The sequence below is a fragment of the Mesoplodon mirus genome (genome assembly GCF_964341445.2).
Source record: "Mesoplodon mirus genome assembly, chromosome: 11".
Taxonomy (NCBI): Eukaryota; Metazoa; Chordata; class Mammalia; order Artiodactyla; family Ziphiidae; genus Mesoplodon; species Mesoplodon mirus.
In genome coordinates, this window is record NC_138987.1 from 35313618 (window position 1) to 35383380 (window position 69763).

Genomic DNA, 69763 nt, shown 5'->3' on the forward strand with positions numbered 1-69763 from the left:
AGGATCTAAACAAGGTCCATGCACTGCATTGTGTTGCTATGACTCTTAAATCTGTTTTAACCTCTAACATTCCTTCCTCCTTCCCTTTTTTATGTCATTTTACTTGTTGAAGAAACCAGGCTCTTTGTCCTGTAGAATTGTCCTCATTGTTGATTTGGTGAATTGAGCCCTGCTGGTGTCATTTTACATGTTCCACTGCCCACCCACCCCCCACCCATTTCCTGGAAACTGATTTAGACCCAGAGGGTTGATCTGTGTAGAGTCAGTTATTTTGGCAAGCGGACTTCCTGGGTGAAGCTGTGTCCTTCCTAGGGCACCATATCAGGAGCAGGTAAGGTCAGATATTCCTTTTGTGTGTGATACTAAAAATGATCAATGTTACCAGCCTGATCCTTGCATTATAAAGCCTCCCCATCGGGCTTCCCTGGTGGCTCAGTGGTTGAGAGTCCGCCTGCCGATGCAGGGGACACGGGTTCGTGCCCCGGTCCGGGAAGATCCCACGTGCTGCAGAGTGGCTGGGCCTATGAGCCATGGCCGCTGAGCCTGTGCTCCGCAACAGGAGAGGCCACAACAGTGAGAGGCCTGCGTACCGCAAAAAAAAAAAAAAAAAAAAAAAGCCTCCCCATCACCTGGTCCCCAAGGGGTTTTAGCACCTTTCGTAAAATCTTAAAACTGACAAAGCTGGAATAGCTCTGAGAAACTCATTCACTCATTTCTCAACTCATCCCACAAATATTTGTTCAGCATCTACTATGCACCAGGCAGTGAGCAGGAGTGAGAAAAACCACCACAATCCCTGGGATCACAGAGCCAACAGTCAGATGGGGGCGAACAACAAATACATGAGCGAGCAGGTACACCAACAAGAGAAGTCTAGAGCCATGTAAAGAGCCACCCCAGAGCAAGGTGACGGTGGTCAGGCAGCCACTTTGTGGTGGGTGATCAAGGAGAGCCTCCCTAGGAGAGGACATTGGCGCTTGACAAGAGCGATCCAGTCATGCATTCCAGGGAGAGAGAGAGCCGGGGCAGGCAGAGAAGCTGCACACCCATCAGCAGTAACGAGGAGGCGAGTGTGCTCAGCACCAGTGGGCAAGGGTGAGGGGGCCTGAGGGGAGGCCAGCGAGGAGGCTGCTATGGTGACACAGGAGAGACTGACCATGACCCAGACCAGATGGCGGAGTGGAGGTGATGGCCAGGCCAGCGCCCCTTCCACCCCCTTTTACAGCCGAGAACACTGAGCTTGGGGAGGGCAGGGAGATAGTGGTTATTGAGTAACTACCCGCCACAGGAGTTTTCTGTGCAGCATCTCAAAACCGCCCCTGCACACTATGTAGAGGTCATTGTGCCTATTTCACAGGTGAGGCCAGTGAATAGTAGTGAAGTCACCTGCCCAAGGGCATAGAGGAAGAGGGGGAAAGGAGGAGAGAGCCCCGGCCTGAGGAGGCCCTCTGACCCTGCAGGGTCATCCCACGCTGTGATGACCACTGTAGAGTCTCAAACCTTGGTCCTGGCACCTGGAAGCCCTTGACCTGGACCAAGGGCCTTCTCCCTGTGCCTCAGTTTCCTAACCTGTAAAATGGGAATAATACTTGCCCAGGGTGCACAGCAAAGCCGAGACAAGGTGGTCCAACCTTGCTCCCAGTCCCTGCCTGTGGGGCCCACACAGGTCACCTTAGCAGAGCCTACAGGCAGCTTCACACCCTCCCATACGGACCCACAGAGGGTTAAGCTCCGCCTCCCTCCTTCCTCCATCCCAATTCTGATCCTTGCTGACTCTGCTCCCCGCCCTACAGCAGCTATTCCGGGACAATGGAGGCAGCAGATGGCCCGAGTCCTATTCCCTCCACCCGACCCTCAGAATCTGGGAGCAACCTGCAAATCTGCTGCTGCTTCTAAAAGCGGTCCAGCCAGCAGCCTTCCACGTACAGGGTGGAGAGGACAGCGGCAGTACAACACACTATCCCATCCCCACTGGGCTGTGGGCCCAGGGGCCGCCCCACTCGGCTCGCATCCCACAAACCCAGCATTAGGTCAACCCAGAAAGAAAGGAAGCCCTGCACCTAACACGCACAGAGCGTCCTCCCTCTGGGTCAGGCTCCTCCTTGGAAAAGAGGTGCTAAGGCTCCAGTGCTCGGCGGTTCCATCAGCCCAGACAGAGTTGCGGCAGGGACAAGGTCCTTCGAGGGCTGGAGGACATGCTCCAAAGGAGCCCCCAGTCCCGGCTGCCTGGGTCAGAGCCCCTTTGTCCTCCCTCCCTCCTCCCCTCAGCCCTGAGCCCCACTGTGACGCCAATTCCCCAACATCTCTGAGCATGGTGCTGGCGGGGAACAGACAACTTCCCTTCCTAGCCCTCCCACAGGTACCATCAGGCCTGAAATTTCACCATGATCACTTTCATTCAATCATGCAACCTCTTTGGGACATGAAATTCTAAGGGCATTTACCTTTACTCAGCTCCTACCCGGGCTGTCAAAGTGCCCTTTTATCTGATACCAGAGGCTGAATCCCTTAGCTCCATTCAGCCTTCCTTGATTCTCTGGCCACGGCAACCCAGGCCCTGAAGACAGATAAAAGGAAGAATCGTCCCCAACAAACCAGCACCTCATAGAACACAGATATTCACACGCGTGCACATCACACACACACAGGTGTGACACAGGCACAAACACATCCATACACCCCACGTATGTCCTTAGGCACAGATGAGCGTAGAAGGGTGTACGGCACATGCGCACTCTTATGTGCCCTGGCATGCAATGACACAGCACACACTACTTACCATCACTGTTCACTGAGCCATTCCTTTCTCCATGCTGTGCCCTGTACAAACTCTGCATCATTTCGCCTACAACCCGCGAGGTAGGTATTCCTTTTCTCATATATAAAATGAGCAAACAGGCCAGAGAGACCAAGTGGATTCCTCAAGGTCACACAGCCAGCAAGGGTAGGGCAGGGCTGTCTAGCCGAGGGACCCAAATCAACACCACTGCGACAGACAGATCAAAGACCCTGCCCCGGTCAGGAACGACTTTGGCTGCACGTAACAGAAAACTGAACCAAGAGAGGCTTAAACAAATAAGGGTTTAATATTCTTACACAACCAGATGTTGGAAGGGACAGCTGTGGATGATTGTCTTGGCTTTTCCTTCATGGTAGCAAGGTGGCTGCCCTAGACCCAGACATCACACCCACATTCACAGCAGGCAGATGGGGTCTGGGGCTGCAAAACCTTCCCCAGAAGCCTCTCTATTGGCTTTGCTTAATTTGCACTAACAGACAGAGCTCTGGCTCTGGCCAGAGCTGGGTCATATAGTAGCTCCTAACAGAAAGGAAAGCTGGGAAAGTGAGCAAAAGGTTCATCATGATTGGCTAGGACCCATTCTGATTCATCATCTGGGTCTGGACATGCTGATGCTCCAAACAAAATCGGGTGGGGAGCAGGGACTGGAGACTGGCCAGCCGCAGACCCTGGATTCTGCCCTTCCTCTACCTGCGTCTCCTCGGTGGTTGGGGATCCAGCCGAGGAAGCCAGGAATGGGTGGCCCAGCACTTGACCCCGGGAGAGTGACTGAGGGACCAGAGGTGGGGGCTCTGACCACACCAAGGGACCCATATAATTCTCTGGAGAGTTAGGACTCCTGAGCCCGAGCAGCTCAAGGGCCCCTACCCTTGTTCAGTTCAGCCACCTAAGGCCCATGGAAGTCCAGCCCCTGAGACCTCTCTGGCCCTCACATGGTGCACCTGGTCCTGGGCTGTCCAGCCCACCTCCCAGGGGTTTGGGATGCCTTTACCGCCAGCCACCATCCAATCCTGGGCCTTCCCGCCACAGAGGCCCTGCCAGGGACTGCTGCCCACAGAGGAACTGCCACGGGCCCTCAAGGCCACCTGGGAGGCTAAGGACAACCAACGGCTTCAGCTCAACCTTTGCCCGGAGGTTCAGGGCTCATCGAGCCACCAGCTGTGGGCACCAGGGAGTATCCGGGTAGAGGAGACAATGGAGGGAGCGGAACCTGTGGAGAGACCAGAAATGGACAAGACGGGTCACTCCCACGGGTTCCTGGGGAGAGCGTCACAGAGATACTCTGGAGCGAGGTTTTTCCACCTCAGCATGATGAACGTTGGGGGCCAGATAATTCTGTTGTGGGGCTGTCCCATGCATTGTAGGATATTTACCAGCATCCCTGGACTCCACCCACTAGATGCCAGCAAGCATCCTCTGAGTCTTAACAATCAAAAATGCCCCCAGGGCTTCCCTGGTGGCGCAGTGGTTGAGAGTCCGCCTGACAATGCAGGGGACACGGGTTTGTGCCCTGGTCCGGGAAGATCCCACATGCCACGGAGCGGCTGGGCCCGTGAGCCATGGCCACTGAGCCTGCGCGTCCAGAGCCGGTGCTCTGCAACGGGAGAGGCCACAACAGTGAGAGGTCCGTGTACCGCAAAAAAAAAAAAAAAAAAAAAAAAATGCCCCCACATGCTGCCAATTGTCCCTTAGTGGGGGGCGTGGTGGGGGGAGTTGCAAAATGGTCCCTGGTTGAGAACCACTGGTTTATAAAGACTTCAAAAGCCAGAGAAACCATGAAGAGGCCTCAGCTGAGGCCACACCCTCTGACCGCACATATCTGAGTCCCCAGTTGGCTCCAGCGCCATTAGGTAGCAACCTTTAGATTCTTAATCCTCAGGCTTTGAGAGAATTTAACACCAATTCTTAAACGTCTTGGCAGTATAGCCATAGCTTGCACACCTCCACTGATGGGGAGCTCACTCTATTAGAAGACAGCTCCTTTCCTCTTAGAAATTGAGCCAAACTCTGTCTCCTTGTAATGTCCAACTTGTCCAACACAGCCCCGGTCCTGGCAGCCTTGGGATAGCTGTGAGTCCTCTGCCCCCAGCCAGACAGCTCTGCAGAATTTCAGGGGCGGGAGTGCTGGCTCCCCTAAGGATTACCCTACAGGTAAATCCAAAGTCCAGACAGAGACTACAAGGCCTTCCCTGCCACCTCCCCAGCTGAATCTGACACCACTCTCCTCTCTCCTCCCACATTCCAGTCACACTGGCTTCTTTTACTTCATTAAGTAGGTCTTGCTCCCCTGCCACAGTATGTCACAGGCTGTGCTCTTAGCTGCCCTACAGAAATCGGGGCTGGGGGTGGGATGGAGGGGGCTGGGCTGAGCAGCCCTAATCCCCCCAGGGAGTCTTTGGGGACAGAACTGGAAGGTGCCTAAGTGGCATTCTAGCCCCCATTCCAACCCTCTGTCCATCGAAAAATATCATCAAAGAAACAAAGAGCCTAAGAAAGATTTTCTTTTCATTTCCCCATGAGTGCCTGGAGCTCCTCCACTAGAGCTTCACCTTTGCTCAGTGAAGAGAGCTCAGTCTTTCACAGTCTCCCAGAGGATCAGGCCTGGGAGAGCCCTTCAGATCCACATCGCTCAGCCTCCTGTGTTACAAATGGGGCGACTAAGGTCCAGAGAGGGCAAGGCACCTGCCCAAGTTCACACAGCAAGCCAGTGACAGAGCGGAGACTGAAATCCACTCCCTCCACTCCCAGCTCTGCGCTGTCAGCCACTGGCCTCTCTCACTTGCCTCCCTCCCAGCTCCCCCATCTTTGGATGCCTGGACGCAGGCCCCACTCCTCCCATCCTACAGTTTCAGCCTCCAGACCCACCTGGAGGAGTCCTCCTCAGGGGAGAAGGGGCCGTGGAGCTTAATGACATTGAGTTTCCCCTCAAAGACGCCGTAGCTGAGGGTGACCTGCGCAGAGAGACACAGAGAAGAGAGTGAAGGGTGCAGGGCGTCCCACTGGCGACCCCACAAGGGGGCAGCATTTGTGCAGAAACAGAGAAGGCACAGAAGGCATTTTGAGGGGCACAAAAAGCCTGCCTCTGCACCTGAAATTCCACCGTCAGTAACGGGTGTTCTGCTGAGGGCCCCACCCCGCTCCCCTTTGACCATAATCCCATTTGTGCCCCCAACAGTCCAGTTTACTAGGGAGGCTGGAACGATTCCCTCATCTACAGATTGGGAAACTGAGGCTCAAGGGGGGAAAGCACCTTTCCAGGAAGTTGCATGCCTGAACGGAGGTTTCCTGAGACCCACTCTAGGGCCTGGGCAATCCATCTCGACCCAGAGCCTAAGGTCAGTCCACGAGAAAGGAGGATGCAGGATGATGACACCCATCAAGAGGTAGTCAAGCCCAGTGGTTAAAGACTGTGGGCTTAGGGGCCACCCAAGCAGGGTTCAAATCCCTCTCTGTCCTCTACTAGCTGTGTGCCACAGTTAGTTCCATTCTCTGGGCCTCAGTTTCTCCATCTGTAGAATGGGAATAATGTTAGGACTCACCCCCACGTCAATGCTGTGAGGAAGCAGAGAGTTAAAGAAGTTAAGGCCCCCAGTGTGGTGCCTGGCACAGCGGGGGATCTGAAAACCCCACCTTTAAGGTGCCCTGGTTTTGGCTGTCCAAAATCTGCCCCTCTTTCCTGGCTGTGATCCTAATGGGACCAATCTGCATCCCCGTTCTAGGCCTGGCCAATCAACTCTAACTCTAGGCACTGGTAGGAGACAGGTCATGTGACGCAAGTGGGCCATGTGACCAATGAGCACCAGTCCTGAGCTCTGGTGGAAGGAGGAGCTCTCTTCCCGTGGGTGGGGTGGAAACCAGGGGCTGCCCCCTTGCCAGCATGAGGGTTGAGCCTGCCTGAGAATGAGGCCAACGTGCGGGAGGGCACATGAGAGAGGACACAGAGTCTGAGCACCCAGACCCTGCCAGATCTAGCAAGTCCGGCCAAGCCCTCAGCTTCTCAGGTACGCGGGCCCATAAATGACCTTTCTGTTCAATTAGTCCGTTGCCTCTCTGTCACTTGCAGCCAAAAGGGCTCTGACTCACACCATGAGGCAGAAGATCCCAGGGGCCTCCCAGCCAGGACCCTCTACGGGGCTGGAAACCCATGAGTTGGAGGGCGTGTCTGCAAGGCAGAGCCAGTTGGACCTCAGCAGAGTCATTACTTGCCAGGTGGTGGGAGGGGTCCCTACCCCCACCCCAAGCCTGACATTACACTTGGATGTCCCTACTGAAGACCTGGTCCTTCCCAGTGACACCTGGGTGAGAAGGAAAAGCAGCAATCAGTAGACGGGTAAGCTTTGGTGAAGGAGAGGGCTGCCCATAGGCAGTTGAAAAGGACTGGCCCCTTCAGAGGGTGTGGGGAGAATGGGAGGTTGAAGAGAGGAGAGAGGGAAGGAGGTAGCATGTGGCGAGCTGGGTGGTCTGAACCTCAAGACGAGCTTCATCTCATGTGTGCAGGTCCCTCCAACTGGCATTTGGGAACCAGATCAAATAATTTTAGCATCATAAATGCAGACCCTTGAGGGTTAGAGGTGGAGAGAGCTGAGTCACTGCATGCCCTCAAGGGGATCCTTTACCACCCTGAGCCTCAGTTTCTCCATCAGTAGGGGAAAGCCCCCACAAACACCTTCCCCAGTGCCACCTGCCCCAAGGCTGGCTCACCTGCTTTGGGAGCTGGGCAGCCCCCAGCAGCTGCAGGGTCTCCAGGTGGGAGTGGAAGAGGGGGCTGGGCTGCAGGTGGCCGCCCAGCTTGCACTCGACGATGTAGCCCACAGTGCAGTCGTCAGGCAGCCGGATGAGGGCAGATGTGTCCACGAAGCGGGGGCCACTGAGGGACACAGTCATGCTGCAGCCACTGGCCTAAGGCCCTCGACACCTAGAGCCCTCCCTGCCTCCCTGAAGACTCTGCCTCCGCCCGGGCCAGCTGGGAAAACAGAGCTTGGCTCTAGCATCTGCCTCTTGCATACTGTGTAGCCTTGTGCAAGTCACAAGCCTCAGGGAGCCTCAGTTTCCTCTTCTGTAAAATGGGCATGATCATGGCCCTGCCCTCACAAGGCTGTTGTGAGGATTAAGTGGAGGAAAGGTGAAATGCAGCCCTTTATAAATGTATCCTTTCTTTCTTTCTCTTTCTTTTCATTCATTCACTCACTCATTCATTCATTCTTGAGTTTGAGCATCTACCTGCTGCCAGCCACCATGACACAGAGGCTGAGGACAAAGAGTTGAGAAAGAAATGCTTCCTGCACTCAACAGCAGCCCAGATTCTGGAGAGAGACAGATAGATGAGCAGGTCATTTCAGAGGACTGGTACTAAGTCAGAGGGAAGCACGAGGTGTGGGGACACAGGGAGGACAAGGTGGATTCCCAGAGGATGTGGCAGTCTTTGTTTTCCTCTTTACTTAATCATGGCAGTAGTAGTTTTTAAACAGAGTCTTACAGGATGAGCTGGAGTCAGCCAGGTGCCGAGCAGGGAAGGAGCAGTGTTCCAGGCAAGGGCGTCACCTGACTGCATACCCCACGAACGCCGCGGGGGTGCCAGGCGGGGCAGCTTGTCCCGCTGTGCGGGATGACTGACCGAGGGGTCGAGTGGGTGCAGAAACCCAGCCGTTGCTCCCCTCCCCAGGCTGCACCTGCCCAGAGTGGGTACATTTTTCTAATTCACACAAATGTACCATAGAGGTGGGGTGCCTCGATGGGGGCACCCCAGGCACAGGGGTGACCCCTGGTTGTGTGTACATGCCTGCTGTCCACAGATACTAGGACAGCACTCCTGCTCCCAGCCAGGGCACAAACTGCCCCCCGAGGACCTCTCCCGTCCAGGGCAGGGCACGGCAGGCTGGTGTAGTGACAAAGCACGCAGACCTTAGAGCCAAACCCAGCACCTGAGTGACCTTGAACCATTTACTTTGCTTAACCTCTCAGCACCTCAGTTTCCTCAGCCAAGTAGAAAAAAGGCCAACACCCCTTCCTCCCTGGGGGCTGTGATACTCTTAGCAAAGCACAGGCCTGGCTCACAGTCAACCCTCAATTCAAGGTAGCGACACTGATGTGGCTGTTAATAACAACAGCCTGCTCAGCAGACCTCAAGAGGCTAGACCTTTCCCACGTCCTCTCTAGAATATCAGTACCCCCACCAGGTACTGAGGGCTTCCACTACTCCCACGATCCCCCTCAGTCTGAGCCCTCTAGGACCATCCCAGCTCAAATTCCACCTCTTCCAGGAAGCCTTCCCTCCTTTCCCCAAGCAGAAGGCCCTACTCCCTCCTCTGAGTGCCCCTCCAGTTGGCCTTCACCTCCCCTGTGACAGTGACAAGTCAGAAGAGGGCTGAAAACGGGACCTAATGTTTGCCGGGCTCCTGCCAGGTGCCAGCCCAGACACTTTTTCATTTAACCCTTACAACAACCACTGGCCATTGTATTATCAGGTCCATTTTACAGATGGGGGCACTGAGGCTCCTGGAAATTACACAGCTTGCTTGTGTGTGGCAGAGTGCACTAGGCGGTGTACCCCCAAGGGCATGGTGACAGGTGGCTTGCTCACCACTAACTGTGTAACTCTGTGATGCATCGGGAATGAGAGGTAGTTTCTCCTGAGCTCGCTCTCAAGCCCTTCCTGCTGCAAAGGCCCCACCCACACACCAGCCAACACCCCCTCTCTGTACCCCCCCACTTCTTCCACCAGTCTCTAGGTCTCTGCTTACCTGGCCCATGGGGCCATCTTCAAAGCCAGTTTGCGGTTGATGCAGAAGCCGGCGCCCCCGGTGGCAAACCAGAACTGTACCAGCCTCTGTGGGGAGAGATGGGGAGGGCCAAAATGTAGGGTGAGCCTGGGGTGGGGGCAACAGCCAGGCTCCCCCTTACCCCCAACCAGCATGGCTTAAAACTTTTTATTTCACATCTCACTAAAGTCTTCGTACAGCCTGACATTATTATGCCCATTTTATAGATAAGGAAACCAAGACCCAAAGTCACATAGCTATTTAAGAATGATGGGGACACCAGTTAGACCCCAATCTGGCTGGATTTCAGTTAAAGAGGACACATATCATATTTGTCCACCCAGTTCACCTTATCCCTGTCCTCACAGAAACATCCCCATGTGGTTCAGGAGGGACTGCCCAACACAGCACCTGCTCCCATAGGTCACAGATACAGGCAGGTGCCCCAGGAATGATGGATCACAGGACCACACCTTTGACCCAATGACTGGCTCAGCAACAGGCACATGACTCAGCCAGCCAATCAGAGTCCTCGCCTGAGTTCCATATGCTGTGAGGGAGAGATGCTTTTATAGGGTCACCAGTAAAGATAATCCTGATGCCATTTACACCGGGCCACGTACACTGGCCTCGCCACTCCCAACTCCTGGGACCAAGAAAGCTTTTCTGGGCTTCCCTGGTGGCGCAGGGGTTGAGAACCTGCCTGCCAATGCAGAGGATACGGGTTCGAGCCATGGTCTGGGAAGATCCCACATGCCGCGGAGCAACTGGGCCGGTGAGCCACAACTACTAAGCCTGTGCGTCTGGAGCCTGTGCTCCGCAACAAGAGAGGCCACGACAGTGAGAGGCCCACGCACCGTGATGAAGAGTGGCCCCCGCTCGCTGCAACTAGAGAAAGCCCTCGCACAGAAACGTAGACCCAACACAGCCAATAAATAAATAAATAAGTAATTTTTAAAAAAAAAGAAAGAAAGCTTTTCTGCAAAAGGAGAGAATGAGGTCTCATGGAGGAAAGAGAGAAGGGCAGGCAGGCCTGTGGGCCCCAAGGCCAGCAAACCCCTTGGCATTTCAATCTCAGCAACCAATACCACCCCTTTGGGGTGTAAACCACTTTCTGCCCTCAGCCAACATCACCATGGCCCAAGGCCTCTTCTACCTCCTCTGTGAGGACCTGTGAATTCACCCATGAATTTCTTTAAGCCTTTTGAGAAACACTGAACCTTTTCAGCTGTACTATCTCTTGGTCAAACAAGTGCCCTAAAGTTACCTTCTCCCAAGTACAGGGTTGGTGCTTCACTGATGCGTGTTGCATTGGGTTGGGTCACCTCCCATGATGCAGCAGTGAGAAGAGCCGTGGGCAGGGAGCTGAAAAGTGGAGAGGCCCCCGCCTCCTCCACTGCACAGCTGTGTAACCTTGAGAAAGTTCCTGCCCCTCTCTGTACCTGAGATTTGTCACCTGTGAGTACAACATTGGCTCCGGTTCTGAAATCCGATGGTTCTCCTGGCCCAGAGGTGTCCTCTTCCTAAAGACCTCTACGAGCTTACTGCTGGAAACTCTGCCCTCTTAGAGAGAGGCCAGGCCTCAACCAGGCAGAATGAATGGTTTCTTGAGGACCTGACACACAGGAGGCGCCCAATAAATGCTTGTTTAATGAATTAATGAGGGCAGGGCTTCCACTCCCAGAGAACTGTAGCAACATTAGCGGCGACCGTGCAAGCGCCTAACCCTGAGCACTGACTATGCAGAGCCCTGGGCTGCAGGTGAGGTGACCAAGGTGCACAGAACTGAGGTCACTTGACTGAGGTCCCAGAGCTGGGACTGACTCCAAGCCCGAGCCCTTGCCCCCTTTGCTGTCCCACCCTGGGGGATGCCAGGGTCTTAACAGGCCAGGACACTTTGGAGCAGAGCCCTGGGATCCCGTTGGTGGGGTGTCTGACAAGGAGGGCATTCATGCACGTTGTGAGGCTGGGGACTGGGTGTGCCCAGGACTGGGTGTGTCCTGAACCAGCACAGGAAGAACATAGTTCAGAGATGAGGCTGTGCTGAGTCGGGTGCTGATTGATAACACTTACTAGTGTCCACCACGTGGCAGATCCCGTTCCAAGCCCTTGGATAGATGACCGCATTTAATTCTTCTTTTGCTCACAACGGCTCTATGAGGTAGTGACTATTTTCACTGATTTTACAGATAAGGAAACCGAGGCACAGAGAGGTGAGGTGACTTCATTCAAGGTCACAAAGCCAGGAAGTAGCAGGGCTGGTGTGTGAACCCTGGGAGTCAGGTTCCAGGGCGGAGCTCTCAAACCCTTAGGTCAGGGGTGAGGGGATGTGGGAGTCTGGAGGACTCCGCGGCTCACCTGGCATCAGCTCGCTCACACACGCTCCCCCAAGGCCCAGGAAGATTTAATTAGGGCTCAGAGGCTGATTAGCTGCAGATAATTAAGGTTCTGTGTTCCCTGCTCTTGGTTTCCCTAGTGAAGCAGATGGTGAACCCTGGGAGGGAGAAAACCCCACAACTGGCCCAGCTCCCGCTCCAGGCACCACGTCTAGAGAGGGGGACCCATGGCCTGACTCTTCACAGGGCCCAAGGGAGCCCTAGGGGCAAAATCTGGCGACCTAAACCTGTCCATTCAGGTCTGGAGTTGAAGCTGGTGCTGGGAAGGAACCCTGTTGTGCCAGGTGTCAACTCAGTTGCTGGTTAGTGAAATCTGGAGAGAGGAGGGGTGTCTAGAGGAGAGGAGGGGAGGGGAGGGTTCAGGGGCTCCCGGCAGCCACAATTTACTACCCGGCCCAGCAGATTCAGCATTTTAACAATCTGTACAACTACATGGTGATGCCAGGTGGCTAGGAGCCCCACCGTGGAGTCAGGAAGCCTCATCTCACCCACCCCCATGCTCACTGTGTGACCAGGACGACCCACTGCTCCTCCGTGGCCAAGGCCCTACTAAGTGCCAGTCTCTGTGCCTTACCTGCATTATCTCAATCTCCCCATTTCATAAAGGAGGAGACTGAGGATCACAGCCGAAGCCACCAGCCCAGACACACCCGGATGCAGCCAAATCTGAAACCCAGAAAACCCACCGGACCCCTCCACAGCCCCGCCCCCGAATGGCCCCGCCCCGCATGGCCCCGCCCCCGGGGCCAGCGGCCAATGCACAAAGGAAGCAGCGAGGGAACCGACCGTGCGGTTGTTCGGCTGCGGCTCAGAAGCGTGGATAGGCCGGTTCAGGCTGGGCCGGCCGATGTAGACGTCGCGGGTCCACGGGAAGGTTTTTAGCAGCTTCAGCAGCGCCCTCGGGTTCAGGTAGTTGTCGTCATCCACATGACAGAACCACCTGTGGGGATGGAATGCGGGACAGTGAACTTGGAGGGGGTTCCCAAGGGCTGCCAGCCAGCCAGACTCCGCCCTGTGCCCTCATAATCAGTCAACAGACTTATGGGGTGGGGGAGGCTAACACTGAAGGCACTGGCGTGTTCTGTGCTAGGCAGCGTCTGGTGTAAGCTCATGAGGAAGTTGTGCCCACTTCACAGGTGGGAACCAAGACTCAGGAAGGTTAAGACACTTGCCCAAGGTCACACAGCCAGTGAATAGCAGAATTTGAATCCCATCTGTCTGTCCAGAGACAGACCCCAGCAGGCCTTACATGTGATTAAATTCACAGGGCCCGGACAACCTTACTTTTTTGACAAGACACCTCATTTAGGAACTGGCCTGAGGCAAAGGTCATGCCTGCCCCCAAAGACCAAGGTGAACTCACCTCAGTCCACTGGCCAAGAAGGCATCAAACTCAGCAGCCATCTTGCAGGACAGGGCAGGGTGGCTGTGCTCCGCAGAGCAGTTGGTGACCACGAGGTGGGACCCTGAAGAAGGGAGGACAGGTCAGGGGCCCCTGCCCAGCTCCTCCCAACAGCCCTACACAGTGTGAGAGTGCAGAGGAAGGCGGGGCCTCAGAAAGCCTGGAGCAGTGCATCCAGTCCCATTTTACATATGGGGAAGCTGAGGTCAGGGAGGGCTGACCTGCCCAGGACCCTGGAGCTAATGGACAGTAGGCTGGGCTGGGACCCAGGTGTCCAGGGTCTTGTCTAGCACAGTCCCTCCCCACACCCATACCCGTTTCCAGGGAAGAAGGCTGCTCCCCTCCTGGGCAAAAGGGGAATCCCCATGTGACAAGGGTGGGCAGCCCTGTTTCCTGGGGAACCCCAGGCCAGGGGACAGCCACCCCAGCTTTCCCTGGCAACAGCCGAGGGGCCCCCAACCCACCCAGAGTTACCCAGTCTCTCCTGGAGGCCTTCATCCAAGCTGTCGGTGAAGATGAACGTCTAGGAAGGAGAAAGGAATCATGACTGGGGTTGGCCAAGGAGAGCCCCGGGCAGCCCACAGCCCACCACAGCCAAGTCCAGGTGGACACACACATGGTAGACCTCTGTCCTCCTTCAGTGATGGACACACACCCCTCTCACAGTCACACGCTCCTTTAGGACAACATGACTTTCTCAGCTACCCAACCCCCCCCCATACAACACACACAACCCAGCTTTTGTACAACTTCGCGGTATACACCAGCCCATCAGTCTCACACTCAGCCCCCTTACAGACCAGCACCCACAGGGTCCCTACCAGAGTCACACACCCTTAGCAGAATCACACCTTCATCAACCACACACACACACACACACACACACAATCACATCACACACACACATCATACATACACACACATCACACACATCACACACACACATCACATCACACACACATCACATCACACACATCACATCACACACACACATCACAGTCCCGCTTGGCCCCTCCACATATACAGAACCCTACACACTTGTTCAGTAGACAGACCCACACACTAGGACACCAAACTACTTAGGGAGACGGTCATGACTTTCACAGCCACGCAAACTCCCTGTGCAAGTGTCGGGGCCCTTACACACCTCTCAGATAGGAGAGGTGACCCCACCAACAGCATTCATACACCGGGTCCCCCATGACCTCACTAAACCTCCAGACAGGTGTTACGATCTGTCCCCTTCGCAGATGGCAAAACGGAAGCTAAGTGATGGAGCAAGGCGGTGCGGTTGGCAGGAGGAGAGCTAGGATTTGAACCTAGCCTGGACCTCTCCCCGCCCTCAACTCCCACTACAGCCAGACTTTTCCCTGGGGGTCTAGCAGGCGCCTCAGACTGAGGGCGAGAACCCCGAGCACCCAAGCACCCCCAGACCTGGGCTCCTCTCACTCTTCCCCATCTTGCTGGAACCCAACACCTTGGGGTCACCGTGCCTCCTCTCTTTCTCTCACACCCACATCCAGTCTGTCAACAAATTCTGTCCACCCAACTTTCCAACTGCCCAGGGTGCACCCTCTCCCTCCAGCCTCCACGGCCAGCCCTCGGTCCAGCCCACCCTCGTCACCTCCTGCCCGTTTTGCTGCAGTCACCTTTTCCCTGCTCCCTGCTCTGTCCTGCCCCACCCCAAGTCTGTTTTCAACACAGCCCCCGGGGGAGCCTGTAAAATAAGTCAGACCTTTCTTGCCCTGCTCCCTGGCAAACTTTTGCCACCAAACAGTCACCCAGATAGCGGAACTCTCTCAAGTATGGAGCGTGGGCCAAATGGGCCAGGGAATGCCTGTGAATGAATCGGTGGGGGGAGGCGGAAGGGAGGGGTCCCCGCAGCAGGGCCCGGGGGCTGAGCAGGGTGCATGAGGCTGGTGTTTCGGTCCCTGGGAATCCTGAGGTTGGCACAGAGCGGGAATCCTGAGGTTGGCACAGAGCGGCAGGCAGCTTCCTCTGAGCTGAAGGTTGCCTTTGATTTGTTCAAGGAGGGACTCTGACAATGGTTAAAACCTCGCGGGGAAAACAAAGGGACAGACAGCCTGCTAGGGTCAGGGGAGGGGTGGCCGGGGGCCATCTGCTGCAGAGGAGGGGAGATGTGGGGCCATTGTTGCTCCCCCCATCCCCCACCCGCCCTCCTCGAGGACTGTGGGGAAGAGGAAGACCCCCCCTGAATCACAAAACGTGCCTCCCCCAAGCCCACCCCCTTTGCCTGGGACAAAGGCCCCACACGAGCCCAGCTCGCTGCCACAAAGGCCCACCTGCCACCCGGCTGCCTTAACCAGCTGGGGCGGGTGCCCAGCCCTGGAGTTAACCAGCTCAGGACCACTGCTGATAGCAGAGCTGAAAGAGGCTCCGAGACCCTCCTGCCCTGTGTGGCTGGGGAAGCTGAGGCTGAACGGTGGAAGGCCTTGGCCAAGGTCACAGGAAGAGATGAGCCAAAGGGGGCCCAGATGCAGTGGCAACTGTGGGTCTCTCTGTCTCCTCTCCTCTTCCTCTGAGTATCTTTCCTTTTTTCAACTCTGCCTTAAAGGACAAGATTTCTAGACTCCGCCCCTTGTGCTAGGGGCAGGGGTGGGGGGAGGGTGAGTGTCCAAATGAGTGAATTCATCTCCTACCTCTGCTTATCCTTGCTCAGTTTCCTCACCTGTAAACTGAGAATATCAATACCTACCACTCAGGTTACTGTGAGGGTTCTATAGAGTGATGCACCCGAAATGCTGTCACTTAGATGCTGAGCAGCTGGCAGGTACTCCCTCTGGCTGCCTGGTTAGCATCTGGGATTGAGCTCAGGGCACAGAGGGGGGCTGCTTGCCTCTCCTCTGCCGGCCTGGTCCTGCCAGGCCCAGACACCCAGGCTGGAGGTCCAAGTGACTAGGCAGCTCTGGGATCCCGGGTCTCAGCAGAGAAGGAGGGGCCCCAGCGGGAGATGGTAGCCGGGTCCTACTGGGCTCTGCCCCCTTAGGCCTTTGGGGCAAGCACTTCCTCCTCTCTGGCCTCAGTTTCCTCATCCGGAGCAAGCACACCACCATAGTGATCAAGACGAAACAGGAAAGGGCCTCTGACCACGTGAGGCTGTGCTCCCGGGTACACACAGACACAGCACCATAAACAGGAAGGTCTGCAGGGAGGGCCAGGCTTGGCGGCTTCCGCAAGTGGAACCAGAATCGAGATCCCAAGATGAGAAGCTGTGCAGAGCCCCAGGGAAGAGCCTGGGGTGCTGGGGGTACAGCAAGGAAAGGGTTAATCCAGGGTGCTAGGAAATCAGGGCAGGGGTGACCCCTCCCCAGGGGGCCCTGGCCTCTTCCAGGCACCACCTCCCCCCTCCTTGGTCTCCAGGAGCCCCCAACCCCCTCCGAAGGCTCGTCACTTCCACTGAGCCAAAGTGGGGACAGTGTGTGTGTGTGTGTGTGTGTGTGTGTGTGTGTGTGTGTGTGTGTGAGAATCTGCCTCTCCACCTCCCCCAGGGATGACTCCCAGCACCCCCGAATCACTGTCTTTGCTTGAGGAGGGCACTGGATGTGAGGAGGGGAAGAGCCAGAAGGGATTCAGCGTGTCAGAGCCACCTCCCCAGAATGACAGAAGCCACGCAGTCCTGTGACACACACGCCTCTTGTCACGGCACATCTAACACTGACACTGGCTCCATGCAGGTGAGCATGCACGCGGGTGTACACACACACACACACACACACACACACACACAATCCCACAGGCCAGGCAGACCTCTGCCCTGACCTCTTGCCCACCACTACCTCAGCCACCACCATCACAGCACACACCCCACCTCCCTCGCTCAGGAAGTGCCCCACAGGAAATGGAGCACAGGAGGTGCGGTGCCACCGCCCTGGGCACACCCTGGGCAGTAGAGGCGTGGGGGCAGGGGCTGTCAGGAATTCTGAAGGGATGCCGCCCCGCCGCTGTCCCCAAACAGGCCCCCCCCAGACTGTCCCCTCCTCAGCGGCTCAGTCCCTGTGCTCCACGCTCACAGCCAGGGCGGAAGGACAGCACCCAGGGCCTGGACAGGGGGCGGCGGCCTGGCCTGGGCGCACGTCAGAGTCAGGACCTCTCGGGGGCCTCTGTCCCAGCTGCCCAACACCCCCCATTGCCCCCGATGCCAGGCTGGGCCAGGGTGGGCAGGAACGAAACCTGTGCCGGGACAACCAGGGAATAGAGGGACCACCCACCAGAAGGGACCCAGGAGCCTGGGGTAGGGGCCCAGCCTGGCCCCAAAAGAAATGAAGCAGTGGGCCTGAGAAGCACCTGGCTCCGGGGCCAGCAAGGGACACAGTCAGGGCCGCAGGAGCCCCCGATCCTCCCAGAAAGGAGCGAGAAGACAGCCCAGGTGGGGCAGGTGGGTGAGCAGCTTCTCCCTCGAGGCCGCCAGGGACCCCAGCTCGGTAGAAAGTCCTCTGTGAGTCCCTCAGACCAGAGGCCACTCCTGGGGCCCGCAGTCACCCGCTTGTCACCTGTTCCCTGGTCCTGGAGACCCACGTGTCGAGCAGCAGCTCCAGGCGGGAGCGGTGGAAGGCCCGGGTTGTCTTGACTGCAATGAAGACATCGTGCATCTGCAGCTCCGGGGGCTGAGAGCTTGGTGGGCTCAGCCCGGGGGCCTCCGGCACGCCCTGCGGGGATGGGCTTGAGTGATACCGGAGGGAGAGGAGCCCCACGCACAGAAGGGTGAGGAGGACTCCAGCCAGGCCCCGGAGGAGCCGGCACTGCATTGGCCCTGGGACCCCAGACGGCTCAGCCCCCAAATCCCAACCAGACGGGGAGGGGAGGCTGGTCAGGCGGGAGCCCCGGCAAAGGCAAAGGTCTGCCAGGCATGGGGGGCAGGCCAGGAGGGGAGAGGTGGGAGTCGGTGCTCTGGACCCGGAGGCCGAGCCATGGCAGCCCCGCTGCCGCTGCCGCCAGCCCTCCACCTGCTCCCGGGCCCTCCCTCCCACTGCCGGCTCTGGGGCGCCTGGCCCCGCCCCTGCCTCCAGGGCAGCCCAGGGGCGGGGCCGGCCCAGAGGAGCCCAGAGGTGGCTGAAAAAGTGTCACCGGCTGAAGGGACAGCCCGGCCCTGCCCGCTGCTGCAGTGGGGGTGGGGGCAACAACAGCCCCTCCATGCCAGGTGGAAGGGAGGGGCCCTCCAGCCTTCCCACTCCCCAGAGACCCCCGGCTAAGCTCATTCAATACCCAGTATCTTCTGGTGTCCAGCCTCCCAGCTTTTGCTCACACTGTTCCTCGCCCTGGATGCTTTTCCCCAGCCCCCACCATCCTCACCCACGTTCCTTCCACCAGGCTTAATTCTACTTGGACTTCAAGGTTCAGCTCAAGGGTTCCCTCCTCCAGGAAGCCTCCCAGCCTCTGGGGCTCCCACAGTATTTAGCTCAGTTCCTCTGGTCTTCACAACAGTGTTAGAATTATTTCCAGTTCGTAGCTGGGCACATAAGGCTCAGAATGATCTAAGATGATCCAGCAGCTCAGCCACAGAGCCAGGTAGAAGCCAGGTCGCTGGCCCTCGTCTGGCCCACCAGAGGCCCCTGAGGGTGCCTGTCCTGCTGTGGCCCACTGCAGCCCATCTTGCTCAGCAGTCTTTATTGCTGCCTCTCTCCCAGCCAGGCCAGTGGACAGAGGACCTTCTGCAGCTACCACCTCCGTCTTGTTTTGTACAAGATCACTCATATCTTGTCCTCCCTCCGCTAGAACACTGATGGCTCCCATCTCCCTCAGAACAAAAGTCAAAGATCAGACACCAGCCTACAGGCCCTGTGTAAGGGGGGCCCTGTTACCTCCAACCCCATCTCCTACCATCTTCCCCTTGCTTCCTCACTCCAGACCCAGTGGGCTTCTGGCCAGTTCAGGGACACACCCACCTCAGGACCTTTGCACATGTTGTTCCTGCCTGGGTCTCTCCCTGGAGATCCATACACCTCACTTGAAAGAGGTGACTCTTTCAAGTTTACACAAAAATGTCTTCTACGTGAAGCCTTCCCAGACCACTTCATTTAAATTGGAATCCCTTCTCCTCCGTCCTTCGCAGCCCCCCCAGGCCCCTTTTTCTGCTGTGTTTTCTCCATAGCACTTTTCATCTTCCAACATCCTGTATATTTTATTTATTGTCTGTCTTCCTCATGAGAATATCAGGGCAGGGATTTCTGTTTATTCACTGAATCCCCAGTGCCTAGAACAGTGCCTGGCACATGGTAGGAGCTCAATCAATATTTGTTAATTAAACACAAGAAAGTACCAGATGGCTGGTGAATTTCATTAGCCCCATAAAGGGAGAGGAAAGGAAAAGCAACCCTTTTGAGTCACCATTCTATGGGCCAGCCCCGTGCCAGGCCCCTTCACAGTCTGTCTTCTCAGGATGGCATCACCAAGGGATGATCCCGTGCTTCATGCCACACAAACCAGGGTTCAAATCCTGATTGGGGCACTCCCTAGCTGTGTGACTCTGGGCAAGTTACTTCACCTCTCTGAACTTCACTTTCATTTGTCAGATGGGGACAAAAATAAGACTTGGTGAAGATTAAAGGATTGGTGGGCTTCTCCACCCCCATGGAAAGGGCACCTAAGATGGGACCAGCTACTGGGCTCCTGCATCTTCACCCAGACTCATATGTCCATAGACCAAGCACTAGGCCAGGCATACAGCAAGGAAGTGGGGAGATTTGTTTACCCAAATGAGCATGACCCAGTCTCCATGGCCAGGGAGCCCAGAGCCACCCACAGAGACCCACCATCCTGCCACAAAGCAGAGCATGGCATGGTCCAGGAGAATTCCCAAGGGCTGGGAGAATCAGGCAGGCTTTGCGGAGATGGTGTCTGAGCCAGACCTCAAATTTAAGCAGCCCCCGACCCCTGGACTTGGACTTCTCAGCCTCATTTCCTACCACTCCCCAGGTGGCCAATCTCAACCCATTTTCTGCCTCTGAGCCTTTGCTCTTGGGGTTCCCTCCACCTAGTATAGCCATTCCCCCAAAACCTCCTAGGAGTCTGTCCAAATTTATCACTGTGACTGAGGACAGTCATAGGAGGACCAAGAACATATAGGTATGTAAGTCCACTAACTGCTTCCTGAAGAAAGGAATCCCACAATGCAAGCTCAAGCAGCACCTCCTGTAGCAAGGCCACCTAGATTTCTCCCACTGGAGGTGACCATCCTGTCCAGTGAAGCAGTTTCAGGGACCTGGTAATACACTGAGGGGACCTGGTAATACACTGAGGGTTGGCCCTTAGTCCCCTGGATTCAGCAGCTGGGCCCCTTAGCCTTAGACCACACCCTGCTGGCTTGGCATCCCCACTCCAGGGGACACTCCTTTGATGATCAGACACGAGCAGATCCGAGCGCAGGGGTGGCCCATCTGTGGGGCCCTCCTCCAGTCATTCCGGGGAAGGTAAGGTGATGCCAGCGCAGATGGCAGGCAGCTCCGGGATGAGTCAGGAGTGAAATGTGACCCTCCCCGCGGGACAGTGGGAACCTGAAAGGTGGTATCAACCTGAGCTTGTGGTGGCAACAAGTGGGGGGATGGAAAGGGGGCCCCGGGCCAGGGATGCAAGCAAGCAAAAGGCCACCAGCTTCTATGACAAACTGTTTAATGCTCCATAACGTGCAGCTTCTAAGTGAAAAAGGCCCGTTAAAAATCTACGAGCTGTACATTCTGTTAACGGGGCAGCCGGCCCCCTCCCCGGCCGTCCCTCCGAGAGGTGGGGCAGGGCAGGGCACAGGCGCCGTGAGAACATGGTCCTGGGTGTGCTCACCAGGAACACACGCGGGTCAGCGCCCAAGGGTCACGGGGGTGGGGGCATGATATTTACACAGGGGAGAACCACGGACACACGTGTGACCGGAAGACACGAGGGGCACAGGTGACACTGGACCCGGGAAGCCACAATGCCCCCGTGGAGGTATACACAAGAGATATGAGCTGGACGGGTGGGCACCACGCATGACAGGCTCAGGGCTCCTGTGAGCAGAAGAGGCTGTGGAGCCCGGAGACCTCGTGTGCCAGGGGGAGGGGCAGACGCGAGCCGGCACCCTGGGAACTTGGGTGTGCAAACCAGTGCACAGGGGTGAGAATGCAGATGCTCCAAGGCGAGCGACGAGGGAGAGGACACAGATGTGTGCATGAGACCCACGAGATGGGTCCATGGAGACATGGGGCCACGGGAAGGCCCAGAGCAGCAAGTACAGGGATGGGAGGGAGCTCTGCCCCGGGGGCTCCTCCGGGTGAGAGAGCCCGGAGCCCAGAGCCAAGGGCCCCACGTCGAGCGTCTCAGGGTCTAGGGAGGCTCAGGGTGGGGAGGACCCAGCTCCACTGCACACACCAGGGTCCCCGCTGGGGGCCGTTTCTGAAGTGCGTGAGGAAGGCACAGGCGTCGGAGGGGACTCCTCAGGCCTCGCTGCTGCTGCTGCTGCCGCCTCTGCCGCTGCCGCGCTCCACCCACACGAGGCGGGCCTGCTCCTGCAGGATGCGGCCACGCACCACCTTGGCCAGCTCCTCTGAGTGGCCCCACTCGTGGGCCGCCACCTGCACCCAGGAGCAGGGCAGCCCCCAGAGCACCTGCTCCGAGCCTCGGCATTGCCGCAGCAGCTCTGAGTCCCGCCAGCCCGGCCGGCCCAGCAGACCCCTGCCGAGAGACAGGAAGGTGGGCGGTGGTCAGAGTGGGGGATAAAGATGGACACTGAGACTGAGAGAGAGGGACAGACTAAGGAGAGTCAGAGAGAGAGGACGGAGAGCGGGAGACAGAAAGAGAGACAGAAGGCAAACAAAGAGATGGAGAAGAGGAAGAGACGGAGAGAGAAGGACAGAGACAGAGACACAGGCACCCAAAGAGGAGGAAGCACTGGGGTCCTCCCCATCCTCCCGGCCCATCTCACCTGACTTCCCGGACATTCTTCTCAGTCACCTCCACGTGGATGACGATGGGGTAGATCTCGTTCCGGACCAGCTCCCGCACGCCCCGAGCACCCAGCTCCAACAGGCAGTGTTTCTTCTCAGGGGGTCAAGGCTACATTTTACTCTCAGGCCAGAAACCCTAAGCTCCCTGCCCCCTGAATGGGCCCCACAACACAGCCCCCTACACGGTCCTGCTTCTGCATCCAGGGGGACCTTGGCAACAAGGAAAGAACTGGAGGGGAAGGGCCAAGACCCAGGGAAATAAGTCACTTCCCCCCACTGGACCTCAGCCTCCCTCTCTGTAGGATGGAGCTGACCCCAGCAGCTCCAGCTCTCAGGGAAGAGGCAAGTTTGAAGGCAAAGACAAACAGGTGAGATGTATCAGCCAAATTCTCCAGGGTGACCCACATGAGGTCAACTGCCCCAGGCCACCCATCTCACAGGTGAGGAAACAGGCCCACGGAAGGAAAGGGACTTGCCCAGGGTCACTCTGCAACTGAGCGGCACAGGCGTGCACTCAGGCTCTGCTCTTGGGCCCAGAGGGCACCCCCCTGCCCCACCCCAAGCACCTACCTTCCCGACAGACTCCTGGATGGCACGGATCCTGCTGCCCAGCCCAGGGGTGGCAGGTCGGGCCTTGGGGGCTCCGGGCGCTGACGATGTGCACTGTTCCTCCCCAGAGAGGCTTTCTGCAGGCAGTGACAGGCAGGAACGAAGGGCCAGTGGGCCTGGCTGCCCCAGGGTGCCACCCAGCCCTCCCCTCTCCAGGCACGCAGGCTCACCTGCTGGGCACACTTGGAAGTCCAGCCGGGAACTGGGCAGGTCTAGGAGGTTGCGGATGAGCCGGGGCGCCAGGCATTCAGGCAAGAGCACCACGGGCCGCAGGGCAGACACCAGCAGGGGCCGTACCAGGCTATAGGGTTTGAGGCTCCGCTCTGGCTCTGGGCAGGGAAGGGGGTGTGAAGAGATGGGGGTGCAGGCAGGGCCCCAGCTCCTCTTTCCTGGGGTAGCCAGTCCCCTTGATACTCTCAAGGCCCCTAACTTTTTTCCCTTCCTAAGTCCTGCTGCTCCTCCTACACACAGCAGAGCTGCCCCCGCCCTCGCTGGGACCTGGGACCCTCGCAGGAGGCTCCACCCCATCCCCTGCCTCACCCTTGCCCCCTACAGGCCATTATCCTCTCAGCAGCTGCAGGGACGCTTTAAAACTGAGGTCAGATCCTGTAACTCCCCTGCTTTCAACGCACCAGTGACTCCCCACAACTCTCAGAAAGAAAGCCACATCCTCCACGTGGGTGAGCCAGCCCTGCCGGAGCCTGGAGAAGCAGCGAGCCACGTGCTCCCTCACAACAGACTCCATTCCTGCCTCACAGCTCAGCAGCTCTAGTCACAGGGCCTTTGCATGCCCTGGGGTGGCCCAGTTAACTCTCCTTTCAGAGCCCAGGTCATGCTTTCCCAGGTCCCCAGGTGGGCGGGGACCCTCCTCCCCCTCCCCCTCCCCTCTCTCCTCTTCATTGCCACACACATGACAGAGTTATGCACTTGCTGTACTCAGTGTCCTCCAAACACAGTACATGCAGCCATGCCTCTGAGCCTTCACACAAGCTGTGCCTTCTGCCTGGCACAAACTCCTCTTCATCCGTGAAGGCCCCAGTTCAAACAACCTCCCTTCCAGGAAGTCTTCCCTAACCACCCTCTCCTCCTTGCCCCTCAGAATTGCTATTCCCTCATCTGGGCTCCTCCAGCCCCTCTTCCCTTCTCTGGCCCAAGGCCTCACCCTCCTGCCTCCAGAAACTCCCTCTGGGGTCGTCATGGCACCTGCCACCACACACAGGCAAGAAACACAGCTACGCATGCTTTGCCAGATAAGGAGAGGCCTGTGCTCATGCGTGCCCTAAACTCACCCAGACCCACAATCACACCTAGACATAGACAGCGCCCTCTACCCTGGTGGCCCATCTCGCACCAGGCCCCTGGCATGGGCCCTGCCCCCCACCGGAACCCAGGCCCTTCCAGGCCAAAGGGACCACCAAGGCCAAGGACACCCAGAGGTGCACACTCTTGGACCCCGTGAGCAGCGCAGGCTGCACCTTCACACCTGTGCACGCACCTGAGCAGGGCTCCAGCAGCAGCTGCTCCGGGGAGTCCCCAGCAGGACTCCCCACATGCTTGGGCTTCACCAGCCGCAGCTGGTCCAGGGCTCGCTTCTTCAGCTGGGGAACGGGCAGGGAAAGAGGGGCACCTGAGAGCTCAGCTCCATCCCACCCTCAGGGAGAGAGGGCCCCGCTGCCACTACTGTCCAGGCTCATGGGTCAGCACAAGAGCCCCCTCCCCACCAGGCTTTCCCCTGCCCCTACCCGGCCCAGCACAGCCCCCGAGGCAGGGAAGGGCAACCATCACTAGGGACCAAGGGAAGCAAGACTGTCAGACCCAGTTAGAGCTAGAGGAGCCTTAGGTCTGCCCCCGCTTTAGAGATTGAGAAACCGACGTCCAGAATAAGACATGAGAGACAAACTCTGGGGTCTCTTCCAATGAATGAGCAATGTGACCCTGGGTAGGAAGATTACAGAAGCCAGTATCAACAGCACTAATTATACCCACGGCTGACAGGTGTTGAAAGCCTACAATGTGACAGACACTAACCAGATCCCACGTGCATGAACCCAAGAGGCAGGCAGCGTAATCCCCCCATTTTACAGATGAGGAAACAGAGCCTCAAGGGAGCGTCCCGTGGTTGTCCAAGGTCACAGGCTGAGAAGAAGCAGAGCAGGGATGCAGATCTGGGTGGCCTGGCTCCAGAGCCCAGGCTCTCCACCTTCTCTCTAGCACTGCGGGCTCTTGAGACCGCTTTAACCTCTCTGAGCCTCACTCAGCCCAGGCGCACAGTGGGGGCCGTCACCCAGCCCAGCCCTGGTCCAGGGATTAGAGAAGGGGGTGTGCCTGTTGTTCCGTTAAGTGCTCACCACGTGCCACGCGTGCTCCTGGGCAGCGGGCACACTATCTCACCTCCCCCTCTCAACTACCCAGACAGGAGCCCTGTTGTTCTCTTTGCTGGACACATCGGAGAGGATCAACCAAGTCTGGGTGGAGAAGCAACCAAGGAGCTCACCAAGAAGATGAGCAGCCAAGCGTGGTTGGGGTCTCCTCCCCCGGCTCCCGGATAATGGAGCCTGTCCTCTCCCTTTTGGGGCCCCCCTCAGTACCCCTTCCCCAGGCCCTCGTCCTGCCCCCCCAACCCTGCTTACATTACTGCGGGGCCCCCGGTGTCGGCTGGAGGGCAGGCATTTCTCCTGAACTTCTAGGAGCTGCTGGGCTCTGTGCAGGGGGGGTCGTGTCATGCGTTTGTAGGGAGAAGGGGAGCCCCTCACCTTCTCTCCTCCAGCCCCCCAATCCTGTCCCAGAGGATGGTGAGGGACTGAAGGAGGGAGAAAGAGTCCCCCATCCCAGTCCCAGCTCCCAAGGCTGCTGGCAGTGTCACCTCTGATAATTGGGCACAGTGCCCCGGTCCAGGTCCCGCAGCGTGAGGGGGTCAACCCGCGTGCAGAACCACTCCTGCCGCCGCTTGTATGCCGGGTCCAACAGCCGCAGGATCTCCTGGGCTTTCACGCACAGGGCATGGGGGTCGGTCCGCTCAGGCAGGGGGAGGTTGGCTCGAATGTAGAAGGGCTCGGCCCCCGGCCTCTTCACCCAGGCGTCTAGGGCCTCATGGAAGGACTGGCAGGCTGGGCATGGACAGGCAGTGGGCAGCAAGGAGGACAAGGAGAGGGGAAAGTCAGGCATCAGCCTCAGAGAGGCCACAGATGTGGCCCTCTCGATGCCTGAGCGGCCAGGACCCCACCTTCCCCTTCTTTTTTTTTAATATTTATTCATTTATTCGGCTGCGCCACGTCTTAGTTGCGGCATGCGGCATCTTTAGTTGTGGCACGCAGATCCAGCTCCCCGAGCAGCAATCGAATCCGGGCCCGCTGCATTGGGAGCGAGGAGTCCCAGCAACTGGCCCACCAGGGAAGTCCCCACCTTCCCCTTCTTAAAGTGAGAGTCCAAGGCCCAGAGAGGGTGGGGGCCGGCCCAAAGCCACCAAGCCCACTCGGGACAGAACCAGGACCCGAACCCAGGTCTCTGGACTCCTATCCAGTGCTCCTTTCACTGTAAGCTGTTTACTGAGGACAAGACAGAGGAAGGGCACAAGAGCAACCGGCAAGAAGGCAGCGGTGCGGGAGGGAAGGGAACTGCCAGGGGTCAGGAGGCGGAGCATCCCCCTCTCAGGCCTTGGCTGTCCCACCCACACTATGGACCAGATGAGCCTTCTCTTGGGCCCTCAGTCCTGACCTTCTAGGACTCCCGAGTCCTCAGTCCCTCCCCCCAGGCCAGATTTACCCTTGAAGTCCATCAGAGGGAGTGTGGATGTCTGGTTCCAGGGCAAGGTTCTCTGCTGGGCCTCGCCTTCCAGGCCTGCCCGCTCCAAGCCAGCAGCCTCTGCCCTTGGCTGGGAGAAAACCCAGGCAGGGAGGGAACTGAGCTTCCCAGGGCTTCCGGAGACAGCCCTGGGGCTGGAGGACATCGGGTGTGGGGGTGACCATGTCTCAAAATTCAGCTGCCCCCAGCTCACAGTGTGGTGCCCAGTCAGACACTGCTCTTGGCAACTGGCCTCCCCACCCAGCCCGGCTCAGTCTGGTCTTTCCCATGTGTAAGGGTGGGGATCTGTCCAGGTTCAGTCAGTCTGCCCCACCTCCCAGCCCCTGCCCAATCAGATTTCATTTGATGCTGGCTGAGGCGGGGCAACCAGCCGCTGATCACTGAGCCCGCCTCAGCTTCGGCCAATCCGAAGAAACTCCGCCCAGTGACCTAGATCCACCAATCAGAGGGCATCCGTCCCCAACTAAAGCACTGACTCCTCCCCCAGCTCAGAGGGGCGGGGCCTCACCTCCCTTGGTTCCACCCTGGCCGATCCTGGCCCAGAGAGCACCCTCCGAACGACAGCCCCAGACCAGCTGTCCCCGAGGAATGACAGGCCGTCTAAGCCCTTGTCCTGGGGCTCAGGCCCCCCCGGGGGGCTCCAGCCAGACACTCGGATGGCCAGAGACCTGAGAAGAGAGAAAGGAGATGGGAATTAGCGTTCAGTATTTTGATTCAGTTCAACATTCTTGGAGAACCATAGTGATTCCCCAAGGATGCCATGACTCCCACCCCGGGCCACTGCACCTGCAGGGAATGCCCTCCCCCTTCTTCTCTGCCTGGCAAATTCTGCTCGTCCTTCAAAGCTCAGGTCAAAAGCGACCTCTCCCTCCCAAACCCCTGCACATGGTGAGGCGGAGCTTCCTGCTGAAGCCCCGCGTTTTTGTATCTTCCCATTTGTTTCCTCGCTCAGAAAGAACGCCCTGAGAATAAGCCTGCCGTCATGTTCAGCTCCAGATCCCTACCACCAAACACAGTGTCTGGCACATAGCAGATGACTAATATAAGCTTGTTATGCTCATAGTCTAGGGCGGGAGGTCACCTTTAGATCACAACAGATCAGAGATGGTTACTGCTGGCAGTGGGAGCACAAAGGGGAGGGGCTTCCCAGAGGAAGCAGCAGCTGGGCTACATACATCATGGTGAAAAATAGAAGCACTTCGGGACTCGACAGAGAGTACACGGTTCCAGGCTGAAGAGCTGGCATGGGCAAAGGTGTGGAGGGCAGGATACAGGACACAGCGTGGAAGAACTTAATAACAACAATAATAATAGTAGCAGGAAACCCTGGGTGCTTCCCATGTGCCAGAAACCATGCTAAGCCCCTTGCCCTAATTAACTTCCAGAACAGGCAAGCTGGAGCCAGCCTATGGAGGGCTCGGAATGAAGGCGCCTGGCCTTCCTCTCATGGGAAGTGGGTACCACTGACAGGACAAAGAGTCACCAAACCCCCATCATGGCAGGGCTCTGCCTGTCCCTGGATGAGAGGTGGTGAGGCCCTGTGGCCAGACTAAGTGACAACTGACCACAAGTCTCTCCATGGGCCCCCACGGTTCTGGGGAAGAAGAGAGACCAGGGTCCATGGGTGTGCCCCAGCTGGAGAGGGGGCCCAGGAAGAGCCCAGGCGTTCACTCGCCTCCCCACCCACCCTGGCAGCTGCAGCCACAGGGCCACACTGCCCCCTGCTGCCAGCCTGGGGTGGGCAAAGCTGCAAAGACCTTAACCCAATCAGCACCCATGAAGGGGCGGAACCCTGGCCCTGGGGAGTCCGACTTGGCTCCTGCCCCCTCCGTCAAAACAGAGAGCCAGGCGCCAGGGGCTGGGGCTAGACATGGATGCTAGAGGCATCAGGGCTGCCTTTACAGGCTCCTTCAGCCCCAGGACTGTCCTGGCCACATCAGTGTGGCACAGAAAGGCCTTGGCAGAGACAGGAGGCCTGAGGCCAGGCCTGGCTATGCTGCGCAATGGCCCGATGGCTGAAGCCACACGGTCCAGCTCCAACCCCAGCATTAGCTGTGCCCTAGCCTTGGACAAGCGAGCTGGCCACTTGATTCTGTCCCCACCTCCCTAAAGCAAGAACGATGATGGCACCCGTCTCCCACTGTGGGTGTGAGGGTCAAATATAGAGAAAATGCAGGTAGAGGTGGAAACCAGAGGGCTGCAGGGCCTTCCAACTAAATGGGTTGTGAAATTCACTGGGTCATGACCAGCACTGTTTTTTAATGGAATGGAATAGAAAACATAAGCCTGCCTCCCTTCAAGTAAATCCAACTATCTTCCTGTAACCCTTTTGTTTCAGGCACATGTACTGGGTTTCTCGCGTGGAGGGCTGTGGTCAGAACAGTTTGAGAAAAGTGGCGTGGAGGGCGCCAGCAGGAACTCTGGGGCCAGGCGGCCAGGCTGCTTGCCTCCTTCTCAGTGGTCCCACCTGCATCTACCTACCTCATTGTACAACTCAGTGAGTTGAAACATGGGACATGGGATTTCCCCGGTGGCGCAGTGATTAAGAATCCGCCTGCCAGTGCAGGGGACACAGGTTTGATCCTTGGTCTGGGGAGATCCCACATGCCGCGGAGCAACTAAGCCTGCGCACCACAACTACTGAGCCTGTGCTCTAGAGCCTGCAAGCCACAACTACTGAGACCACGAGCCACAACTACTGAGACCGTGTGCCTAGAGCCCGTGTTCCGCAACAAGAGAAGCCACCACAATGAGAAGTCCGCGCACCGCAACAAAGAGTAGCCCCCACTCGTCACAACTAGAGAAAGCCCGTGCACAGCAACAAAGACCCAACGCAGCCAATCAATCAATCAATAAAATAAAATTACTTTTTAAAAAAATGGGACGTTGTTGGAACAGTGCCCAGTGAATCTAAGTGCTCAATAATAGACATTCACTGTCATCAGGTGTGATTCAGGACTAGTCACCTCTCTGTGGCCCCATTTCCCCACCCATTTCAAACCCACAGACGACTGACCATCACAGCTTCCCCAGTCGAGGGCCCAGCGGGCAGCCTGCATCCAGGCCCTCCAGGACCGACCTGCTCACCACCCACCCCTGCCTAAGCACGCCCCCTCCCCTCCCTGTAATTCCAGGATCAGGGCAATTTCTCAGCCACCCCAGGTTTTCAGGCTTTTCTTGCCAATTCCTGCTGCTCTGAGACCCAGCTCAGGCATCTCCTCCTTCAGGACGCCCTTGCCCACCTCCCCAAGGGACCAAGTGACTTCTCTGAGCCTCCACAGCCCCAGGCTACTACCTGGCGGTTCAATGGGGGCAGGGTCCAGGCCAGGTCCCTCAGCCCCAGGCCTCAGCAGACAAGCGGGTTCAGAAGAGAAAGGAATGCGTAGGGGGCAGGGGCTGCCTGCTCCAGCCTCTCAGGACTCCTGGGTCTCGGGCAGCACACTCTGATTGACCCCAACCCTGCCTGTGGGGGGTGGAAAGGATGGGGTCCCAGGACACTTCCCCAGTGTCAGGTCAGGAGTTGGGTCACAGGGGAATGGGGCCAAGTCCTTCACTCTGCCAGCCCTGAGCAGTGATGGGCTAAGTGGGCTGGATGAGTGTTGCCCCACCCCAGGGCACTGTGGGAAGATCCCTAGGCAGGCCAGGGACCTTTGAAGTTGACACTTAAGCATGTCACACAGATTGCCTCACTGAATCCTCCCGACAACCCTTCAGGAGCCGCCTGTTATTCCCCCTACATTAGAGAAGAGGGAAACTGAGGCCCTGGGGAAGTTATAACTTGACAAGGGTTACACACGTGGTGGGTGGTGGAGTCAGGTGATGACCTATCCAAACCCTCCCTGTGCAAGGTCGGCCAGTGCTGGAGACCCTATGTCTACATGACAAGTGTGGACAGGGGTGGCCCTGCCCGGGAGACAGCACCCCAGTACTCTCCCAGTGCCCGCCCCATTCAGCACCTCACTTTCACTCTTTTTCTGCCTGTCCATCCATGTCCCCCATCCTGCCCTGCCCCAAGGCCCTGGGAGCCAAGAGGGGCAGGTGAGAGCAGAGGGCTGAAATGCCCAGAGCACAGTGGGCACTCAACACAGGCACGAGGTTAAAGTAGCTTCGACGGGCGGAAGGGACAATAGAATCCCCAGCTCCACCACCAAGTGGCCATAGGACACATTCCTGACTCTAAGCCTCATTTTCCTCATCTGTATAATGGGGCTTGCAGGGCTACCCTGAGGATTAAGCCACAACAGCACCAATAATAATAGCTAAGAGCTAGCTTCCCGCTCACCGCGAGCCAGGCACTGTACTAAGCGCTCTAGTAGGAGTACCGGAACCCCCAACAGTGACTCCAGGGGACAGGCACTATTGTGAACCCATTCTACAGAGCAGGAAACTGAGGCACTGAGAAATTAAATGACTTGCCCAAGGCCCCACAGTAGCGAGTGACAGAGCCCGGACTTCAGCTGGCTCCCAAGTCTGTTCTTCCCCCTGTGCTCTGAGCTGTAACCCTGCCCCAGCCCAGGACACATGCAAACAGCACTCGCCAGCCCCGTTAGGGCACTCGAGTCCCTGACCTCCCATCGGTCCACCCCTTTCTCTCCCAGTCCACCTCAGTCTTCATTCTTCCCCCATCTCCCTCCTCCCCAGGAACTTCGTGGGCAGCAGAGGTGGCCCCACGTGATCATGGGGCCCAGATGGGGGCTGGGCCAGAACCTCCAGCTCCCTCTGCTGCATCCCAGCGCCCCCTGGACAGCAGCCAGGACCCCTGCTGCAGGCCTGAGGAGAGGAAGGGAGGAAGGGCCGAGGCAGGCAGGAAGGGAGGCGCCTCCGCCCCTTCCCCCAGAAGCACGTCCTGCACAGTGAGAAACAATGTCGCACTGGGCCCTGTGCCGGAGGGTGAGAGTGGGGGCAGGGGCCTGGCCAAGCTGCTTCCAGGAGGCAGGAGGCCCCTGGCTCTGCTGTGCCCTGATTTCTTGTGTGACCTGCACTCTGTGACCAGCATCCCCGCATTCCAGCTCTGACACCAGCGCTTCCTATGCCCCCTCCAAAACGCAAATCTGATCAGGTCACTCTGCACCTTGGCCCTGGCACGTCCCAGCTGTGTGACCTCAGGCAAGTCAGTTAACCTCTCTGAGCCTCGGTTTCCTCCTCTACAAAACAGGGGTAATCATAATAATGCCTGCCTCCCAGGACAGAGGGAATGCTGTAAGGCAGCCAGGAGCCGGCCCTGCATTTAGTAATAGCTAAGCTCCCCCAACCACCACCAGGTCTCCCAGGGTGCAGAAGCCAAAATCCACACTTCCCCATCCTGACTCACAAAGCCTGCCCTAGCCTTTCGCCTTTCCCCTCCCCCACCCTCACACTCTAGTCACCACCAAACTCCAGGTCCATCCCTGGACAGATTCTGTTCTCTCTTCTTCCACGTCACCCAGAGGCCCCCCATGCCTGCTCCTGAGTTCAAAGGCCACATTCTCAGACCGGCCTCCTCCATCTCCTGTCCTCCTGAGATCACGGACAGTCTTGAGCAGGGAGACCACGCATCCACCAAAACGGACAGAGCACATGGTCTGCAGCGTGCTCTGAGCCGAGGCGATTTATGACTCCAGTTGTGGGCCTGGGGCCAGCCCAGCTGCAGGGGCCCCACCCCACCCTCAGCGTGAAGTTTGCTGGGAGGCTCAGTCCTGCTGGGAACCCCAAGCCAGGAGGACAGGCAAGCAGCACAAGTAACAGCTACCATCTACCCACCACCTGCCTGGCGAAGTGGGGTGCTTTACTGCCACGAGTCCTAAACCTCCAAACACCACCTGTGGAAGACATCACTATGGCCCTTTAGCCAGTGAGGAAACTGAGGCCCAGGGAGGTGAAGTGACCAGCCCAAGTCTCCCAGACGATAAGCAGTGGTGACAGCACATGAATCCAACGTGTGACTCTGTCTAAAGACCTTAATGGTCTGACAGCCGTGAGGCGAAGGCTTCGCTGCTGCTCCCTCCCACCTCACCCCTGCTCCCCTCTCGCCGGGAACCCGAACCAGCCCCCCAGCTCCACACCCCCCCAGGCAGCTGCAGTACCTGTTGAGGAGATCCAGGCCACAGCCTCGGGCCAGAAGGCCCTCCGGCTTTCCCAAAGGCCACACGCTGTCGGAGGACGAGGACGAGGAGAGACCAGGGGACCAGGGCTTAAGCGTCACACTCCCTGGGGAGGAGGAGTGAGGTTTAGGGGCGCCAGACTGAGCACTGGGGTAGGGCCCGGGGTTGAGCCCCTCAAGCCCTGGGATGGCCCATGGCCCAGAGGCCTGGGGACTTGGCAGGTTTGAGGCCTCTGGAACACGTTGGACTCACAGGGCTCAGGGCTGGGCCTGGGCTGGCCAGGGTGACCCTTCAGTTTCGCAGAAGAGGATGGAGGACGGGCCGGAATTGAGGAGCCCCATAGAGCACAGCCGAGACCAGGAGAGAGGACCAGGGTGAGCTCGGGGTGAGAGGTGGGAAGCAACTCCCCCAGGGCCTCCCAAGCAGAGCCTCCCTGCCCGGCCAGAGGACAGCAAAGCCTCAGGGAGGGGGACGCAGGCCAAGGGCAGAGCAGGCAGCATAGCCCTCAGGTGGGCACCCAGATGAGCCCTCCCCACGGAGTCCCCAGGCCTTTACCTGTGATGTCCGACATGCTGCTAAAGGACCTGGGCAGAGAGAGGGTGAGAGGGGCCCGCACTGAGCACAGTGCTCCTGTGCCTCCAAATGTCCTGCACCCCCCAAGCACGTGCAGGCTAGACCCCGGGAGGGGTCTCAGGCACGGTGCGCTCGTGCCACCCAGTCCCCTAAACACACAGGACAAGAAGCTAACATCCTGACCTCTGCCCCGTTCTTCCACCTAGAATGCCCTAGCCTGTCCTTTAATGCCACCCCCTCCCGGAAGGCTGCCCTGACCTCTCACGCCTCATCTCAGCCTCACTTTCTACCTTTGTCATTCGTGACTCTGGGGTCTGCCTCCCTCCAACACTAGACCATGACCTCCCCATCACACACCTGTCATGGCAAGTTCATCCATCGGATCAAGCCCATGACGGGGACACATGCCAGGAGGCGTCTCCTGCCCTTGGTCTTGCCATCAGTGATAACGGCTCAGTTTTTCTGGCCCCCATTTTCTGCTGCTGCTTGAATCTGGGGCCTTTCTTGCTTGAGGTCCCTGACCCCTGGGAACTTCCTCCATGTCTCCTAGCCCTGAACCACCCAGGCTTCCCCCTGGATTAAGGATCTTTGAGGCTTGACCTCCAGTGACCCTCATGTCAAGGTGCTCAGCAGGGACTGAGCCCACTCTGCCCTTTGACCTTGTCTTAACCCCTGACCTCACTCATGCCTATGACTCCTGCAACCTGGGTTTCCAGAGCTCCAGCCATTTAAGGGCAGTAAAGGGAGGTGACAGTCTGGACCTGACTCTGGCATCAGGGATTCTGGGAGGAAGCTGTTTACCTCTTAGGGGGTGCGGGGTCCTCCTCCCGCTGCCGGCGGAGGATGGAGCCGGCGCTGGGGGGGAAGGGTAGGATGGAGAGCCGGTTGATTTCCTTCTCGCTGTCCGTGGCCTCCTCCTGCAAAGCCACAGCAGGGCCTGGTCACCCCCACAGGACCTGCCCACAACTCATCGTACCTAGTTTGTGCCCATTTCACAGATGGGAACTAGGGCCCAGAGCCGAGGGGTAGGCTCTGCAAGGTTATGGGCATGTGAGTGGCTCCCCAAGTCTCCCGGTGCCCAGGCCCAGGCTCAGCACTGAGCTGGCTCTGCGTGAGCTTAAACAAGGCATTTGGTCTTCGTGGGCCTCGATTTCCTCTCACGTGAAACCGAACTGTCAGCAAACTGGAGAGTACTCTACCTGTCAGTAATTCTACGATGGCCATCCGTACCCGCCACGTCCGGGCTAAGGCAGGTGTCTTACCGAGGTGTGGGGCTCAGATCCCCCCGTGACAGCCGCTTCCCCAGCTGTTTCAGGGCCTCCCAGCGGGGAGGGGAACTCGCTCAGGCTCCAGGTGCTGCTGAGGTTGGAGCACAGGGAATGGGAAGAGGCGCAGGCCTGGGAGAGGAAGGGGGTGGGGAGAGTTCAGCAGCCCTGGGCCAGGGCCAGCCCCTGCCATTTTCTCAACACCTGCTGGGAACAGGGATGTGGTGGGGAAGGAGAGCTGGATCTCTGCCCTTGTGGAGCTCACACCCTAGCGGAGGAGATAAGCTATAAACAAGCAGATAGATGAAGGAAATAAGGCTCAGCGGCCAGGAGGGCCAGGCAGGAAGGTACCCAGGGTGGGGAAGGCACTCAAAAGCCCCACCCAGCCAAGGGCATCAGAGTGCTTTCCAGAGAAAGTGTGGTTGGAACTGAGAACTCAAGGATGAAAGTTGGGGCGGATGGTCTAGGCAGATGGAACAATATGTGCAAAGGCCCTGAGGCAGCACTGTGACACATTCCAGGAATTAAAAGGCTGAGACCGAGAGAACCAGGCTGGTGGCGGGGGGGGGGGGGGGGCACCCTGTAGGGCCTCTAGGGCATGGTAAGGGGTTTTGCCTTTACCTAAAAGCCACTGAGGATTTTTAAAAGTCAGAAATCACAGATTCACGCTTCCTTTGTTCTACTTCTTCAAGCATTAAACTCAATTGATCATCTTTAAGCAAACCCAAGATAGGAAAAGGCAGAGTTCCAGGCAGAGATCTGAGAGCCAGTGTCTGGTTTATAAGGGATCTGGGGGCTCAGCTCCACTGTTGGCTGGCTGTGTGATCTCGGGCAAGCCTCTGACCCTCTCTGGGCCCTATGCAATGAGGGAACTGGACTAGCTGGTCTCTGAGGGACTTCTAGGGCCCACATTTTGCATTCTAAGACGCTCATGGGCCCTCGGGCAGCCGGGCTTCTCCGAGTATATGCTAAGCCAGGCTTCAAACTATTTTTTGTGCCCCAGGTGCAGCCCCAGAAACTCAGAGACTCCCATGCTCCTGTCTTTTCCCTGATACACCAACCCACAACTACCCGAGCTACATTTTGTCCACCTTGGCCAACAGGGCCCTCCAAGACTGGCACGTTCTTGACCTTGGGTGAGGGCTCCAGCCAAGACCCATGTATTTCCTCCCAGAACCTGCATCTTCCCAGGCCCAGCTGAGGACTCCCAATGGGTCCCCCATGTCCCCACCCCCGGCTGAGTTCTCCCACCAGGTCCCACCCTGGCCAAGAGCTCCAGCTTGGATTCCTGACCCTGCTCACCTTGAGGTAGGGGCCACCGTGGAACCGCTGCAGCTGCACCTCCAGCAGGGCCTTGGCACCCTCCAGGCTGGTGAGCGCAGTCAGCAGCTCATCCCGCTCGGCCTCCAGGCCCCGGACCTGCTTCCGGTACTGGTCCTTCTCAATGAGGCTCTGTGAGTACTGCAGCTGGATCCGGTCTCGGCTCTGGATGGCCTGGTGAGAGAGGGCGGGGAGGGTGTTGGGCCAGCAGCTAAAGGAGCCACATCGGCTCAGCTGTCCTGGCCGCTGACCTCTCAGATGCAGGGGTGGCAACAGGAACAGCAGCTAACGTTTATTAAGGACTTCCTGTGAGCCAGGCCCTCTGTGTTAAATATCAGCTCATTTAATCTTCACACTAACTCTCCGACTTAGAGATTCTCACTATTCTCATTTTACAGACATGGACACCAAGCCAGCAGGAACAGAGTTGCAGAGTCCAGGCTCGTACTGTTTTCCCAAAACAACTTAAAACTCTTCTGTGGGACCCACTGGGTGCAGGGGTCTTTATTCCCAGCCTTCAGGGTTCAAATCCAGCCCAGTGCACCCAAAGTGCTTTTCCCCACAGTGAAGACCAGGGTCCCTGAGAGGTAGGCCCAAGGCCAGGACCTGCTACCCATTGTCTCAGAGGGAGCTGGGGCCAGAGACCCACAGGCTGGGAGCAGGCAGGTGAAGCGCACATTCCTGAGCCCACCCCAGACCACATGAATCAGAATGTCTAGGGACGAAGCCTCAAATCTGTGTTTTCACCAGGCCCTCCAGGGGATCCTGAGGCCCATTCTCACGTGTACACTTCAACTCCTCTAGTGGGATTCAAACGTGGTCCAAGGACAAAACCTCCTGCCCTTCCCGCTGCATGGGGAACCTCACGCAAGGAGGGCTGCGGGCCCAGAGGAACTGGCCCGAGGTCCTCAGCCTACCCTATGGCCTCAGGAGATGAGGGCTATGGTACCCAGGGCCTGGGAGCCAGAACTTTTGAGGATTTCTTCACCAGCAAATATCTGTAAGTACCTCCCCCTGTGTAGGCCTTGCCCTTGAGGCAGGGAGAACAAGGGATTCAGATGCAAGGGCCACAGGACCAACTTTCGTACCTGTCACAAGAGCCCAGTGAGGCAGGTGTGTTGAGGGGGTGGGCTGGCACATCTCAGGTCCCCTGTCTGTTTCTCCTGGCCTACTTGCCCCCTCCTAAACTGATAAGTGCACTGTTCATCTCTGTCTACAATTCCAGTCCTGTCTGCCTCTCGTCATCTTCCCCTGGACGAAAACCAGGGCCGGGCACACAGCAGGCCGGGCTCACCTGGTCCCGCTCCTTCTCGATCTCCTCCAGCTGGGCCAGGATGGTGGCCATGCGGTGCTTATACAGGTCACAGTCCTTCTGCAGCGTACGGTGCTTCAGCCGCAGGTCCTCCATCTCCTGCAGGTACTGTGGGCAGGTGGAGCGGGGTGGGACACGCCCAGGCCATACCCCAGGGCTGGGGACAGGGGCAGCTGACCAGCTGGTGTCCAGCAGGTCCAGGGAGAGAGGCCTGAGCCTCAATAATGAGTGCCCACCTCCCCAGCTGGGTGCCTGGGCCACTGACTGACATCACCTCACTGGGCCTCAGCTGCCTGCTCTGTAAAATGGGGATAACAACCCCGTCCCAGCCAACCTGGGCCTCCCCATTTCAAGTGCAATCTGCCTCCTTACCCCGCTCTACTTGTTTCACAGCACTCATTGCCCTCTGTGACATGAGGTAACGGACTGCGGATTACGTGTATGGTGTCCTGTTTGTCTCCCCTGCTAGAATCTTCCCTCCCCAGGAGCAGGGACCTTTGTTCCATTCACCGATCGATCTCAATACATATTTGAGAGCAAATGAATGCACAGCTCTTGGCACAGGACTTGGCGTACAGCGGATGCTGGGGGAAGGCTGGCTGAAGTAAACTGGTGATGCCCTCCCCAGGCTGTTAGCAAGAAGGCAGGTGGGAGGGTGGGAGGGAGGGAGACGCCAGAGGGAAGAGATATGGGGATATATGTATATGTATAACTGATTCACTTTGTTATAAAGCAGAAACTAACACACCATTGTAAAGCAATTACACACCAATAAAGATGTTAAAAAAAAAAAAAGAAGGCAGGTGGGGGCAAGGCAGGTGCGAGGGGAGGGGGGAGATGTGGACACTACCTTGTCCCGCAGCTCCTCGGCCCACTGCAGCTCCCCCTGCACGGTGTGCAGCTTCTGGCACAGCTCCTGCCTGCTGTCCTGCGCCTCTCGCCAGTCATGCTCCAGGATGTCTAGGAGGATGCGCTCTGAGCCTGGGGCCCCTGGCCGGCTTGCCTCCTGTGGGGTCAGAGTTCAGGGCTGCCTTAGCCCCTGGCTCAGGGCCCACCCTGAGTGTGGGGTAAGGGGGACAAACAGCCCTCAGCCCTCAGCCCCACCCTACTAGCTCTGCCACCTTGGCCAAGGGCCTTGACCTCTCTGGACCTCGGCTTCCCCCTCTGTAGAGTGTATGTGGCGCCAACAGCCCTGCCCACCCTCCAGGGAGCATCTGGGGGTACAGATGAGGTAAGTGGATGAGGGCGTGCTCAGACAAGTTGGACCAGGACCATATTCTTCAACAAGAACCAGGCCTGTTCTCTCTTGCTCTGGGCCCTACCTGCCACCCAGGACAGCAGACGGGTGGTATTTCCAAGGCCTATCCCCCCCCGCCCCGACAATGGGTCTTCACAGGGTCTGAGCCTGGCCCAGGGAGGTAGACCGAAGGCTTAAGATCCAGCCCACAGACCCACACCCCAGCCGGCACGCCCAACCCTGTGAAATACACCAGAGCCCCGGCTCCCTCCCCCACTTCCTATGAGGAGCAGTGGCCAGGTGGCAGGCCCCCACTGCCACCGACCTGCCACAGGACACTGAGCAAGCTCCAGGGCCACCCAGGGGTCTCAACCTTTCCAGGGTCAGACTCCTCTACAAATCCAAGGAAAGCTGAGGCCCTCTCCCCGGAAAAATGCTCACACACAAAATCGGGTACACAGTTTCAGGGAGTTTAGAGGCTTCCTGCCCCACCCGACCCCCACCCCCCGCAGACCCCAGACTCAACACCCAGCACAAGCTGAGTACGGAAGGCCCTCCACTCAGAGCTTAAGACAAGGGGCCAGCCAGGATTCCGTCCAGATCTCAGATCCCCGGATCTAGAATCCTCGTTCTCCAGGCCTCAGGGGGACGAGTGAGCAGTGGGAGGGTCTGGCCTCCCCCCACCCCCCTTCACTGCCCCCCTCTGCCTCTCATACCTGCTGCAGGCCCTCCTGCAGCTCCTGCAGCGATGCCGCCAGCCGCTGGTTCTCCGCGCGCAGCTCGGAAACCAGGTCCGCGCTGTCGGGCTCTTTCTCCTTCTCCTCAGCCCCAGGGAGTGGCCCCCTGGCCCTTCGCAGCAGTGTGCACTCTTCTTCCAGCCGGCTCACCTTGAGCTTCAGCTGGTCCACCTGGGGCCCAGGACAGGGGTCAGCTCAAGGAGGGAGCACCAGCCAGGCCAGAGAGGAGAGGTCCTGTCCCACACTCCTGGGTGCCTCCCAGATTCCCAGAGGGGCCCAAGCAGGTGTCCTCCCCAGACGTGTCTAGGAAGAAGGGACAGGCTGGACAAATACAATGAGGAAGGAAGGGAGGCAGCAAGGCCAAGCCACCCGCCCAGGGGAATCTGCCTCAAGGACTTGTGGGTGGAGGGGCCGTATCATAACACGCTCTTCTGTCCCACACTCCTGACACTGAGCACAGGACCAGCATAACGGAGGGGAAGGAGGGCTGCATCAAGAATAGGAGGACCGGGCTTCCCTGGTGGCGCAGTGGTTGAGAGTCCGCCTGCCAATGCAGGGGATACGGGTTCGAGCCCCAGTCTGGGAAGATCCCACATGCCGCTGAGCGGCTGGGCCCGTGAGCCATGGCCGCTGAGCCTTAGGAGGACCCAAGGGCTGGGCCAGCTCGGCCTCTAACTCAGTGTGGCCTTGGGCAAGTCACAGCCCCTCTCTGTGCTTCAATCTCCTCATCTCCTTGTGGGGGGAAGAAGGAGGAGGAGGATTCTGAGGGTTTCACCCAGCCCAGGAGCCAGGATGTCCCCCTCTCATCCAGCCTCCCCACTCAACATACACTCACGGAACACATGTGAGTCTCACCCTCCCTTAAAGATATTCCTACCAGAGCCTCCACTTGGGAAGATTATGAGGTTGGTTCACCCCAACATGAATTCCAAGTCCGCGATCCATATTTCAATTGTACCATTTTACCCTCTGTCATCCTGAGCAAGTCACTTACCTCCTCTGAGCCTCAGTTTCCCCATCAGTAAAATGGGCCCATTCAATCCCCCTGCTGCACCACCTGCCTCCCAAAGTCATTGCAGGAATCAAACAAGACAGCAGGTGGACGGAATCCTTTAAACTATGGAGCTGTGAGGGTGTGACAGTGGCTATCTTTACAGCTTTAAATAAAATCCTAGGACCCCAACTGTCACCAGTTCAGTGTGGGCAGCCAGAAACTGGCCAAGGGTGCTGGGTGGGCGGCTGGGTGGTGGCTGCCTGGCAGACAGCAGATATGCATGGCCAGTTTGCTGGATTATGAATGCACTCAGTCAGAGTGATTTTCCAAATTCATGCAGGGTCTGGTGTCCAGCAGGTCCAGGTGGATAGACCTGTGGTGGCTAGACAGTGACAAGAGGAGAAGCAGGTGGCAGGCCACAAAATGAAGTCACTGTTGGAAAAAGGGCACAATGACCTCTGGGGCTATACTCAGGCATGCTGATATCTGGTGCCCTAGGAGTGCCCTGGCCTCGCTTGGAAAGGACTTGCAGCCCCACACCCCCAGAGCCTGGCATGGCACCCCCCTCCTACCCACCCCCCCACGCAAGGGTCTGGAGGCTGGGTCAGGCAGTTCCACGAATTAACAGCCCACTCCTCCTCCGCAGAGGACTCAGAAAGAAATTCATGACTCTCACATTCCTTTCCCCTCACAAAACACGCTTTGTGAACTGCAGGAGAAAGACAGCTAGTTACAAGGGCAAATGTGGTCACACCCTCTCCAGCAAACCGCAGCCACACACCATGGCCTCCCGCCCAACCCACGGCCAGCAGGCTCCCCCGATGAGCTCAGGGGACAGGGCACCTGGGAGTCTCCGCTGAACACCAAGAAATACGGATGCATTTAATCCTGGTGTACAAACTCACTTAGCACAAACTTATAGCGTTCGTTCCTTTAAGTTTATGTTGCTTAGAAATAACAGCTCATTACATTTGCACCTTATAAAACACAGTATTAAATCACAGCCACTACACACCCGTCCACAGGGTGAGGGAACCCAAGCTGCCGAGAAAAGCACCATCAGCTGCTCTGTTCATTTCCATCGGCAAAGCCTTTGTTAATTTGTTGCCGAAAAGCTCCAGTAAGTTAAGGCAAATGTAGGGTAGCTAGATAAGAAAAGCTTATCTATTAATTGAATTTCATCCCTTACCCTCCATTGCTAAACTGGGAAAAAGCAACTATTATCTGCCTACTGGCAGATTGCCATACCCCTAGGGCCATACTGTGTGCACCTACAGCTGAACCGCAGACACACAGAGAACCTCCGACACCTCTTCTACATCCCCCTACCCAACCCCAGGAGACTCCAGACAGCGGCACACACACACAGGGCATCCCCCACCCCAGTCACATGCACATATCTGCCACCTAAGGGGACCAAACTCAATCACACACAGCCCAAAGGTGAGACCAACCGTGCAGGCCACAGCCCCTCCCAACACCCAGGGGCGCCGGTGGCCATCGCGGAGCAGGCTCTCCCCACCGGCCCCCACCCCACCCCACTCCCAGCAGTGCCCAGAGCAAAGTCAGAAATGCTCAATCTTCGAACCCTGGGAAAGTACTCCAACCAACCTCTCTGTGCCTCAGTTTCCTCATCCATAAATGGGGATAATAACAGTTCCCCCCCAGCCCCCATTCCAATGGAGTTGCTGGGAAATTAAAGGAGTTGATGGACGGCAAGCCCAGAGGACCATGCCTGCTGCACAGGAGGTGCTGCCTTGCTGTGATGTCATCCGCATCCATGACCTTGCGCTTCAAGGATGAGGAAGCTGAGGCTAAAGTAGGCCTGACAGCCTGGGCCCGTCCACCCGCGGCCTCAACACCCCCAATCAGAACTCATTTCCCCAGACATCAAACCCCCAGCACGCACAGCCGCAGGCTCCAGAGCACCGGTGCACCCGCACTGACAGCCTCACACGTGCCACCCATCATCCACGGGCACCTGTCACCCCCTGGGGTGCTCCAGCCACAGCTGAGGCTCATGGGGTCAGGGGGCTTCAAATCCCACAGTCAGAATCCCCCTGTGGAATCTCTCTGGGTATGACTGGGGAGAGCCCACTGTGTGCCGCGGGCATTGTCAAGTCCTTGGGACAACTCTCTGCTGCAGTAAAATCCCATGCGAAGCCCCAGTAAGGAACTAAGAAAGAGAGGCTCAGTTTCTCAGCCTGTAAGAGGCATGGCCTCACCCATTGATGGAAAAGAATTGGGTGAGATTTCACCTGGACAGGAGCAAACAGAACAGCATCATGGGGCGGAGGCCAGCGCTGGAGCCAGGTGGACCTGGTTCAAACCCAGGCTGTGCCATTTCCCAATTTGCAGCCTTGAGCAAATCCCTTTACAATCCTAAACCTGTATCTGTATTTCAAAATGAGAACCTGGTGCATGGTGCCTTAGTGAGATTACATGACAGGATGCACGTAACCTGTGTGGCATCGAGTAGCACTTAAAAATGATATCAATAACAATGGCTAACGAAAATCCAGGTTTTGAGCAATAACTCTGTACCAGGCACTGTACATGTCTTAAATCCTGTGACTTAAACTCAAGGAATCCTCGTAACCCAAGGTTGCTCTGGCTCAGCACTTGCTGACATTTTGGACTGGACAATTCTTGGTTGTGGAGGGCCGTCCTGTGCAATTAGGATAATTAGCAGCATCCTGGGCCTCTACCTACTAGATGTCAACAGCACACTCCTGGTTGTGACAACCAAAAATGTTTCCAGACATGGCCAAATGTGGTTTTTCTTGCGGGGGGTGGGGCGCAAAATCGCTCCCAGTTGAAACCACAGTCATAATTCAATGAAATAAATGCTCCCATAATAAATCAACACTCCCATGTTACAGATGAGAAAACTGAGGCACAGGGCAGGGAAGGGACTTGCCCACAGTCCAATATGCGACAGATGGTGGCTTTGGAACACCGGCTGTCTACCATATGACCGTCATTTTTTGCAAAGCTGCCCCCTTCCCATGGCACCCCCCCCATCTCCCCAGGGCCTACCGCCAGCTGCAAGTCCCGGCTGCGCAGCACGGCCGAGTTCTTCTCCTCACTGAGCTGTGCCAGGCGCATGGCAATCATGTAGTTCTCGTCCTTAAGCCGCAGCAGCTCCAGGCTCCCCGCCTCCCAGTCCTCCCGCAGCCGCTGGCAGCGCTCCTGAGCCTGCTGTTGCTCCCGCAGCCGCTGCTCCAGCCCTGCCCGCTCTTCCTCCAGCACCCGGCCCCGGGCCTGCAGCTGCTGCTCCCGCTGCAGCTGGCTCTTGCGAGCCTCCCTCAGCCGCCGCACCTCTGTCATCAGGAATTGGGTCAGGCCCTCGGGTCCCTCCTCATCTGCCAGGGGCAGGGGAGAGAAAAGACATAAAATAAAATCCAAGGGGATTTTATAAAATTGAAAAGTCAATAAATAAAATCCAAGGGGATGACAGACTTCACAGAAAAACCCAAACCAGAAGAAAACTAGAAGGAAATATTGGAACCAATTTTTACAATTTGGGGACAGGGAAAGCCTTCCTAAACAAGGCACAAAATCAAAGAGCTATAAGAGATTTCTAAACGATGACAGATATAAGAAACAAAGTTAAAAGACAAGCAACAGAGTGGGAGAAAATATAACAAACGACTCAGAGCCACAACATATAAAAAGCTCTTACAAATCAATAAGCAAACAACCAAATAAAAATGTGGGCAAAAACTATCAATAGGCAAATTCCAAAACAAAAATGGCTGGTATACACAGGAAAATACGTTCCAACTCATTAGCAATAATAATAATAACAATAACAATAATAGTAGTACCACTAACAATTGACTTTATTCTTTGGCCTACATACATATATTAATTTATTTAATCTTCACAACAACACTTAAGATAGGTACTATTTATTGTACCCATTTTAAAGCCAGAAAAACCGAGGCACAGAAATGTCAAGCCATTTGCCCAAGGTTGACTAACTAGTAAGCTGTGAACATCTCTCAACAAAGTACAAACTTAAAACAACAACATTATTTTTCACATATCTGACTGCACAAAATGTTTTAAAATGATCCCCAGGAGGAATGAGGGTACAGCAAAATGGGCACTCATACACTGCTGGAGGGATGTATGCTGATTTAACTTTTAAAATACACATTCTCTAAGAAATTTGACTTCTCAGAACCTCTCCTCCTGGGACACACATTTGCACAAAGATGCACCTAGAAGGATGTTCCCAGCATTGTTTGTAATGGTGCAAACTGGAAACAACCTAGATGTCCATCAACAGGGGATGGGTTAAATGACTGGCATGTCACTAATAAACACTATGCAGTCATTTAAAACAAGTGTAATAGATGTGGAAGAAACACAAAAATTAGTTGTTCTGAGAAAAAGTGAAACACAGAGCAAGACATGTAAGATGATTCCGTGTGTGTGTCTGTGTGTATAACTGCAAAGAGAAAGGAAACTCGCCAAACTGATACCAGCAGAGCAGAGCTGAAGGAATAAGTAAAGACCTTTCCTATTTACTTTCAAGTCTCCTGGAGTGTTTGAATTTTTTACAGAAGAAACTGTAAACTGGTACATGCCTGACACATCTTTGGGGGAAAGAGCTGCATTAAGTGTGTGGGCTCTGAACTTAGACTATAACTGCATTAGAATCGCAGCCCCACACTCAGCCTGCTGGGGAGGGCCTTGGGCAAACCGGAACAGTTCTCTCTGTGCCTCAGTTTCCCTATCTGTTCAACAGCGACAATGGGAGTGCCTCCCTGACAGGGACGGGGTAAGGAACCTCTGCACTGGTGTCCGAGGCGCTGGCACCCACTGCGGACCCACTCACCGAGGATCATGGAGCAGCGCTGGGCAGGTTCTTGGCCCGTGAGCAGCGTGAAGTGCTCGGGGTAGTAGAACTCCAGGGCTTCCAGGAAGGCCTCGTAGCCCCTCTTCCCGCGGCAGCGCAAGATGTCCATCAGGCGCCCTGAGAAGTGGGGCGGGGGCGGTGCCCAAGAGTCAAGGTGAGGGCTTCTCCCCGTGCCTAGTTGCTTTCTCCCCCCTTCCCCACGCCCCGCCATACTCCAGGGCCCACGTTCCCCAGATTTCTGAACCGGTGACACACACAGGGGCCTGACTCAACACATCAGCGGGGAGAGCCCGTCTGCCACGGCCAGGAAAGCCAGGACCCAACCCCCTCCATGTCACCCCAAGCCGCTGCCTGCAGCCCCCACAGATATAGGGCCAGCAAACGCAGCCTGCCTTTTCAATGGCACAGGGAAGCCCCCTCCATCCCCAAACGCAAAGAAAAATATTTCTCTCGTTGACCAACGCCTGAAATTCCACCATTAGACCCTCATCCCTTTGCCAGCTCTGTTCAAAGGCACAACTTATGGAAGAAGCCACCCTCAGAAAGCTGAGATGGGTCTTGAGCACTTGAGGAAAACGCTCCCAGGAGTGTGTAGCACACAGAATTGGGGGGCGGGGGGGGGAGCAGAGAGAACCGATGAGATCAAAGGACACAGGAAAGCTGCCAAATCCACCAGCTGTGATCGGGAGGTCCCAAGCCCAGCCTGCACCGGCAACTACAGCCAACCCCTTGCTCTAAGGGGGGCCCAGGAAATGGGAGAAAAATCCAGACGCGGTCTAGGCACCGCGGACACGCTGGGTCACGCTGTGGTTCAGGAGAAGGGAGGATGGTGGGCACACCAACCATCCCACTCTACCGATGTGGAGACCGAGGCCCCGGGGATCGGGGATCGGAGCCCTTGGCCCGACGGTCCCGAAGAAGGCCCCAGGGAAGGCCGGCACCGCCCGCTCAGGCCCGACCCCGAGCCCCCCACGGCTCACCGGTGCGGTTGACGCGGCACGGGAAGCGGTAGGTGCTCAGCACCTCCTCCTCGTCCTGCTCGTCGATGACCCGGCATTGGCGCAGATACGGTGTGAGCTTGGCCGGGTTGAGGGCGCGCGTCAGCCGGTGCCGGACGCCCTCGATCCGCTCCCACAGCGCGTCCTCCTCTGCCTCGGACCCGGAGCCGGCCCCAGCCTCCTCCTCGGCCTCCCCTGCCTCGGCCCCGCTCGGCATGACCGCGTCTTCGGGGTCTGCGGGCCAGAGGCGCGCGGGGGTCAGCGCGGGCGCCGGGGGCGGGGTGCGCCAACCGATCCCAGCACTGGGCGTCGCCCGCAGGACCAGCCGCCCGTCGCCGCCGGAACCCCCCCTCCCGCGCCCGGTCCGCCCGGCGGGTGCCCGGCCCCCGCGCCCCCGGGACTCACCCCGCACGCCGGAGCCGTCTCGGACTCCCAGGTCAGCGCTCTGGCGGCGGCTCCGCCGGCGCAGGGGGGCGGGGTCCGCGGCGCCCCTGGCCCCGCCCCCGGCCCCGGCCCCGGCCCCGGCCCCGGCCCCGCCGCCGCCCGGGCTGCCCCGGCCTCCCCACATCGCCGCCCCGGCCCGGGCCGAGGAGCGTCCGGCCGGCCAACCACCCGCACGTCCGCCAGCACGCCCGGCTCCCCGCCGTCCGGCCGCCGCGCGCCTCCCCCCCCCCCCCGCTTCCTGTTTCCCGCCGGCTCTCCCGGCCCTGGCTCGGCGGGGTCCCGACGGCCCGCCCACACCTGCCCGGCCTCGGGGCCCGGCGGCGCGGGCGGGACATGCAACCTCTCACCCTCTCGCGTGCGCGCGGGGCACGCGGCGTCGGCTCCCACGGCGCACCGCGCGCCCCCGCGCCCGGCCCGCGGCTCCCACTTGGCACCTGGCGCCCACCTCAACACGCAGTCTGCACGACAGCCAAACGGCGCACACGTCACATCAGCAAGAGGCACACGACATCACACCAGCGCAGTGTACTCAGGACTCAAAGGTCCCAGACAACCCACATGTCACACCAACCCTGTGCAGATGCCACACACCCGGTCACAATCTTATCTCCTCCGTCTCTCAGAAAATGACCATGCAGTATGGGGCAGGGCTCCCACGCTTCTGAGAACTCCCCCAGATCTCTCCCCCAGAGCTGTCCCAGGGTCAGAGCACTTCTATGGCCCAGCTGAGCTGTGGGCTTACTGGGGCCCCTCGTGTGAGAGCACTGCCTAGGAGCAGGAGATCCTGATCCCAGCCAGGCCTCTGACCTGCTCCTGACCCGGGTGAGTGCTTGCCCTCCCAGACCTCAGTGTCCCCAAGTAGACTGCCAGCTCTGGCACCTTCCCTCAAACTAAAAGGCAGCCCCTGGATGGGCCGCAAAAGACAGAAGTATGGCTGCGTTCTCAGAGATGGGAGTCTGAACTCTCAGGGCACCACTGCCGATCCCCTCCTACCTAAAGTCTCATGGCAGAACACGAAGACCAGGGATCCATTCCCCAAAAAGGGTGTTCCTCCAGATGCTAGACCCAGAAATGCTTGGGAGTGGTTCTGTGGTCAAGTCAAGGAAGTTTGAGAAACGCTGCCTCCGTGTTCCCCCCTGCCACCTTGGGAAACTCGTAGTCACTTATCATGATAAAGTGTGCACCCATATCTGCTGGCACCACGATAGCATCTCTCCATGGGTTAGAAACTGCCAGTGGGGCGTGCTGAAAGTGAAGAGCGGAAGGGCAGGAAAGAGTTCTAAGCTCCCCGAACTCCTTCCATACCATCTGAATTAAATGCCATGTGCATTTGTGTTATTTAACCAAAGAAATAAAAGTTTTCAACAAATGAAGGCTCTGAAAAGCCCTGCGATAAAGAAACTGGTTTAACTTTACAAATCCTAGTGTTGTTTCCCAAACTTAATTAACCATTTTTTGTTTTGTTTTGGAGATCACCAGTTTACATGGGGGGAAATGCTTTGGAAGTACTGGATTCTAGTGCAAATTCCTCAGTTCACAGAGGAGGAAGCAGATGCCCAGTAGGGCAACGAACTTGCCCAAATTCACACAGCAAGGAAGAAATGGGACCAGGCCAGAGCCCAGCCCCTGGCCCCTCTGTCTCCTCAGCCAGGCTCTGAGCCCAGGCACACACCAGGCCTTCCTCCCAGTGGCCCCAGGTGCCCTTGGCTTCCTGTAATCCTCCCGCCAGCAGCCCTGTTCTTTGTCAATATTTTTAACTTGGCCAGGATAATGGGATGAAAGTCTTTTTGAAAATCTTTCTGTGGTTAATTATTTCCTCATCAAGAAGCCTAAGCAGGGCCTGGAGATAAGGCACAGAAACCAAGGGGCCTGCAGGTAAGTAGACAGAGAAGTGATGGGACACTAACCTGAGCAGGGGGTCGCTGGATGCCCAGCAGTCCTGGAGAACCTGCAGTTCCCATGGGCACCATGCTCCCATATTCACATGCAGTTATACACACCCACAGACACACTCACATACACTCACCCACAGAGGGCATCCAACCAGGTGGGAGACAAGGGGGCACACACCTGCCCTCCCCACAAGGCAGAGCTTCCTTGAGCATCCACAGCACCGAGGGTGGGAGAGTGCAATTAAACATTACCTCCTCAGGATTTCCCTGCTGGTGCAGTGGTTAAGACTCCACGCTCCCAATGGTGGTGGGGGGGGCGGGTTTGATCTCTGGTCAGGGAACTAGATCCCACGTGCATGCCGCAACTAAGAAGCACACATACCACAACTAAGGAGACAGCGAGCCACTACTAAGGAGCCCACCTGCTGCAACTAAGACCCGAAGCAACCAAATAAATAAATTAAATTAATATTTTTTAAAAAATCACCTTATGTCCTCTTGTGGATTCTGCTACATTCATCTCTCTACAGCCACACCAGGAAGGCAGGAACTGAGGCAGGGAGACAGAGGGTCTAGACCTCGCATCAGGGGCCCTGGGTCTTAACCCAGGCTGACTGCCACGAGTGCCGTTCTTCTGAGCCTCAATTTCCTTGTCTGAAAAGGCAGGTGATGAGTAATTCCAGCCACACCTAGAGAGGAAGACTGTCTAGAAGCAGAGAAAGTGCCCTATGGACTTTAAGGCACATTTGACCTTAGTTATGTCTCCTTGGACAAATTCCTTCCCTTCCCAATTTCTACATCTGTAAAATGGACATAATGGTCACCCTATGCAGGGACTGCCTCTGAGCTACAGTTCTTTTATTTGTGAAATGGGCACTGGGCAGTCAGTCCTCTTCCTGTTTCAGAGCAAAGCATGTCCCCATATCGCAAACCAATCCATGTCCCACCACCTCTGACCCTGCTGGTCCAAGCCACTAACCTGCCCACCCACAGGTCACTGGACTACAGTGCACTCTGCAGCCAGAGGGATGGCTTTAAAAACAGTTAATACCCTCCAGAGGTTTCCCACCAAACGGGAATATAAAGCAAGTTGCCCCCCAGACCCTGCCAGCTGCCCCGCCCCATCTCCTCCCACTGCCCCCCTCTCTCACCAGCCTCATTCTGTTCCTGGAACCGGTCAGCTCTTCTCACCTCAGTGCTTTCATTCAGCCTGTTCCCTCTGCCTGAAACGCTTGTCCCTCAGCTCCTGGCACGGAGGGCTCCTTCTAACTATTCAAGTCTCAGATCAAAGGTCACCTCCCTTGGGACTACCCCGGCAGTCTAGTGGTTAGGACTTCACCTTCCAGTGCAGGGGCTGTGGGTTCAATCTCTAGTTGGGGAGCTGGGATCCCACATGCCTTGTGGCCAAAAAACTGAGACATGAAACAGAAGCAATATTGTAACAAATTCAATAAAAACTTTTAAATTGGTCCACATCAAAAAAAAAAAACTTAAAAAAATAATTGGGCTTCACTGGTGGCGCAGTGCTTAAGAATCCACCTGCCAATGCAAGGGACACGGGTTGGAGCTCTGGTCCAGGAAGATCCCACATGCCGCGGAGCAACTAAGTCCGTGCACCACAAGTACTGAGCCTGTGCTCTAGAGTCCGCGAGCCACAACTACTGAAACTCTCACACTCTAGGGCCCGTGTGCCGCAACTACTGAAGCCCGCATGCCTAGAGCCCGTGCTCGGCAACAAAGAGAAGCCACTGCAGTGAGAAGCCTGCGCACCACAACGAAGAGTAGCCCCTGCTCGCCACAACTAGAGAAAACCTGTGCGCAGCAATGAAGACCCAACGCAGCTAAAAATAAATTAATTAATAAATAAAATTTAGTTTTAAAAAAAGTCACCTCCCTTGGGACAGGAGCATCCACACAGGCAGAGATCCCCCTGCACGGTTCCCATGCACCCCCTCAAGCCGTTCTGTGATGTTTTCTCCATTGCATGTTTTCTCCATCAGACATTTCCCCATTCTTCGATTACTTTACCTGTTTGTTGCCTGCTTCTGCTCCAAGAACAGAAGTGTCTTGGTCCACAGGAGCTGGAATGTTCCAAGAACAGTGAGGATGAGGTGTGGAGTCGGACAGGAGAGGAGATTGGAGAAGGCAGGAGGATAGGGGAAAGGATACACAGCAGAAGGCCATACAGGTTATTGTCAAGACTTTGGCTTTCCCTTTTTTTTTTTTTTTTGTGGTACGCGGGCCTCTCACTGTTGTGGCCTCTCCCGTTGCGGAGCACAGGCTCCAGACGCGCAGGCTCAGTGGCCATGGCTCACGGGCCCAGCCGCTCCGCGGCATGTGGGATCTTCCTGGACCGGGGCACGAACCCGCGTCCCCTGCAACGGCAGGCGGACTCTCAACCACTGCGCCACCAGGGAAGCCCTGGCTTTCCCTTTTATCAGTAGTAGTACAGTGAGCCCTTGAACAACACAGGTTTGAACGGCACAGGTCCACTTATTTGCAGATTTTTTTCAGTAAATATGTACTACAGTATCATCCTTTGTTGGCTGAATCCAAGGATGTGAAACCTGGGATACGGAGGGCCAGCTGCAAAGTTATAAGAAGATTTTCAACTACACGGGAGTTGGCGTCCCTAACCCCCATGTTGTTCAAGGATCAGCTATACCAGATTATTATTTTCTCCCCCAAACCAGCCTCAAAGCCCACAGAGGCGGGCATCTACTTTTTCGTTCACCCCTTCAGGGAGGCCCCCAACATTGGCACCTTCTCTGTTCCTCTTAGGCGGCCTCTGATTGCATCCCAGGAATCAGAGCCTTGATTTCTCTCTCCTCTAGACTGGAAATGTGGGTGCATGGTGGACCTGGGCTCCCCGACCCCAGCCCCCAGGCTGATCTCACCTTGTCTGGCCATCTCTTCACCAAGAGCAGGGCCTGGGTCCCATAGGTGCATACGTGACAGCACCCAGCATGGGACCTGGCACACAGTAGGTGTTCAGTAAGAGACTGGTGAATGGACCTGGCACTGGGGAGAATTCCTTTTGATGGGATGCATGACACCAGAACCAGACCGCCCCAGGGTTCAAATCCCAGTATAACACTTGCTTGTGACCCTGGGCAAGTCACAATTTAAGTTTTCTCTACCCTTCATCTGACGGGCTTAAATGCACATGATCAACTGAATTCATCTAACAACATCTCTTTCTGTCCCACTGCCCAGTGTCCCCCTAGGGTCACTCTGTGCAGTAGGCCAGGGGGGACCTGCTTCCCTGGGACCTATTCCACGGAGATGGGGAAGGAAGGAGGAGGCTGGGGAGTCTTTTGTGGCCAATCGTAGGAGTCTGGGCCAGAAGGGCCTGTAAGACTATCACCTTTCATTAGCTGTGAAAAGGAAGGAAATCCTAACATCTGCAACACCATGGATGGCCCTGGAGGGCATCACGCTAAGTGAAATAAGTCAGACAGAGAACACAAGTACTGTATGATCTCACTTACATGTGGAATCCAAAATAACTGAACTCATGGAAACAGAACAGATTGGTGGTTGCCAGGGATGGGGGCTGGGGCATGGGAAATGGGTGAAGGGAGTCAAAATGTACAAACTTCCAGTTACAAGATAAGTGCTGGGGATGTAATATACAGCAGGGTGATTGTAGTTAACAATACTGTATTGTATATTTGAAAATTGCTGAGAGAGTAGATCTTTAAAGTTCTCATGGCAAGAAGAAAACAATTTGTAGCTATGTGAGGAGATGGATGTGAACTAAACATATTGTGGTAATCATTCACAATACATACATGTATCAAATCATTATGCTGTACACCTTCAACTAATGCAACATTGTATATCAATTATATCTGAATGACACTGCGGAAATAAGACTACCATTTTACAGAAATTGGGGCAACTGAGGCCCGAGGCTTTGGTGGCCTGGGTGAGCCCTGAGTTCCCCAAAGCAGGAACAGCTAGGCACCCTGAGGCGGAGGAAGGAATGGCCGGCAGGAGCCACCCTCCAGCATCACGTGATTGAGCTAGAGACTCCACAAGGGTCAGGAGGAGAATGGGTGGCCGTGTGCCCCCCCTTCTCTTTCCCCCATGACTACCCTCAGCAGCCTCGGCAGCAGCAGAGCAGAAAGGCGACTCACCCTCATTCCAGTTCAGATCAATTACAGAGAGATTTGTGCCTGTCTGACCTTGGGCTCCCAGGGACTGGGAGCTGGGCTGGGCTGAGGGGTCCCATTCAGGAGGTCCAGGGCTGGGCTGAGAAAAGACAGAGGAAGCGGCGGGAAATTGAAGCTGAGCTTCTCTGGCCCACCCTTACCCCCAAGCATGGCTGTAGCACCCTGCCACATCACAGGTCCTCTCTGCCTCGGTTTGCCCCTCTGCGCCACAAGGTAACTGGAGGGAGATGGCCATCCCAGCAAGTCACTGACCCTCCTCCTGAGAGAAGATGGAGACCCCAAGGGGGACACACCTGAGGGACACACCCAAGGCTGCCATGGGAACATGAGCCGCTTGCCAGCTCTCCAGGGAGTGCATCCAAGAGAAGGCAGCCACTCAGGAACATTGCCTGGGGGCCCTGAATTCCACAGAAAAGCCCGCGGAATTGCCTGGGCTGAGTCAGTAGGAAAGGGCGGGCCAGGGGACCTGCCAGCTCTGAGTCACTGGGGCCCCACTGGCTTGCGTGCCTTCCTCTGCCGCCTGCCAGGACCAAACACGGGATCCTACAGACCCGGGTTCAAAGTCCAGCCCAGACACTTCAGTGAGGTCATGACCCTGGGCAGTGGAGACAATAATGGTTGTATGTCATTAAATGAATGGCTTTATGGAACGTGCTTGGCACAGAGTTGGCACTCAATAACAACAATAGCCAACAGTTTTGAGCACTTGTATATGGGACATACTATGTACAAACTGTTTCCAAAATTAGCTCCTTAAAATCTTAACAGGGACTTCCCTGATGACGCAGTGGTTAAGAATCCGCCTGCCAGTGCAGGGGACACGGGTTCGAGCCCTGGTTCGGGAAGATCCCACGTGCCACAGAGCAGCTAAGCCCGTGCACCACAACTACTGAGCCTGAGCTCTAGAGCCCGCGAGCCACAACTACTGAGCCCGCGAGCCACAACTACCGAAGCCTGCGTGCCTAGAGCCTGTGCTCTGCAACAAGAGAAGCCACCTCCATGAGAAGCCCACGCACCGCAACAAAGAGTAGCCCCCGCTCGCCGCAACTAGAGAAAGCCCACGAGCAGGAACGAAGACCCAATGCAGCCCAAAATAAATAGAATAAAATAAATAAATTTATTTTTAAAAAATATCTTAACAAACAGCTAGACATGTGGACTCACATGGGTGAGGTTTTTGGTGCTGTGCTAAGCATGGAGGGGAGAAATCTGCCCCCCCCCCCGCCGTGTGAGCCTCCTTTCCCCCTCCCCCAGGCCCACCTACCTGCACAGTCTCCCTGCACAGCCCCGTTTGGTGCCCTGGGCCAACCACTTTAGGTTAAGTCGCTCGCAGTGGTAAGGGGGAGTCCTCTGCCCAGGGGCATCAAAAGCTAAAGCTGAGGAAGAGGCAAGAGAAGGAAGGGCAGTTCAGGCAGAAGGAATAGCCAGTACAAAGGCCCAGGGGCAGGAAATCTCACATTCTGTTCCCAAAGGGCCCCTCATTTCCCTCACCTGCTGGGACTTGCACCATTCTGAGCCATCAGTGCTGCTCTGCATAGTCCCCATGACTCAGACACCACCCCAGGGGAGGAGGTGAGTTGCGGGGCGGTCCTGCCGGCAGGCTGGTGAATAATCATCCCACTGGCGTAGACCTCAGACCTACCTAGGCAGGGTGCTGAACTCCTCCATCTCACAAAAGCCCAGGGGGCAGGGCCTGTTAATATCCCAGGCTGGGTGAGGAAGCCAAGGCTCAGGTAAGACCACAGACAGAGTTGCCTGTCCCAACCAGGAACTTGTTGACTCCAACACGCTCTTGGGAGAATGAGCGACCTCAGTGTGGACAAGAAAACCCGGTTTAAATCCTACTCTGCCTCTCATTTGTTACCAGACTTTGGGGAGCCAGAACCTCCTTTATTGGCCTCATTTTCTACCCTCTGTGCAGTGGGGGTGGCCTGATGAAATGAACCTGCAGCATGGTGCAGGCTCTGGAGCCAGATTGCCTGCATTTAAACCCCTCTCGGTGCCTCAGTCTCCTTATCTGTAAAATGGAGAGGAGAATAGTACCTATCGGTTGGGGCAGTTCTGAGGATGAAATAAGTTAATATACGTAAAGTGCCCTGCACACAGTAGGCTTTCAGGATAGTGATGGCTGTTGCAATCCATGAGGGCTCTATCTGCTGGGAAGATCCTGCCTGCCTCCCTCCTCCCCCACCTCCATACTCATCCTGCCCCACGTCCTGGCACACTTGGATCCCACAGAAGCCTCTGCACTGGTCCCATGTCTGGCTGGAAGGCTTTTCCCTCCCCTTTTCTTGTAACTGACTCCTCCATATCCTTTGATTCTAGCTCACATGACACTTCCTCAGAGAGGTTCCTTTGTCCACTCTGTGGAAAAGAGGCCTTCCACCACCACTGTGTGCTCTCATGAAGATGTGTCAACTCTTTGATGTACTTGTCCACTTCCATCCTCCATAGAATGTAAGGCCCTGCGGACAAAGGTGGCATCCACTTCCTTCATCACTGAATCCCTAGTGCCTAACTCTGTAGCTGTCACACAGTTGGTATTCCAGAGATATGGGCAGAATGAATGAATGAATGAATGAATGATCCATATTAGGTTTCAATGCATCTTACACACTGAGGAAGCTCCCAGAGCTCCGAGAGGATAGGACCCCAAGGCTCGGGCAATAATAATTGCCAGCATTTCAGAGTGCTTGTTGTCCACTGGACCATTCTGAGTGCTTTCCATAGATTAATCCCTTTAATCCTCACCACAGACCTGGGAAGTAGCCACGATTACTACCCCATTTTATAGATGAGGACACTGAGGTTCCAGTTAAGTACCCTGCCCAAGGGCACCCAGCTGGGAAGTGGGAGCTCTGGAATTTGAACCCACACACAGTCTGGTCCTGGAGTCAGCTTGTTTTGTTTTGTTTTGTTAATAGACTTTATTTTTTAGAGCAGTTTTAAGTTCACAGCAAAATTGAGTGGAAGGCACAGACACTTCCCATATAACCTCTGCCCCAGCACAGGCATAGCCTCCCTCATTGTCACCATCCCCCACCATCAGCTTGCTTATAAACACTTGCTTATATACTGTCCAACACTGCAAACTGGAAGGCTTCCTGGAAGAGGCAGGGGAGAAGCTGTGTCTGGAAGAGGGGAGCGGATTCCTGCACCACGGACAGGGAGCTGGTGCGTGCAGTAGGGAACTGAGTGCACCCAGATATGACTGGGTGAGTGGCAAAGAGAGGGCCTGGAGAAAGCCCTGGGGAATAAAGTTACCAGATGTTCCACTTACCTAATGGCGCGTATCAATCCACCCCAAAACGCAGCACACAACGACAACCACCACTTATGTAGCTCATGAATCTGCACTTGGGTGGCTCGTCTCTGCTCACATGGCATCAGTGGGGATCAAAGAGCATCTAGAGGCTGAGAGCTGGGGCTCCTCAGGCACCTCACTTTATCTTTTAGCGGTCTCACTGCATGGTCTCTAAGCACCACGGCCTCAGGGCAGCCAGCTTCCAACATGGCATGTACAAAGAGAGCCAGAGGACTCCATCGCCCTTTAGGACCTGGCCTTGGAAGTCAGCCAGTGTCACTTCTGTCACACGCTATTGGTCAAAGCAGTCACAGGCTCGCCCAGGTTGGGGGTGGCCACAGGGGCATGGGCTGTACCTCTAGATGGAGGAGTGGCAAAGTTCTGGAAGAGCATGTGTGGGGTGATAAATACTGTGCTAGACATTTTTGAAAATGTATTCTGTCACAGAAGGTGACTGGGGCTGGATCAAGGTGTCAGCCAAGGAACCTGCTCTGTCTGTGCATGGCAGAGTCAGCTCTAAGTCCTGGATCAAGTGACCGTATGCCTCAGACCTTTTTTTAAAGCTTTTAAAAAATGTTTACTAAGATATAAAACACAATGAAGTGCACAGATCTTTTTTCTTTTTAATTTTATTTATTTTTGGCTGCATTGGGTCTTCTTCTTTTTTTTTTTTTTTTTTTTTTTTGCGGTACGTGGGCCTCGCACTGTTGTGGCCTCTCCCGTTGCGGAGCACAGGCTCCGGACGCGCAGGCTCAGCGGCCATGGCTCACAGGCCCAGCCGCTCTGCGGCACGTGGGATCCTCCTGGACCGGGGCACGAACCCGCGTCCCCTGCATCGGCAGGCGGACTCTCAACCACTGCGCCACCAAGGAAGCCCCTGCACTGGGTCTTCATTGCTATGTCCAGGCTTTCTCCAGTTGCAGTGAGTGGGGGCTACTCTTCACTGCGGTGCGCAGGCTTCCCATTGTGGTGGCTTCTCTTGTTGCGGAGCACGGGCTCTAGGCGCACGGGCTTCAGTAGTTGCAGCACTTGGGCTCAGTAGTTGTGGCGCACGGGCTTCGCGGCATGTGGGATCTTCCCGGACCAGGGCTTGAACCCTTGTCCCCTGCATTGGCAGGCAGATCCTTAACCACTGCGCCACCTGGGAAGTCCAAGTGTACAGATCTTAAGTGGGAGCTCAGTGGATTTTGACCAATGCCTGCACCCAGGTGACCACCACCCAGATCAAGACACTGACCATTTCCAGCACCCAGTCAAGACCTCCTCCAGAGGCAACTACTCTTCCGTCCTCTGTCGCCATGGATTAGTTTCACCTATTTTTGTTCTTCATAGAAATGGAATCATCCAGCATGTGCTCCTTGGTCTCTGGAGTCTTTCATTCACCACGTCAGTGAGGTTCTTCCACGTAGGTATGTATATCTGTAGAATGTTGTGTATTTGTAGATTATCCAGTCTTGTTACTGAATAGCATTCTGTTTTGTGGATATACTGTTTAATGGGCATCTGGGTAGCTCCTGTTTAAGGGCTATTACAAATACTGCTGCTATGGGAATTTCCTGGTGGTCCAGTGGTTAGGACTCCATGCTTCCACTGCAGGAGGCACGGGTTCGATCCCTAGTCCGGGAGCTAAGATGCCTCATGCTACGCAGCGCGGCCAAAACAAAAATACTGCTGCTATGAATATTCATATGCACTTCCCCTAGTAAACATGTTTGTGCATCTGTGTTGGATTCACACCCAAGAGTCGGCTTGCTTGGTCATGGGGTCAGCATATGGTCAGCCTCAGTAGATCTATCAAGCAGTCTTGCCACATGCTTGACAATTTTCCACTCCCACCAGTGGTGTGTGAGCAATCCACACACTCACCAACACTCAGTGTGGGCAGTTTCATTTTACTCAATCTATTGAAGGTAAAGTGGAAAGCACTTTTCTGAATGAAATCTCACTACGAGCCACCGTTTCTAAGACAGATCAAAGGCGAGATGAAGTGAAAGCAAATACTATGTACAAGGGGGAGCCTACAGAAGCATCTTGCTATTGTTTTAGTTGGTTTTGCTTTATTTTCTATGTTAATATTTTTCCTGAGGTGATTACGTATTGTTAAATTAAAACATAAAGCATATATGAGCCCTTCTTGAAAAAACTGTGAAGCCCTTCCTGCTGGATGGCAAGCAGCTAAGAGGTGACTATAAATAAAGGAACTCAAAAATGGAGGAGCTGGGCTTCCCTGGTGGCGCAGTGGTTGAGAATCTGCCTGCCGATGCAGGGGACACGGGTTCGTGCCCCGGTCCGGGAAGATCCCACATGCCGTGGAGTGGCTGGGCCCGTGAGCCATGGCCGCTGAGCCTGCGCGTCCGGGGCCTGTGCTCCACAACCGGAGAGGCCACAGCAGTGAGAGGCCCGCGTACTGCAAAAAAAAAAAAAAAAAAAAAAAATGGAGGAGCTGAGGTGAGTATGGAATCCACCTCGGTAGAGAATTAAAACTAAACAAGCAAAGAAGTTATGGTGAAAAAGCAGAATTTAAATGCTATAAACTCCAACAAAGCAAAAAGAATATGAACAATAGTAACTGGGAAGTGGGTAGGAGGGGAAGTGGAAGAAAATGTAAAGGAGCGAATTTATCTTTTATTTCAAAGAGATGATACAGGATGTTTAAATTCAAACACGTAGTTTTTAAAAAATTACTCCAAATATTTCAAGTGAAAGTTAAGATCGTCAGACTAGATAAGAATAACAAACCCAACTCTACGCTACTTACAAGAGATATGATTTAAATATAAGAACACAGGGACCTCCCTGGTGGCACAGAGGTTAAGAATCTGCCTCCCAATGCAAGGGACAAGGGTTCGAGCCCTGGTCTGGGAAGATCCCACATGCCGCAGAGCAACTAAGCCCATGAGTCACAACTACTGAGCCCACGTGCTGCAACTACTGAAGCCCATGCATCTCGAGCCCGTGCTCTGCAACAAGAGAAGCCACCGCAAATGAGAAGCCCTCACACTGCAACGAAGAGTAGCCCCCCTCGCCACAGCTAGAGAAAGCCTGCGTGTAGCAACAAAGATCCAACACAGCCAAAAATGAATAAATAAATAAATAAATACATATAAGAACACAGAATGGATGAAAACAAAAGTGTAGAAAGAGATATACCACACAAACAATAACCAAAACCATTTGCTGTAGCTGTCCCAGTGTTACAGAGTAGACTTGAAGAAAAGAAGCAGTACTAGAAATAAAGGGGACATTTCAATCAGGAAGATATCATAATCTCAAATTTGTATGTACCCGATAGCAGTGGTTCAAAATACAAGCAAAACTTAATGCAACTAATAGGAGGAAGAAACACATCTGTAGTCATGGTAGGAAACTTTAACAAACATCTCTCAACAATGTATGTGAATTTAGCAAAGTCACTAGAAATGGGGTCAGTATACAAAATCAACTATATTTATCTCCCTTGGCCACAAATATAAAACAACATTTTAAAACAGAAACTATTAAACTCCTGGAAGATAATATAAGAGAAAATTTAGATGACCTTGAGTTTGGTGATGACTTTTTCAATACAACGCCAAAGGCACGAGCCACGAAAGAAACCATTGATAAGCTGGACTTCATTAAAATTGAAAACTTGTAAAAGCCACTGTCAAAAGAACCAGAAGACAAGCCAAAGACAGGGAGAAAATATTCCAAAAGACATATCTGATAAAGGATTGTTATCCAAAATATACAAAACTCTTAAAACTCGACAATAAGAAAACAAACAACCTGACTAAAAAAGGAGCAAAATATCTGAAAAGACACCTCCAAGAAAGATGTACAGATGGCAAATAAGCATATGAAAAGATGCTCAACATCATGTGTCAGTAGGAAATTGCAAATTGAAACAATGAAATGCTACTATGCACCTATTAAAATGGCCAAAATCCAAAACACTGACAACACCAAATGCTGGTGAGGATGTGGAGCAACAGGAACTCTCATTCATTGCCGGTGGGAATGCAAAAGGACACAGCCACTTTGGGAGACGGTTTGGCAGTTTCTTATAAATTAAACATACTCTTATTACCATATGATTCAGCAGTCGTTCACTTCTTAATATTTACCCAAATGAGTTGAAAACTTAAGTCCACACAAACACCTGCACATGGATGTTTATGGCAGCTTTATTCATAGCTGCCAAAATTTGGAAGCAACCAAGAAGTCCTTCAGTAGGTGAACAGATAAATAAACTGTGGTACGTCCAGACAATGGAATATTATTCAGTGCCAAAAGGAAATGAGCTCTCAAGCCATGAAAAGACGTGGAAGAAACTTAAATGCATATTACTAAGTGAAGGAAACCAATCTGAAAAGACTACATACCATGTGATTCGAACTATATGACATTCTAGAAAAGGCAAAACTATGAAGACAGCAAAATGATCAGTGTTTGGGGGGAAGGAGGGATGACCAGACGGAGCACAGAGGATTTCTAGAGCAGTGAGATTATTCTATGCGGCATATAATGGTGGATGTATGTCATTATACATTTGTCAAAACCCAGAGAATGTACAACCCTTATGTAAACTATGGACTTTGGGTGACAGTGTGTCAATGTAGTTTCATTGATTAAAACAATGGGGTGGGGACTTCCCTGGTGGCGCAGTGGTTAAGAATCTACCTGCCAATGCAAGGGACACAGGTTCAAGCCCTGGCCCGGGAAGATCCCGCATGCTGCGGAGCAACTAAGCCTGTGCACCACAACTACTGAGCCTGTGCTCTAGAGCCCGTGAGCCATAACTACTGAGCCCGCGTGCCTAGAGCCTGTGCCCTGCAACAAAGAGAAGCCACCGCAATGAGAAGGCTGCACACTGCCACAAAGAGTAGCCCCCGCTCGCCGCAACTAGAGAAAGCCCGCACACAGCAACAAAGACCCAGTGCAGCCAAAAAATAAACAAATTAAAAAAAAAAAACAATGGGGCATTGATAGTGGGGGAAGCTATGCATGTGAAGGCGAGGGATAGATGAGAATTCACAGTGCTTGTCTTTTGGCCGTGCCAGGTCTTCGTTGAGGCATGCAGGATCTTTAGTTGTGGCATGTGGGATCGTTTAGTTGCAGCATGCAGTCTTCTTAGTTGCGGCATGCATATGGGATCGAGTTCCCTGACCAGGGATCGAACCCGGGCCCCCTGCATTGGAAACACGGAGTCTTACCCACTGTACCAGCAGGGAAGTCCCCTCTCAGTACTTTCCACTCAATTTTGCTGTGAACCTTAAACTGCTGGAATAAAATAAAATCTATTTTTAAAAAATGAAGCCATCTATAGGAGCATCAAAAATATCAACTTCCTAGGAAGAAATCAAACAAGAGATGTGCAAGACCTCTACACTGAAAATTACAAAATAATTACATGTGTTAATAATTAGGAGAATGAAACAAAGACCACAGTGAGGTCCCATTTCACACCCAGGAGGATGGCTATAATCAAAATTACAAGCAATAATAAGTGATGGCCAGGATGTGGAGAAATGAGAACCCTCTCACATTGCTGGTAGGAATGTAAAATGGTGCCACTCCTTTGGATAACGGTTTAGCAGCTCCTCAAAAAGTTAAGTAGTGTGGTACCCTATGACCCAACAATTTCACTCCTAGGTATAAAATACCCAAGAGAATTGAAAATATATGCCCACACAAAAATGTACACATGATGTTCACAGCAGCATTATTCATAATAGCCCCAAGGTAGAAACAACCCAAATGTCCATCAACTGATGGATTGATGAACAAATGATGTATAGCCTGACAATGGAATATTATTCAGCCATGAAAAGGAAGAAAGTGCTGATACATGCTCCAACGTGGATGAACCTTGAAAATATGATGCTAAATAAAAGAAGCTAAACACAAAAGGCCACATGTTTTATGATTCCATTTACATTAAAAGTCCAGAGTAAGCATATCCATAGAGACAGAAAGTAGCTAATTGTTGCCAAGGGCTGGGGGGAAGGGCACAAAGGGAATGACTGCCAATGATATGGAGTTTCTTTGGGGAGTGATAAAAAATATTCTGGAATTAGATAGTGGTGATGATTGTACTACTTTGTAAATATACTAAAAAAAAAAACCCACTAAACTGTACACTTTATTTATCTATTTATGTTTTCTTTGGCCGTGCCCTGTGGCTTGTGGGATCCTAGTTCCCCAACCAGGGATTGAACCCAGGCCCTCGGCAGTGACAGTGCAGAGTCCCAACCACTGGATCACCAGGAAATTCTCTGTACACTTCAAATGAGTGAATTTTATGGTATGTGAATTATATCTCAATTTTTAAATTTTTAAATAACATAATGTGAAATTAAATAAGATCTAAATAAACTGAGGGCTATATCATTTTCATGGACTAGAAGCCTCAATATTATAAACAAAACAATTCTTCTCAAATTACTCTACAGATGCAATGCAATCCCAATTCAAAATCCCAGAAGTGGGACTTCGCTGGCGGTCCAGTGGTCAAGACCCTGCACTCCCAATGAAGGGGGCACGGGTTTGATCCCTGGTTGGGGAACTAGGATCCTGCATGCCACACCAAGTGGCCAAAAAAAAAAAAAAATCCCAGAAGTTTTTCCCCTGCAATTAACAAGCTGATTCTAAAATGTATATGGATATGCAAAGGAAAAGCCATTTATATAAAATACATAAATAAAGAACAAAACCAGAGAACTTACTGTACCAGACATCAAGAACTATTGTAAGAACAGGAATTTGAACAGTGTGGTGTTGGTATAGCAATAGACAAACAGACTAATGGTCCAGAAACAAACCCACACATATGACACATGTGACACCGCAGTGCAGTGGGAGAAGGATGATCTTTTCAGTAAATGGTTCTTGGTCAACTGGATAGAATATTGTGCGGAAAATGCATCTTGACCCCTATAATAACTTCCTGTGGCTGCTATAAAAAATTACCACAAACTTGTGTCTTAAAGCCATAGAACTGTATCCCCCCACAGTTCTGGAGGCCAGAAGTCCAAAATCAGTTTCACTGGGCCAAAATCAAGGTGTTAGCAGAGCCAACCTCCCTCTGGAGGCTCCAGGGGAGAATCCGTTGCTGCCTATTCCAGTCTCTGGAGCTGCCGGCATTCCTTGGTTTGTGGCTGCATCAGTCCAATCACAAGGCCAGCAACTTCAAACCTCTCTGTCTCTCTCTGCTCCATCTTCATAAGGGCTTCCGTGTGTGTGTGTGTGTGTGTGAAATCTCCCTCTGCCTTCCTCTTACAAGGATGCATGTGATTGTATTTAGGACCCAACTAGATAACCCAGGATAATCTTCCTATTTCAAGACCTTTAACTTAATCACTCTGCAAACACTGTGTCATATAAGGTAACAGTTCCAGGAATTAGGAGGTGCGCATCTTGGGGAGCCCATTTTTCAGCTTAACATAACCCCTACCTCACACCATAAACAGAATAAATTCCAGACCTAAATGTGAAAGAGTAAAATAATAAAGACTTAGAAGAAAGCATAAGAGAACATCTTCACAACCTTGAAACAGGCAAAGCTTTCTTAAACAATAAACAAAGGAGCTAATCATTTTTTAATGGGTTGTATTAAAATTAAGAACTCTCTTCAACAAAAAAATGCATTTCAAAGAGTTAAAAGACAACCCACAAAGTGGGAGAGGATATTTGTAATGCATATATACAGCAAAAAAATCTGTTTGAAATATACATAGAACTCCTACAAATCAATACGAAAAACACCCAATATAAAAAGACACCAGAATAGAAAAATAAGCAATGGACTTGAACAGATCAAAGAGGATACCCAATGGCCAATAAATACATGAAAAGGTGTTCAACTTCATTAGTAATCACAGAAATGCAAATTAAAACCACAGTGCAATAGCACTATACACCTACCAGAATGGCTAAAATGAAAAAGAAGATATCAAGGGTGAGTGAGGATATGGAGTAATCAGAACTGGTGGGAACGTCAATTGTTACCATCACTTTAGAAAACTTTTTGGCAGCTTCTACTAAAACAGAACATCCATAGACCTTTGACCCAGCAATTCTGCCTCTAGGTATAGATCCAACATGTTCACCGAAAGACACGTACCACGCTAGAATATTCATAGCAACACTATTTGTAATGGGCAAAACCTGGAAACTATCCAAATGTCCATTAATAGTAGAACGCATAAAATAAAGTGTGGTATAGTCACACATTTGAGCATTACACAGCCATGCGGATAAATAACGTACAACCACAGGCAACAACATGGCTGGATCCCACAAACAGAATGTTGAGTGAAAGGAGCTGCAGACAAACGAGGACATGATGCCATTTACACAGAGAACACAAATTTCAAAATCTGAGAGGTCAGGATAGTGGTTCCCTTTGCAGGGAGTTGGAAGTGGGCACAGAGTGGGCTCATGGGGAGCTAGTTGTGCTCATGTCTTTTGTGTGTGTGCGTTCATATCTTTATCTGGGTGCTGGCTACATGTTGTGTTCACCTTGTATACATTTATGATGTAGATATAGATATATAGATATAGTTATAGATATATGTTGTATTTCAATAGAAAATTGTACTCCCCAAAGTAAATAATATATATGTATTGTAATCATGTGGATTAAATGCAAAAATGTCATTAAGTGACAAAAGCAAATACAGAATGTATATTGCATGTCACTGTTTTTTTTAAATGGGGGTGTGTGAATATACATGCATGGGTGTGTGTATATACTTATGTGTGTGTGTATATATATATGCATATGCAGAGATCATTCCTGGAAGAATGTGGAAGAAACTGCCCTAGCTTATCGCCTTTCAGAGGGGAACTGGAAGTAAGTATATATTTTAAACTATTAAATAGTTCACACTTATGAAACTGTTTAGAGAAAAACAATAAACACCTTAATTTTTTTTTTTAAGACCAACGTTTGAAAAGTATAGAGAAGCAGCGAGGTCCACAGACTACCTCAGCGAAAAGCTGAGTTCTGTGTTCCTCGGGTTTCCCTGCAAGGGGCCACTTAAGGGGCTCATGTGCGCGTCCCCGCCTCGCTTCAGCTGGGGAAACGTAGATCTGGAAAAGCCCCGCAGCCGCCGGGGTCGACAGGTCCCGCCCCGCGCCCGGTGCACGCGTCTAGTTTTTACGGTGCGGCTTTGGAGTCAGACGGGAATGGAAGTTGTGTGACCCTGGCCAGTCATAGCCTCTCTGAGCCGGCGTCTCCTGGTCTGGAGAATGGGGATGATAACCCCCACTTCACACTGAGGCCAGCAGAACCGATGTGTGTGGAGTGGCTGGCGGACAGCTGGAGCACTGTAAGTGGCCGCGTGCGCCTCTTGTCTCAGGGCAGGGACCCGGCTGGAGCCTACGACCGCACTGCTCCCAAACAGACACAAGGTGGCGCTCACCCCCCACAGGTCCGGCCAGGTCCCCGCCTCTGATGGCGTTGGCTACCGGAAGGAGGGAGACGGGGCGGCTGCTACTTCTGCACACGTGTCCAAACGCTTCTGGGCCCTGGGGGTGGAAGGGTGAACAGCGGGGCGCCCTCCCTGCTCCAGGGGGCAGGACTGGAGGGACTGGGAGTCCAGAAGGAGGAGAAAGGGGAAAGACTCTGCACCTGGGATGGAGCACTGGGATTAGAGTTTAGGATCTTGTAGTGTGTTGAGTGGTAACCTCCCCCCACCCCGCCCCCCAAAAGATAGGTCCACCTGAAACCTGTGGGGGTGACTTGATTTGGAAAAAGAGTGGTTGCAAATGTAACTAAGATAAGGGTCTTGTGGGACTTCCCAGGTGGTCTAGTGGTTAGTACTCCTTGCTTCCTCTGCAGGGGGCACAGGTTCCATCCCTGGTCCCGGGACTAAGATCCTGCAAGCCGCATGGCCTGGCCAAAAAAAAGAAAAAAGATAAGGATCTTGAGATGAGATGATCCTGGATTTTATCCAGGTGGGCCCTGAATCCAATGACAAGCATCCTTATAAGAAAAGACACTGTCACAGAGAAGGCCATGTGGAAACAGAGGCAGAGATTGGAGTTTTGCAGCCGCAAGTAAAGAACACCTGGAGCCACCAGAAGCTGGAAAGAGCAAGGAAGGATTCTCCCCTAGAGCCTTGTGAGGGAGCACAGCCTTGCCGACACTACGGTGAGAGAATAAATCTCTATTGTTTTAAAGCAGAGTGCCTTAAGGAACGCAGTTTGTGGTCATGTGTTTCAGCAGCCACAGGAAACTAAGCGATGTTTATATTTTCTTCCTGTTGCTCAGCCTGCTGACCTGCCCCCAACCCCCAATAGCCTACAGATGGCACCCAAGGCCCCCCAACTCCTGACCCCATTATTTCCTCCCCAAACCCACTGCTTTCACACTTCTGTTTTTGGTGCCCTCTGTCTGGACAGCCCTTCCCTCATAGGTCGCCTGGACAACTCCAATACACCCTTCAAGGCCCTCCTTAAACACCCTCTCCTAAGTATATTAGTATGTTCCAGATCAGTGGCTCCCAGCACACCTGGACTCCTCCATTCTCCTCAGCACACTGTGTCTATTCCTTCACTGTATCACCACCGTCAGTTCAGCTAGGTGACCCCCTACTGGTCCTCATCTCCAGGTTTCTCCATCCCCACAGCTACTGTGTGAGTTCAGGCCTCCCCATGTCTCACCAAGACCCTGTGCCACCTCCTCACAGGTCTCCCTGCCCCAATCTGGCCCTCCAGCCCATCACGACTCTGTAGCCTTGGTGCTCAGATCTGCCATGTCACTCCTCTGTTCAAAAGCCTCCCATAGCTCCCCACTGCCCTAAGGAGAGTGTCCACAGGGAATGACAATACTTCAAATGCCCCCTCCCACCTCTCACCCCACCCCACCGATGTCCATCATACCCATGTGCTGCACACCCCTGGGCCTTTGCACAGACAGTGTCCTTTACCTGAAAGCCCTCTCCCTGTCTGCCAGGCACGCTCTGACCCGTGTGATGACCACACACCAGGAGCCGTTCTCAGTGTTTTACATGAGTTAACCTTTTGAATTCTCATAACAACCCTAGGAGAAAGGCTCCATCGCTGTGCCCAGTTCACAGGTGGGAAAACTGAGGCCCAGATGGGAGAGGAGCCATTCAGAAGTGGCAGAAGGTTCTGATCCCCACCCACACTGTCATTCCCCCTGGTAGGGGCCTCAGAACTGCTGAAACTTCCCCGATCCATGCCACAACCACCCAACCCCAAATTAATTGTTCTCTCCTCTGTGGGCTCTGAATTTTGTAAACCTGCTCCTCACTGTGCTGTGCAGGAATGAGCTGATCATACAGTAATCTCCCCACCAGGAAACTTCTGGATTACTTCACTTTACTTCTCTAGGTCCATGGTAACTGGCACAGTGTAAGGGGTTCAATAAACTAGAATGAATGAGTGAATCGTTTCCAGGGATGTCAGGTACTGGGCATTTCTCACCCTCCTCAAAGAAAAGAATACTTTATGCAAATTCTCTGGGGCCAGACCTTTTCCCTTCTCCCTCCCAGGCTCCCTCCTCCTAGCCCCACCCCCCCACCCCACCCCCAGTTTCTGGGAGGGCACTGGGCTCTCCAGAAAATGCCCCAGGCTCTCTAGTGGTGCGCTCCCTGATTACTGATGAAACCAGGGCTTAAAGCTGGTGAATCATGAGCCGCTGCCAGCCAGGGCATGTTGGGGTGCCAGGCAGGGAGGGAGAAGCCAGGCTCCCCATCAACCTCTCTTCCCATCACTATATGGCCTCCCCAGCCTCTGGAGTCCTGGTGACACTAGCTGGAAAAGGACTAGCCCTGGATGCAGGTGACTGGAGCAGCTCCTAGACTGTCCCCAGTCCTCCTACACCCCCCACCTCGGCCACTCCCAGGTCCCAGAGAACACACAGCCCCAACAGTTCACAAACCCCTACCCATCCTTGGTCTGGTGACTCATTGACGACACCCAGGGAGGTGGTGCATCCCCATTTAGAGGTAGGGAAACCAGCTCAGGGAGACCAAACTACTGGAGACCACCCGGAGGAAGTAAGCAGGGCACAGAAAGTTGAATCCCAGTTTTCTGCCTCCCAAGGGGGTTCAAAGCAGGACCGGCCATTTCTTGATTCAAGGGTCACACCCTTAGAGGACAAAGGAGTGAAAAGTATGGATTCCCAGCTCTGGCCCTGAGACACCTGGAGGAATCTTATCAAACATCGCAGGGACTTGAGGCAGGTGGGGAAACTACAACCCAGTGGGTAAGGGCTCATGTCCAGGTTCAAGTCCCAAGTTGACTCCTGACAAGTCACAGAGTTCCTGCGACCTTGGACATGTTTTTTAGCTTCCTCAGTTTCCCCATCAGTAAGATGGGAGCAGCTCTGAGTACCTACACGTCACAGGATTATTGTGAGGATTGTATGAGTTAACACAGAAAGGCCTTAGAACAGGCAAGGCATACTCAATAAACAGCAAATATTTTTAAAGGGAATTTTGAAGGAATTGTTTCCCCAAGGAGGAAGCATTTGGAGTGAATCCTTGTTGTCATCAGAGAGGAACGTTCCCCATACCTCCCTGGTAGAAGGTTCAGGCCTGAGGCCTCCTTACAAATTCCAAGTCCTGTCGCACCCCAGACCTACCAGGTCAGAGACTGGGGGTGGGAAGCTGGTATTTTTAACAAGAACCCCAGGAGGTTGCTTGGATCAGGCAAGCCTGGGAATCCCAGGGGCTGAGTATCGTGCCTTTTTTGTGGTCTCTTTTGGTAAAACACCTTCCACCCACCTGTCGGCATGTCCTTGGAGGGAAAACCAACTTTCTCTTTTTTCCCAATTAGTAATAATATTTAGCTGGTATTAAAGGCTCACTAGTGCCAGGTGCTTTGCTAAATTAATTCCAACTACCAACAGCCCTCTGAGGCAGATCCTCTCTTTAGCCTTTAGCTCCATTTTATAGAGGTGGAAACTGAGGCCAGGGAAGTTAATAACTTGCCCAAGGTCACAGAGCTGGGACGGCAGAGCCAGGACTGTCTTCACCACATGGTATGGCCTGTTCAAGCAGCCCCAGCGCCTTGGGGAAATGCCTAGATGCTCCGGCAGGGCAGATCTCTCAGGAACTGGACAGCCTGCAGTCTTTTCCAGGCAGCTTCACAGAGCTAGAGGCCAGGGTCCCAGTCCCAGGCCCCAGGCCCTTGCCCTCATCAGGTCCACACAGACACATTGAATCTCAATCTTAGTGGTTCCTTTACCCGACTCCCCTCCGCCACCTGGCCCGGGGCAAAAGAGGGCGCTCCAGAGCCAGGGAAAGTGCAGGCTTCGAGGCCCTGAGGAATGATCTCATGCCCCACCCCACCCATAATCTCCCATTGCTCCCTCATCCGCACCTTTTTCCAGGCCCATCATGTCACTAGCATTTCTCTGGAAATGCCGTGTCTTTGATCAAGCTCTTTCCCAGGCCAGGCACATCCTTTCCCAATTTTAGGCTTCCATGTTGAGAGGGTGGCCTCCTCTGGGAAGCCCTCTCTGACTGCCTCCTCTGGGCTAGCAGCCTCCTTGGTGCCACCGTCGCCCTCCAGGGGATGACTGCCTTAAACACTAATGAGGTTGTGTCCTAAAGGTCTGTCTCCAGGTACTCTGAGCTGGGGGTGGGATGTTAGGGGAGGGGAGACAGAGGACAGGTGTCGCTGACCTCCTTCTGGGTTAGGTGGGGGAAGAGGAAAAGGGCAGGTCTCCCTCTGCCCGGCCTCTTCCACTGACCATGACCCTCGGGCCCTCAATCAGTATCTCCTGTTGGGTAACCACAGGCAGGATTGGCTGGGGCTGTCTGGAGGTGATGAGGGCAGGGCTGTTTGCTTTCCCCTGGGCACCTTTGGCCAGCCCCGCCCAATGTCTGCCCCCCCACCCCC

At 54.7% G+C, this 69763-nt stretch overlaps 2 protein-coding genes across 4 annotated transcripts; both read right to left on the minus strand.

Annotated features, from left to right (window-relative positions):
* Nucleotides 1–3062: 3062 nt before the first annotated feature.
* Nucleotides 3063–18331, minus strand: MFNG (MFNG O-fucosylpeptide 3-beta-N-acetylglucosaminyltransferase). Of its 3 annotated transcripts, none has more exons than XM_082635605.1 (8): nt 17868–18331; nt 13831–13879; nt 13318–13420; nt 12741–12894; nt 9541–9626; nt 7502–7667; nt 5666–5751; nt 3063–4010 (listed from the first exon to the last, which is right to left on the minus strand). In XM_082635605.1, exons 1-8 carry the CDS (start codon nt 18120–18122, stop codon nt 3944–3946), a joined length of 966 nt encoding a protein of 321 aa, XP_082491731.1. In that variant the 5' UTR covers nt 18123–18331; the 3' UTR covers nt 3063–3943. The 3 variants fall into 3 exon arrangements, with proteins under 3 accessions (XP_082491731.1, XP_082491732.1, XP_082491733.1); XM_082635606.1 differs by having other exon boundaries at nt 13821–13879; nt 17868–18101; XM_082635607.1 differs by lacking the exon at nt 7502–7667.
* Nucleotides 18332–20971: 2640 nt separating this feature from the next.
* On the minus strand, nt 20972–46578 carry CARD10 (caspase recruitment domain family member 10). Its single transcript, XM_082636037.1, has 21 exons — nt 46491–46578; nt 46068–46319; nt 45067–45204; nt 43257–43582; nt 39203–39394; nt 38100–38255; nt 37232–37357; nt 35920–36111; nt 34615–34749; nt 34154–34269; nt 33335–33363; nt 32762–32885; nt 27208–27367; nt 26661–26769; nt 25762–26005; nt 25529–25598; nt 24394–24496; nt 23069–23227; nt 22860–22975; nt 22268–22380; nt 20972–22017 (listed from the first exon to the last, which is right to left on the minus strand). The coding sequence occupies exons 2-21, from the start codon at nt 46300–46302 to the stop codon at nt 21780–21782; spliced, it is 3081 nt and encodes a 1026-aa protein (XP_082492163.1). The 5' UTR covers nt 46303–46319; nt 46491–46578; the 3' UTR covers nt 20972–21779.
* Between the last annotated feature and the right edge of the window lie 23185 nt (nt 46579–69763).

What these genes read in the sequence shown, in the direction of transcription:
- CARD10 (XM_082636037.1), bottom strand. Translation starts at nt 46,302, where the DNA reads ATGCCGAGCGGGGCCGAGGCAGGGGAGGCCGAGGAGGAGGCTGGGGCC. An exon ending in CCAGGGTGGAACCAAGGGAG is followed by an intron (nt 26,770 to 27,207) that starts GTGAGGCCCCGC and finishes GTTTTCTCCCAG; the next exon opens with CCAAGGGCAGAGGCTGCTGG. An exon ending in TCCAGGAGTCTGTCGGGAAG is followed by an intron (nt 22,381 to 22,859) that starts GTAGGTGCTTGG and finishes CCCCCTGAGAAG; the next exon opens with AAACACTGCCTGTTGGAGCT.
- MFNG (XM_082635605.1), bottom strand. Translation starts at nt 18,122, where the DNA reads ATGCAGTGCCGGCTCCTCCGGGGCCTGGCTGGAGTCCTCCTCACCCTT. An exon ending in AAGATGGCCCCATGGGCCAG is followed by an intron (nt 7,668 to 9,540) that starts GTAAGCAGAGAC and finishes TGTGTCCCTCAG; the next exon opens with TGGCCCCCGCTTCGTGGACA. An exon ending in CTGCCCAGCTCCCAAAGCAG is followed by an intron (nt 5,752 to 7,501) that starts GTGAGCCAGCCT and finishes CTCTCTGCGCAG; the next exon opens with GTCACCCTCAGCTACGGCGT.